This window comes from Neopelma chrysocephalum, unplaced genomic scaffold (genome assembly GCF_003984885.1).
Source record: "Neopelma chrysocephalum unplaced genomic scaffold, ASM398488v2 Primary Assembly neopelma1_93, whole genome shotgun sequence".
NCBI lineage: Eukaryota > Metazoa > Chordata > Aves > Passeriformes > Pipridae > Neopelma > Neopelma chrysocephalum.
In genome coordinates this window covers 1,123,598-1,192,543 of record NW_020897755.1, presented here as the reverse complement: position 1 = coordinate 1,192,543, position 68,946 = coordinate 1,123,598, and the positions used below count along the sequence as shown (strand labels likewise).

The following is a 68,946-nucleotide window of genomic DNA, read 5'->3' as shown; positions in this document are numbered from 1 at the left end:
GTGCTGCTCATCCCTGGCTGGGAGGCCCCCTAAGAGGGACACAGCAGGGAGGTAGGACTCAAAGGAAACATGAGGCTTCCTGCTCGTGAGGGTCAGTGCTGTGATGGTCAATCACAGGAACACCTCCTGTCCTCCCTCTGCAGAGCATTGTTCAGTAAAAACCTATTTACACCATGGTTCAGATCCAATGTGGGATCTCTGTCTGCATTTTCCCAGTGAGCAGGCTGGGTCTGTCTGGGTCACTAGCACCATGGGTGGAACTGCACAGGGTGCTCAAACCCACGAGGTGAGACCAGCACTCCACACATGAAGGGTGTTACTGGAACCTGGCATCAGCTGCTGCACCATTAGGGATGTGGAGGAAACAATCTTTTACTGAGCAGGTTCCACCCTCCTCACCCCACATTCTCAGCAGATCCAGAGTCTGGCACTGCTGCTGCCCATTATCTGGCAGGACTACACCTGGGCAGGAGTTGATGAACTGGATGTTCATCTCTCCTCCAACCCCTTTTTCTGGGCAGGACTGTGATCCACAGCAGCAAGGGCTGTCCCTGGAGCAGGCTGCTGGTGCTGCAGAGCTGCTCAAGCAGAGCAGGGCACGATGCTGAGAACTCCTTGCCCGGACCAGAAAGGCTCAGGGAGGCTGATGTACCCTCGCTGCAGCAGTTAAGTCCAGAGAGACCAGATCCGGCTTTGCCTGTCGGGTGGAAAGGTCTGATGGGGGTGGCCTTGGCTCATCACCTGGCAGTGAATCCCGAGAGGAGACAGGGCACGTCCTTCTTCCACATCGGCCAAGGAGCCTTCAGTGTCCAGGCACCACACAACCTGTGCCTAGAAGAAGTCCCCAGCCTGTTTCTTTGGTCTCCTGGAGTCTGAAGATAAAATTAAGAAGGGTAAGAAACAATTCAGGTATTTCTATGCACACACACACACACAGATGTAGGTGTATGTGTACACCTGGCCATTTTGCAGGTCTGTGCAGCAGCCCCACTGGGTGGGGGAGCTGAACAGCCCCTCTGCCCCCCTGAGACACATCCCTGGCCCCAGGGCTGTCAGAGCCAGCTGTGCCTGGGAGCGTTAGAAGTCTGCTGCGATCTCCCCGCACTCATTCATTTTGATGTTGGTATAATTTTGGGGACGTCTGAAAAACAACAGATGGAGAAAAACACAAGATCAGTTGCTCTGCTCTTTTGCACAAGGCAGCTAATCTGCACCTCAGCTTTGTACTGGAAAAGGAGAGGCTGGATGGCCAGCCCTCAGCGGGCACAGCGTTTCCTAAGATCTCTGTCAACCTTTCGGAGAAAAACAGGAGCAGAACAGCTGCCATCCCCTGGCATTAACTTAAAACCACCCTGGTTTCTGAAAGAGCTTCCCTAAATCTGACCTAGGCTATTTTTTACATTCCTTTAAATATATATATATATATATATATACTGAGTTTTCTATTCCCCAAATGTATTCTAAGAACTTCCCTCATTTGTAACTGTTGCACATCAGCCCCTTGTCCACTGCTGAAAGAAGAACAGTAAAACAGTAAAAATTAATGGAAATAAGTCACCTGGACTGGTTAAATAACCCATCCACTGAAACATTTATTTCTGACAGACACACAGACTGAGTGTTCAGCTGCTGTTTGCCTGCTGACCTCGTCAGGGAACACCAAGTTATTATTTAAAGTGGTGTCATGTGTTACAACGTGGGAGCTGTTTCCCACTAATCCTAAGCTGTCTGTCACTTCCACCCTGCTCCAAGGAAAACCTCTTCCCTGTGGCCGCAGCATCATCTGTTTTGTGCCACATGCCTTCAGCTTTCCTCTCCTACCACAGCGTGTTGTCAGTACCATTGATGGCCCTTACACTGTGCCCACTGACATGCCCAGCATCATTCAGGATTTACTGGTGTTACCTCAACTTCCTGAGCTTTGCAAAAAGGGACTTTGCTGCAAAAATTAGGAGCAACGTATTGGAGTGTCTGGATGCAGTGTAGGTGTTCACCTGAGTGAAGGAGCCTGTGCAGGTCTCTGTGCAGCAGTTAGAGAGGAGGCCCCGGGGAAGGAGAGGGTGGGGGATGCACAGCGGATGGAAGGGTGGTTTCTCACCTTTTGATGAAGTAAAATGCCAGGCTGACCAACAGGAACAGGAGCAGGAGAGATCCCATGACAAACAGGGCAATTTCCCAGCCCTGGAAGGAAGCTGAGGGGAAAAAGGCAGAGAAGGGTCATTGCAGCCATGACCTTTCCCAGCGTGGGGGGCACCAGGAGATCACAGAATCAGAGTTACAGAATTGGATCGGGCCAGGCAGGGTTGGGTTGAGTTGGAAGGGACCTTTAAAGGCCATCTAGTCCAAACCCCTGCCATGGGCAGGGACACCTTCCACTACCCCAGGTGACTCAAAGCCCCATCCAACCTGGCCTTGGACACTTTCAGGGATGGGGCAGCCACAGCCTCTCTGGGCAACAAGAGGTTGGGCTGTCCCAGCCTCCCAGTCTGGAGATACATTCTTCTCCCCCTGGCTGCACCCCCTGTGCCACCTCCAGCCTGAGTGCCAGAGGCTGCTCCCAGCAACTGGGCTTTGGGCTTCCAACAGCTGACCAACAGCTGACCAACAGCTCCAGAGGCAAGGGGCTCCATAGTGAAGTGCAATCTGGTGGCTTGCCCTGCAAGGCCCCTCTGACGTGTGGATGTGGCCTGACCCTGGCCCCAGCCCTGCTCCCTGTGCTGGAAGCAGAGCCCAGTGCTTATTTTTGCCTCCTACTTACCAACACTGTGTGACATGGGCGGTACATTTTTGGGGGTCGCACACTCAGGACTGTTTTTCAGCACTCTCCCATCCATGGAGAAGGGGTGGGGGCTGCCCAAGAATCCCTGGAGCCAGGTCTTGATGGACTGCTCCTGCTCCGGCTGCCAAGCCCACACCTGGCCCCACACCTTCACCAGAGAGCCCACACATGTCAGGTTCAGCTCTGTCAAGAAACAACAGTGGGTCTTGGGTGGTCAGAAACCCTCTGGTGCTGGGGAACACATTGCTCCCATGACCTTGGGCCCTCCTGCTCCCATGCTCTTCACCTTCTTGTCCCCACTGCTCTGAAATCATGCTGCCATCTGCATCACAGGTAACCTGAGCACACGCCCAACCTTTCTTCTGATGACAAAAGGAACTTGGAGTTGTCCTCCCACCCAGCAGAATACCTGGTACTACACTTTGTACCTCTACCCATTGGTCAGAATTGCCTGAAATTGTTCAAAGGGTCAAAAAGGCATCTGGGTGAGGGAGACAAAGCATGGCAGGAAAGCCTTCTCTTCCTTAAAAAACAGCCAAAAACCAGGAAGCATTTCTTCCCATCCCTCAAAAGCTGTAGGTCCCTAAGGCTTCCAGAAGTGACTGTTTGGTCTGGGTACTTTGAGTAGGTGTAGGACACTGAAGACGTTGAGAACCAGAGTCCTCTGGCATGCAAAGGGCTGTTTGCTTTGTGGGTTTGGGAAGTGCATTTTGTCTGGCAGACACCACAAGGCATCACCAGAGACTGCCATTCCTCAGGGTCCCTCCAGCTTGCCCTTCCTCTCACTAAGAGCCCGTGTCAGGTTCTCTCCTGCTCTCCTGCTCTCATTTCTCCTGAAATCCCATGTGCCCACCATGGGTCCTCCAGGTGCCCTCACTCCCTGCAAGCTGGGCTGGAGAAGGGACCATGACAGCAGCTGTGCATGAGCAATTAGAGGGAGGAGGGCACTTAAACAGCGCACCAACCTTGCATGTAGAGCTCAGAGACACTGCAGGAGCACTCTTCCTCTAGAGAGCTCACCAAGACCCTTCCCAAACTTTCCAGCATCCTCCTGTGGTGCAGGGTCCACATGGAACAGCCTAGGGGAAGAGGAGATGCAGTTTTCTGGGTGCAGCTCAGGACTGCTACTAAGTTCCTGGCTATGTGCTCCTTCCAAAACACTTGGCTTCATCCCACCCTCCTCTGCCCTTTTCTGCAGGATGAGTCTTCACTTCTGGCCTTATACCACCACATACACCAGCTTGGCTCCTTCCTCAGCCTCCCAGGGGAGTAGGGAAGGGGCATGCCCCACATTCCCACCACAAAGGCCAGTACAGAGTGGTCTCATGCTGGGAGAGGAGGGAGAGACCCGTTGCCTGCCCCTCTCAGGAGGATGGGGGAGGAACCTCCATTTTGCCAGGTCTCAGCTGCCCCAGGCTGATCCCAGCATGGCCTTTGCAGGGGCTGGAGACCCCTCTGTGCTTCCCCTTGCTGGCTCTGGGTCAGGACTGAGCCGCAGGAACTTGTTCCCGTGGATGGGCTGAGACCAGAGGGTTAGCTGGCAGTTTCTCTGACTGTGCCCCCACCACCACAAGAGACCCGAGGGGAGGGTTCCTGCCATTGCTGCAAATCTAACGCTGCAGAAAGAAATCCTGATCAAGGCTCAGTCCTGCCTGAGCAGAGACAACTCAAATAAAATATGTGGCCACCTTCATATCATAGAATCCTCATAGGGTTTGAAGGGATCTTAAAGCTCATCTCATTCCAACCCCCTGCCATGGGCAGGGACACCTTCCACTAGCCCAGGTTGCTCCAAGCCCTGTCCAACCTGGCCTTGGACACTTCCAGGCCTGGGACAGCCACAGCTTCTCTGGGCAGTCTGTGCCAAGCCCATACAAGCCCATGCTGAGCTGTGGGCTCAGATGCCCTCCTGGAATAGCAGCACCCTTGGGAAAGCAGACGTACACAAGTACCACCAACCCAACATGCCAGGTATTTCCCATGGTAAAGGCTGGGATTTTTGTTACAGTTCAGATCTGGAGAGGGAGCCTGTCCTTCTCACAGCCACAAACAGAGCACAGGAAGAAGCTGCCACAGGCTGTGCAGGACAGGAATGTGTGGCCTCTGACCTGGGAGCTCACTGGCAGAGGCAGGCACCCTTATTCAGGGAGTTCTGGTTTGCCAAATAAAGCAGCAATCCCACAAAAACCTGACTGAGAAGGCTTTTTACAAGGTCAGCTCAGGTCCTTTAAAAGTTGGGGGGCAGGGGTGGGACAAAAGAAGAATCCTGTTAGGAAACACAGAAACACACAGGTGACATTTAACAGCCTTAAAGCCTCATTTTCCCTCTGTTTCTGCAGAGGTTTGTCAAGATGTAATGAGGCAAAGCCAGACATTTGTGGTGTTCTACACCCTGAGACTTGGGTGAACTTTGGAAACTGTATGTGTCAGTGTTAATAGTCATTTCCCTGAGTCCAATTTACTCCATGGGAATTAACAGGAAATGGCACAAAGATGGCAGTAACCATCTTCTCCATCAAGGTGAGGGTGGGGAAGGAGAGGACAGGTGGCTTTGGCTGGACTCCTGTCACACACATGGCAGAGCAGCTCCACTGACCCCACACCAACCAACCTGGCTGTGCCTCCAGCAGGTGCAGAGGCTGCAGAATACACTGTGGGGAGGAACCAGCAATTTAAGATGTTTGGGGAAAAAAGTGAGATTTTTTTTCCCATTTCTGCAGCTGTTTCCCCAAAACTGCTGAGTTTGGATGACCTCCCTGCAGCCCTTGGCCAGTTGAGGTCAGACATGGGAAGGTTTCCAGCCCATGCAACAGTACCAGCACAGACACCAGGAACCTGCTGCCTTCCTATGCTCTGGGGCCACATCCATGTGAGGTGGACAGATCAAGAATGCACCCAACACTCCAGCTGCTTAAAATCAGGGCTGCTGATCACAGCAGCCCCAAGCGGGGAACATCTGTGATCTTTTCTAGTTGAGTGCCAGCTGCAGTGCATCACATCCTTCAGCTATGGCTGCAAACACCCAGGCTGGCGAGTGAGCCTGTGGTGCCATTGTCACGGCCTCCTGGGCTGATGCCAGGGCACAGGTGTCTCCTCACAAACATTAGGAGGCAGCTGTAACTCCAGAGAATGAGGCTGACAGCGATTCCATGAAAGAACAGGCCCTGATGGAGAGGTGCCCCTGAGCTACCCTGCCTCAAACCCCCACCCCATCTGCCCTGCCCCACAGCCCTTCGTGTGCTGTTCTCGGCTCACAGAGGACGGACAAGCCCCCCCCCACGCCTCCTGCCTCCCCGCGCGGACCCGGCCCAGTGCTGCTCTCCCTTCTCATCGACGGTCACTATCAAAAAGGTCCCCATTCCCTTTCGGGCACAGTTCATGCCCAAAATCACTCTCAACATAAAGCCGGCAGGCTCTTGCTCCTGCCCAGCCTGCAAAGGACAAGGAAAACTTCTCTCCCCAAACCCACCCCCACAAGATGCCCAATTTCCACTATCTCTCCCTATGTCAGTTAAAGGCGGGAGGAAAAGGAGGAACACTCAGGTTGTGCCTCTGTCCAGGGGCGGGCGTGGGACGGAAGGAAACCCACCAGGAATGGGAGAAACAGCGGGAAAAAGAATTAATTGACAAATCCCCCCAAAGCCGGGCAGGAGCCGGGCAGGCTGGAAGAGCAGGGGCGGGACTCCCGAGGGGAAGGGGCAGCGGCCGGAGGGGGGTGAGAAGGGGTGGGGATGGGGGTGGGGATGAGGATGGGGATGGGGATGGGGATGAGGATGGGGATGGGGATGGGGATGAGGATGGGGATGGGGATGAGGATGGGGATGAGGATAGGGATGGAGACTGGAGAAGCCCTCGTCCCTCGGGGGCCCCGCTCGCCCCGCGCACTCACCGCTCACCGCCCGGGGCCGGTCCGGGGAGGGCGGAGCGGGGGGAGGAGGGGGAGAAAGAGAAGGAGGAGGAGGAGCAGGAGAAGGAGGGAGGCGGAAACCGTTTATGGGCTCCATCCCCAGGGTGAATTCACTTGTCCGCCTGTCGCAGAAGATCCCGCAGCGGCTTCTCCCAGCTCTTCTCCCGAGCTGGGGGGGATGGATGGATGGACGGATGCGCTCGCATCCCAGAAAGCCCACTGTATCCTGGCTGCATCCCCACGGTGTGGGCAGCAGGGCAAGGGAGAGGATTCTGCCCCTCTGCTCCACTCTGGTGAATCCTCACCTGCAGAGCTGCCTCCAGCTCGGGGGTCCCCGCACAGAAAGGACATGGAACTGCTGGAGCGAGTCCAGAGGAGGCCACAGAGATGCTCTGAGGGCTGGAGCCCCTCTGCTCTGGAGCCAGGCTGGGACAGCTGGGGGGTTCACCTGGAGAACAGAAGGCTCCAGGGAGACCTGAGAGCCCCTTCCAGGGCCTAAAGGGGCTTCAGGAGAGCTGGAGAGGGACTTGGGACAAGGGATGGAGGGACAGGACAAGGGGGAATGGCTTTAAACTGAAAATGGGGGAGATTTACATTAGGTATTGGGAAGAAATTCTTGGCTATGAGGGTGGTGAGGCCCTGGCACAGGTTGCCCAGAGAAGCTGTGGCTGCCCCATCCCTGGAAGTGTCCAAGGCCAGGTTGGACGGGGCTTGGAGCAACCTGGGCTAGTGGAATGTGTTCCTGCCCATGGCAAGAGAGTGGAATGAGTGTTAAGGTCTCTTCCAAACCAAACTATCTTGTGATTCTGTGATTCTATGGATGGGTGGACAAAGGGATGTTCAGTGGTTTCATATCCATTCCCTCACCCTCCTGGACACCCCAGCCAGGACTAGCACAGCTGTGCTGTAGGACACTGTGTCTGTCCTTGCACCAGCCTCAGAGGCTGAGCCAGGAGCTGGAGGGTGGTCCCTGCATGGTGATGCCATGGCTGTGCCCAGCCTGCCCAGAGCTTTCCCATGGACAGATCCCTGCAGTCTCCACGAGCTACTGTGCTGTTTCTGCTGTGCAGGATCCATGCCCAGCCCGTCCCAGTGCAGAGGGAGGAGCAAACACCTCTGCACATCTCCCAGCATGGGAGTCTGGGAAGGGGGTCTTTAAGCCCCCCCAGGTTGCACTGGGATCCCATTCCCTGGAAGATGCAGAGAAGGCAGCCCTGGCCTTTCTCTTAAGAGAAACTCTCAGGTCCTGCTGCCCCAGATCTGCTCATGGGGCTGCCCAGCCCCTTTCCCTGGATCTCCACATGGGAAGATGTGTGTGGCTCCTGCCTCGCTCCGCTGGACACGGGGACTGTGGCAGGAGGAGGTCCCGCGGATCTCACTCGGGGCTGGACTTGGTGCCAAACACTCATTTGACTCTGCAGCTGCTCCTACAGCTATCCCAGATCTGACTCCTGCTCGTGACAGCAGCCTGGCTGGAAACCAGAGCAAGGGGGGAGCTCTGCCAGAGGGGTCATGTTTTCCTCAGGTTTTGCCAGCTGGGCTGAGGGGACCTGTGCCCCCACAGCCTCAGTGTTTTCATGGGATCCACAGCTATTCCTGGAGGAGAGGCTGTGTCACAAGAGACAGAATAAGCCCCTACACTGCTCCTTGGATTGTAAAACAGTACAAGGGCATCTGCCCCCAGGGAGGGAGGAGCAGGATGAGCTTTCCCAGTGCCCCCAGTGCAGCCCCAGGCAGTGTGTGTGACTGCAGAGTGGTGCTGGGGCAGTTCCCACCCACACTTGAGCAAAAGGAACTCCTGGAGCACACGGAGCTGAATGCTGGCTCTGAGTGCTCTGTGGGACTTCTCCATGACAGAGCAGTGAAGCCAGTAATCCTTCTGAGATTGTTTATTCAGTTGAACTATCACATTTTGGGGCCATTGTGCTTTTGCAATCATGAGGCTCTGGATTTAGAAAGGGTGGAGGAAAGGAAACACCCTTACTCCTTACTCATCCCTTGCTGGATCCATGTGGTGCAGTCAGGACTCGGTAACTCTCTCTCATACCTGTGATGGGTTGCAGACCTGCTCAGGTCCCTGGGGGTTCCCATTCACTTCACCCTCTGCTCACAGACTCATATCCTGGTGGGAGCTTCTGGAGCCCCAGGAAGCTCCTTCCTCCCCTCTGTGCCTTTTCCATGCACATTGTGGCTCAGCAGCCTGTGGGGAGGCATAGCCATGTGGGATTTGGAGACAGACCAAACATCCTGCCACGAGGTGAAAGGAGCTTCTGTGGAGCCTGAGGGGCTGCTGCTCATGGAACGAGCAGGGACTGGTGGGGGAGATCTGGGCCCCCAGAGGGAAGAAGTTCAGGGGTGATGGGCATGACCTCCTGTCCATGGCCACTGTGCTCAGGCACGTGGCTGATGCTGGGATTCCCTTTGTGTCCTGTGTGGCTGGGAGGTGCGTCTGTGGTGCCAGGCAGCTCTGGGCCATGGAGGCACCAGGAGGAAAGCTGCAGGTCTCGCTGCTTTGGGGGTCCATGTCTGCTGGGTGGGCTGGGCACAGTCATGGCTGTGCTCTCCAACCTCCAGTGAGCACCAGGGCAGAGCTCAGAGGGTCAAGCTTGTACAGCCCTGCCAAACCTTTAACCCCTTCACTAGGACAACACATCTCGCTGCTGGAATGTGCATCCTACCTGTGTCCTAAACCAGCTCTGCTGGTCAGGCTATTAAAGGCAGGAAACCCCAGGAAAATGCTGTATAGGGGTGGAGTTTTCTCATGGCAGAAATACCCCCTCAGCAGAGGAAGCTGCTTTGTTCAGGTGCTGGACTGTGGCCAGCCCATACCTGGGTCAGAGGGTCTTATTGTGGGGAGGTCAGAGACGGACGATCCAACTGCACGAGGGACAAGCAGGAGCACCTGATGGAGCTCCGAGGCTGGGGGGCACTGGGGGCACTGGGGGCACTGGGGGGACCTTTGCAGGACCATCTGGGGCAGAAGCACCTCTGTGACCATGGGTGACCTGTCCTGCTGGTGTGTCCAGAGGAGGGCAATGAAGATGAGGAAGGGCCCTGAGGGGAAGCCGTGTGAGGAAACTGAGGGCACTTGGTGTGTTCAGCTGGAGAAGAGGAGACTGAGGGGAGACCTCACTGCAGTTCCAACTTCCTCAGGAGGGGCAGAGGAGGGGCAGGGACTGAGCTCTGCTCTGGGGGAACCAGGGACAGGACCCAGGGAATGGCTGGAGCTGTGTCAAGGCAGGTTTAGGTTTCATCTCAGGCAAAGGTTCTTCCCCCAGAGGGTGGTTGAGCACTGCCCAGGCTCCCCAGGGCAGTGGGCACAGCACCAACGCTGCCAGAGCTCCAGGAGGGTTTGGATGATCCTCTGGGGCACAGGGTGTGACTCCTGGGGATGGTCCTGTGCAGGCTGAGGGTTGGACTCGATGATCATTGTGGGTTCATTCCAACGGCACGTTCTGTGATCCTGTGATCCTGTGATCCTGTGATCCTGTGATCTTGTAATCCTGTGAGCTGCTGGGCACATGGTCCAGGACAGGGCGCGGGGACACTCAGCTCAGTGACAAACGCAGGCACAGAGCTCAGTGTTTATTGGTTTTGATCCAGACAGTTTGCACAAGCAATAAGTCGACTCGGCTGCACAGGCAGCGCACACACGACACATCCCCGTGGCTGCCTCGGCCGCAGTCCCCGGACCCAGCCTTGCAGAGCGGGGCTGCACCAAACCCCGCAGCCACGGCGGTGTCCGTGTGCTCCCGGCGAGCCCGGGCTGTGCCCCCGCACCCGCAGCCCCCTCCAGCCCGTGTCTGTGCGGGCACCGCGTCCCTCGGCCGGCCGGAGCCTGCGAGGGGAGCAGCGCTCCCCAGACTGACCCCGCTGTCACGACAGAGCCGTCCCTTAGCTCCCTACAGTTCCGGGACAATTCCATTCTGTGCTACTCTACACTGCACAACATCTCCCAGCCCGCGAGCGCTGCCACTGCGGCTGCTCTGCAAAGCGAGTCCAACGCGTGCTGCCCTCCCGCACCCCGACACTCCCTCCCTGCCATCAGCGAAGCGTTTTGGGGGCTGCTGACCTGTCCCTTGCAGGCTGAAAAAACCCGGACACTTACAGCTGGGGCAGGGAGGTGCAGTCATGAGGGGGCTGAGATGTGAGGTCCCAGGTGGGGTTTTACAGCACCCACCAGAAGATGCTCCCACCCCTAGGATCAGCTGTCAGGGCCCAGGGAGCACAAAGGAACAGAGTCAGATGAGCCTCCCCTGTCCCCTTCCCCTTCTGTGAGGGGCTGGCAGGTGAACCCCATGGCATCCTGCCCATAGGGACGGCTCCCAGCATGGCTGGCTCTGCCTGGCACTGGCACTGGGATGAGAGAATGCAACCAAAGAAAACGTGGGACTGATCCTGTCCCATGGAACACAGGTGGTGCTCCCAAACTGATCAGCCAGGTACTGGGGGATACTATCCCTCCAGCAGGATCTGCCGCCCCAGGTGAGAGTGTGGCCCTTACCTGTCCTTCCTGCTGAACCCACCCCTCCTGCTCCAAGAGCTCTGTCCTGGCACCTCTTGAGGCTGAGCTGTTTATTGTCTGCCTGGAGATGCTATTTTCAGCATCTTTGTGCTGCTCACCTGCATCCACTCTAGACGAAATCCTGAGGAAATCCTTACTATTTATCCACTTCAACCTTCTTCCTTCCCCGGCCGTGAACTGAGCTCTGATGGGAGTTGTTTTCTTTCCTAAGCACTGCACTCGTTGGTGCTGTGCTTCCCACGGGCTCTCCCTGGCACCTGTTTCACAGAAAGGACGTTCCTTTGTGCACCTTTCTGCCAGCCCAGCAGCAGGGATGTTGAACTGGCCCAGTGTCCCAGCCCAGCTGGGGGGTTCTCACCTCCCACCCACCTGTGCCAAGGGCAGGACTCCCACAGGACTCAGCCCAGAAAAGCTGAGGAGATTTGGGGGCCAAAGCAGAGACTCAGTGTTCATCCTGGGAGAGCATCACCGTGGCACCTTGCAGAAGGGCTCTGCTCCCTCCTCTGCAAGCTCATGGCACAGAGGCAGAAAGGCTGAGGACATCAAACAGATGGATCCCTCATGACATGAAAGACCTCAAGGGGCTGGAGGTTTTCTGGGCACCAGAGTTGGGGAAGGGTCTGAAGCACAATTCTGATGAGGAGCCGCTGAGGGAGCTGGGCGGGCTCAGCCTGGAGAAAAGAAGGCTCGGGGGGACCTCTCAGGGACTTGCAACTCTCTGACAGGAGGGGGGAGCCAGGGGGAGGTCAGCCTCTGCTTCCAAGGAACAAGGGACAGGTCGAGAGGAAACAGCCTCAAGTTGCACTGGGCAAGGTTTAGGTTGGATATTGGGGGAAATTTCTGCACTGAAAGGGTTGTAAAGCATTGACACAGACTGCCCAAGGCAGTGGTGGAGTCTCCATCCCTGGAAGTGTTCAAAAACCATGTAGATGTGGCACTTGGGGTTCAGCAGGCATGAACAGCAGCCCAGAACACTTCTACCATCTGCACTGGCTCTTTTCCCCCACTCAGCCTCTGCCCCTGCCTCTCAGTCTCACAGCCAGCTCCCCTGACTTCCAAGTGCTGCCTTGTGGGAGGAGGCTTTGGAAAGCCACTGAACTGGAAAAAAGCTCTAAAGAATAACGTGCACCAGTGCTCAGCCCAGCACACTCTGGCTGCACTCTCTGTTCACAGACATGAACCAAACCGCAGGTGACAGCTTTGGGCTGGAACCCAACAGTGGGAAGCACGTCCAGCCCCTGGTTCCACCAGTGTGCACACAAACCCTGTGTCCCCTTAGCCAGACAGGACAAGCCAGGCAGCCCCCAGCAATCCCAGGCTGTGAGATAGCTTTGCAGTGGCCTGGGACAGGCAACCATTGTGGTGATGTGGCCAAAGAGACTGGCCAGGCCAGAGGTTTGGTGTTTCCTGAGATGCTGCCTCCTCTTTTTTGGCATTGTCTCTTCTCTCAGTGCTGTGGGGGGCTGGAGGGCCACGGGCTGGGTGGGAAGCCACAGCTGCAGAGAAGAGCAGGGAAGGGCTTGCTGAGGAGCCCTCAGTCTCCAGCCAGTGAGTGCCTGGCTGGATGAAGACTGCAACTCTCCTAAAAAAACGAGCAAATGTACCTGGCCTGGCCTTGGCACAGGGAAAGCTTTTTGCTTTGGCCACAACAGAACTGCCACGCCAAGTGCTCCCCTCACCCACGTGTATGGGAGCCCCTAAAGATACCCCAGTAACCACCCCACCCCACCCACCAAACCTCTTGGTTCACTCCAGGTCTCCTCGAGGAAGGATGCAATGGCACTAGTGCTGCAAGCTGCTGCCACACGCTGTGAAAGCTGGAGCTGTCAGGGAACAGAAAGAAAAAGGGAATGAGACACAAGGAAAAGGGAATGAGATCTGTCTGAAGACTGCAAGAGTGGGATGTAGGCAGTGACTCTGGGAGGAGGAGGAGCAGGAATAAGCCCTGACAGGCCATGCCCTGGTAGGAAGGCAAGTGTCTGCTCAGTGCTAGCATCACTTCAAGGCAGAGGACAACAGTGGTGGCACAGACCACTTCTGGAATGCTGGTCCAAGTGGCTCTGGAAAGCCCTGAGCTCAGCAAAGCCTCTGCCAGCTCTGCAGCTCTCCCAGAGCTCCAGGTTGTGACTTGGCAGCACCAAGAGAGTCCCAAGCTGGTGATCAGGTCATACCCATGGAACCACCCAAAATGGGGCTGAGGTGGGAACACTGTGGGGTGGGTAGCAGGAGGGGGGTTCAGCCTCTGGCAGCTCCAAGAAGTGACAAGCTGGCCAGGAAGAGGCATGTGATGGGACTCCAACCCAGTCGGACTATAGTGCAATGCAAAGTACAGCCTGAGGTTCAGGACATCAGCCCAGCCCTCGTGCTCTGCAGTTCCTCAATCCGTGGACACGGTGGATGGACAGGACTGTCAGCACACAGGTGTCACAGGCTGTGGCCACCTCAGCTGACAGAACAATATAAAATGGGCAATGGGTCCTGGAGGGACACTTTCCAGCCACTGCTCTAAGCAGAGTCAGTCTCAGGCTGAACTGTTTCAGGCCTGCAAGAAAAGAACCAAACCAAACCAGTCAGTCAGGGGGAGACAACAGCCACAGCCTGCAGAAAGGAGAAACTACAGCGGCGTCACCCTTGGAGGGAAGGACACTCACCAGGGTAGAGCAATGGTCTCAGCCTGGTGGGACCTGCTGCTCATGGGCTGAGGACACAGCAGATCAGACCAACTTTGGGACAAACCAGTCACAGAGCTCTTTGAACATTTATGGCTCCAGCCCAAATGCTCATCTTTGCAGTGGTGCAAAGCCCAAAAGGCTTCAGTGCCCTAAGCTGGAGCTCACAGCAGTGAGCACTGACAGCACTGATGAGCGAGCAGCAGCCACAGCAGATCAGTTGTCTGAGGCCTTCCAGCAGGCAGGGCCTGGTGCCCACTCCTGAGGGACATCCCAGCTATGAAAGGCTGAGCCTTTCATATCCAGTTCAAGCACTCCAGGGAGTGCTGGAACAGACTCCAAAGGGGGCTGACACATGCAGGGAACCCTTGGCACCAGGAAGCACAAGGCATTCTTGCTTCCAGCTGCGTGTGGCCCTGACAGAAGAGAACACCTTGCTATCTGCTCAGCAGCTCCTGGGAGCTGGACTCCCTAAACTTACTTCCCTCCTCCACTCTGCACTCAAGGCAAACAGGGGAAGGTGCCTGAGGATCTGCCTGGCCCTGGACACTGGCTGAGAATCTCCACATGGAGTGGCAGGGTTGGGCCCCAGGTGCCTGTTGAGGCCCAGGACATGGCTTTGCCAGCAGCAGCTCTCTGGGGAAGCAGGTCCCATTGATTCACCTTCTCCCTGATGTGGTGGACAGGGGTTGACATGATTCACCAGGGTCCCATATCCATAAGGCAGGAACATCCCTCCTCCCTGCTCCCCACTTCCCTCTGAGCCTCAGCTTCCAAGGAGAGGGCTTCAATTATAAATCAGCAGATGCTTTGCGTGCCTGAGGGAAGGTTATTTCAGCTGCCAACAGAACCTGATGTTTGGGAACCCCAGGTCAGCTTAAAATTGCTGTAACAGAGCATTTGGCATGGCATCCCTCACAGAGCCAAAGCAAGGTTAAACCATGTCAGCACATACAGAATATATAACAGAATATACACAGAGTAATGTAGCAGAGCATATAATAATCTACAATATCCTAGTATGCAGTATGCAGCTAATGTGTACATATATATTTGTGATATATATGGGATACTTGACCATAAGTGTGCTTCTTCAACTGTGCTTAATTCCATGAAACCAGCACAAATGTTAAACCTGTGCTGGAGAAGGTGGGAATGGGCAGAGGATGCTCTAGATAAATGCACACACAGAGATCTGTATGTGCACATACACTCCTCTATGCACTGTGCACTACTAGAGGGTGTGAAACAAGCTCCCCCAAGCTGTGGATTACAGGACCACTCTCAGACTGTGTGAGCATTCACCACTGAAGTGAAAATGAAGTAAAATCCCAAGCAGATGCTTTTTAATGGCTGAAGAACACAAAAACGTTTCTTTCTTCTTCCACAAACCCAATGTCTCCCTTGTTCTTCTCCTTTTCCTCCTCCTTGCCTGGCAGTAGGAGCCCACACTGAGTTTCCATAGGTGCCATTTCTCCCTTTCCTGTCACTTAGGTCACTTTGGAGCTGGCTGAGCCCGCTGTGACACGGTTGTTCAGCTCTGGTCCATCAGCATGGCTCATTCTGGGTGTCTGAGCCTGCTGTGAAGTGGGCCAGCAACAGAAATAAAACCTCTCCCCCTCACCCCAGGTGTAGCTCCCCGCATCCCTGCACAGTGAGTGAGGACAGCTCAGACAGCTGCTGTGCTGCCCCCGGGTCCTGCCTGGCACGGCCACCACAGCCCATCAGGATGCTGGACAAACCCCGGGCTCCACTGCCACCCAGGGACCACACACTGGCAACGGGCTCTCCATTTCCATGGAGGTTCCCCAGACAAGCCACTGTGCCATCCCTCAGGCACACAGGCACCAGGTGAGTGAGGGAAGCTGCTTTGCCCACTCGTCAGCCAATTCAGATCACTCATGAGACACCCTCTTCACACAGGGAGGAAATGCTGCCACCTCTTCTTCAGCTCTTCTCCACATGGACAGAGCTGCTACCCCATACTAACATGGAAAATATCCCAGAACCACCTTGTGTTCCTTCACATCCCTATTTCCACAGCTCCCCCCATCCCCAGCCCACTCCAGCCCCCCAGCACACCTCCCATGGGGAGCCACAACACCACGAGGAGCTGCCAGCAGTTGTCCTCTCACCCCAGCCCATTAAGAACACGGCTGAGCTTAGCAGAAAGAGTCCAGAGGTGCAAGGAAAGACAGGAAAAAGAAGGCAAGGAGAGCGACAGCCAAGACAAGATGCCCATGGAAAATGGTGTTTACCCGGAACCCTCGCGGTTCCTCTGGGACGCAGACTGGCGCTGTTGTCTTCTCTCGGGCAGGTCTGTATCTGCTGCCTCCTGAGCTGCTTGCTCTGGAAGCAGGACAGAGAGAGCTGTACCTCAGGGACAAGCTCCTTGCAGATGCCAGCAAACCCTGAGGAGACTGCTGGGCAATAGCTGCTGGTGGGGCTGAGCACTGTGGGCTCTCAGGAGCGGCATTCCTGAGCGCTGGAGCTGGTGCAGTGCTCCAGAACCAGTGCTGCAGCCCATGTCCCTGAAAATGCTTGATAAAACTGCTTAAGTTTGGTGCCTTTTTTAGGGTGGAGTGTATGGAAACCCAGCACAGCGACCTCCTGAAGATCACAACTGCTGCACAGTGCCAGAGACCATCACTCCTGTGCTCTCCCAGAGTTCAGGAGAGACCTCTCAGCCCGGGCTTACACCTGGCCCCACACAACTAGTACAAGGCAGTTACTGGTTTCCAGCACAAACCTTGAAACAATGGTTCCCAGTGATTTCAGGGACACCCTTCTGGCCTCCCTCTCATCCAGACTGGCCAGCAGGACTGCCCTTACACCACATGAAGCCAGTGCACCCTCTTTCAAGACCTTTCATAGAAAGCACATCACCTGTTGCCTTTCCCATGCAGGTTCAGTCAGCTCAGAAGAGCATAGAACCAAATGGCCAACCCCCCCAAATCCTTCCCCCTTTGGAGAATTGGCTTCATCCCGTCACTGTTCAGTCCCTTCCGTGCAGCTGGTGCAGCTGGAAGCCTGGCCTTGTGCTCTCTGTGTCACAGGGCCCATTGTGATCACACTGATTATGCTAAATACGTGTGCATTTAGCAGCATAAGGAGGTATACAAATAAGCTGTGGTATATAAATAAGCTGTGGTTTCCAAACTTAAATCTGCAGGATGAGGAAGTTGGTAAAGCAGCTTTACCTGGGTGTGATATAACAGAGGAAACTAAAATTAGGAAGGCTTCCTTCCCTTCAGCACACAATACTACGTGTCTGTAGAGCTGGTCAAATCAATTTTTGGCAATATTTTTGTGGTAAAACAAAGCATGGATTTAATTATTTGGGTTTCTTTTCTTTTGTCAAAAATGCCTGTTACGATTGTGGATAGAAGCAATAAAAGCTTCCAAAAGCCTCCACCAGGAGTAATTGTCAGTAACATTTTGTGGAGGGCAGTTTTGGAACTGAAATTCTGGGCCCACTGGCTTCCCATGGGAGAAGGGCAGTTTGTAATGGGAGAATGTTAAATTTGATTTGGAAGTCCATGACATATTTGCAAACCAAGCTGAGCAGCAAAAGCTTAGGGAAGGGATCCAGTGCCCGTGGAGTGGGCTGGCCTGGGGGAGACTGACAGGAGGAAAGGGAAGGCAAGACCAAGAGTATCCATATCCTTGCTCCAGTTTGCTGCCTCAGGAGCCCCTGGTGGTGGTGGGTTAGCATGAGCACCACCACCTCTTTTCCTTTTGTCTGTGACTCTAGACCCAGCCAGAGAGCAGCCCACAGAGCACACCTGGTGCCACTGCAGAGTGTGCCAGCCACACATCCCCAGGATTATCTGCCAGGCCAGCGGGACCATCTCCTGCTTACTGACTCTGTTTCAGGGCTGTGCAGACACAGTGTTCAGGAGAACAATCCCTGGGCACTGACCCTCATGAAACCAATGCCCAAAGAAAGCTTGATTTCCCTGTAGGCTTGCTTCCTACAAAAACCAGCTTCAGGGAAATGCCCACTTGCCTGACAGATTATCCTGAGAACTCAGAGCTGGACTCTGGGTGCTAAGAAGGACCCTGAATATTTGGTTGGGATATTCATGCACGAGATGGCAAAGCCAGAAACACTGTTCCTGTCACTCTTGATTGAAATGGCAAAAGAAAATGCCTGCATGGGAGATTTCTGCAGCCATAATCTCCCAGTTTGGCTCAACTCACCAATCTCTTCCACAATATTCTCAGTGCTTCCAGAAGGAGTGGTTTTTTCCTATTCAGAAACAAAGTAAGAAAAGAATAAACACCTCAAGTAGGTGACCCTTGACCTGCCCCGGGGCTCTGAGAGAGGAAAAAGAAAAGAGAGACTTTGAGGGGCTGGAGCATGTCCAGGGAAGGGAATGGAGCTGGGGAAGGGGCTGGAGCAGCAGGAGCAGCTGAGGGAGCTGGGGGGGCTCAGCCTGGAGAAAAGGAGGCTCAGGGGGGACCTTCTCACTCTCTGCAACTCCCTGACAGGAGGGGGGAGCAGGGGAGGTCCAAGAGCTCTGTCTTGGCTCTGCTTCCAGGGAACAAGTGACAGGATGAGAAGAGCGAGCCTCAAGTTGTGCCAGGGAAGGTTTAGATTGGATATTGTGAAAACTTCACTGAAAGGGTGGTCTGGCCCTGGCACAGCTGCCCAGGGCAGTGGTGGAGTCACCATTTCTGAAGCGACTTAAAAGACCTGTGGATGTGGCACGTGGGGACACGGTTTAATGGTGGCCTTGGCAGTGCTGGGTTAATGGTTGGACTCGGTGATCTTAAAGGTCTTTTCCAACCTTAATGATTCTATGTTCTATGAATCTATGATTCTGGGGCTTTCCTGGTCATGGTTGGGGTTAACACCAGCACCACAAGGACAGAACTGCCACCCCCCTGCTTTCAGCACCATCACAACTGTCCTCAGCCACTCCACCCAGCAGTGTGGTGTCCATCCCACCCAGCCCAAGTCCTTCAGTTATGCTGCTGTGAAACCACCTCAAGAGCTAAGTCCTTCTCCTCAGGGTGTTTTTCCCCTTTAGTTAAAACAGGTAACTTTCCTTAAAAGATAAGTGTGCAAATTGGCACTGTTTGCTCCAGAGTTTGGGAAGAAGAGCAAGAACAGCACTGTTCATCCTTCTGATAAACACCACTGATGTGCACACAGAGAAACGACAAAGAACAATGCTGCCCCCAAACTGTAAACATAATGTTACAAGTGATATGTTTAGAATAAGCAAATATTAGAGATTTGTGTAGAAAAATGGAGTAAACTCTTAACAACATACAACTATTGGCACTCAAACCCAGTTAAACACACGCCATCCCCCTGCACCTCCATCAGAGCTGCCTGAAGACATGTCCAGGTCTTCAGGAGCTGGATCTCACCCTCTTGCACCGAAAGAACAGATCCAGAAACCCACTCACTTGGACTGGAGATTTAGATTGGGTATTAGGAAGAAATTCTTCCCTGTGAGGGTGGTGAGGCCCTGGCACAGGTTGCCCAGAGAAGCTGTGGCTGCCCCATCCCTGGAAGTGTCCAAGGCCAGGTTGGACAGGGCTTGGATTCACCTGGTCTAGTGGAAGGTGTCCCTGCCCATGGGACAAGAGACAATTGGGTTGTGGAAGGAGATGAGCTTTCGGGTCCCTTCCAACCCAAACTTTTGAGTGATTCTCTGATTCTGTGCCTGGGCACTGGTGCTGCCAACAGCTGGTTTACATTTCGGGTCACCTCACAGGCAAGGCTTTCCTGTGAGCAGGTACCCTTGGGTATGTGAAATGATCCCCTCTGAACTCAGAGGAGCTCCTGTGGCTCACGTGAGCTGGTGCAAGGATTTGTGTTTCTTACTGGAGTGGCTAGTCCCAGCAGTTGAACAGGACCTGACCTTTCAGCTGGGAAAACTCCTGAGACCTCTCTGAAGGCAAGACTTGCTGGGGACCTGCTATGTGGGCTCTTTGCTGAGTGCTGCCTGCCCTCCAGAGGTGTTTTTGAACTTTGTCATCCATCCAAGGGCTTTAAATCACCCAAAGACATCATCTGAGCCACCCTTGGCTCATCTAGGCTTCACCGTCACCCTCTGGCATCCAAACCATGATGTCCTTCCAGCAGGTTAGGCCTGATCAGTGAGAGGAAACAAACAAAGGAATGGAAAAATACAGAACAGATGGGAAAATCACATCCAGTTAGCTCCCAGAATGCACTTTCACAAGCCTTCCTTCTGGCAAAGGTGTGCTGTGACATTAATTTGACCTCTCTGCTTTAAAGACTGCCAGGGGCTCCTGCTCTCACCTGGGATATTTGAACTGGTCATACTGGCTCGGTCCTGCATTCCTGTGGGGGGCCAGCTGTAACTCAACATTGCCCCGGTCAGGCAGTCCATATCCTGCAGCAATCCACCTTCAGGAGCAGGATCCAAGCCCCGTGGCTCCTGCTGGGAGCTGGGTGCCCCATGAACAGCCCTTGCAGAGGGGAGGTGGCAGCAGCGTGGGGGCGATGCTTGGACAGAGATAGGTTTCAAACAACAGACAGGTTTTCCAAGACTTTTTCCAAATAAGATCTGTGGGTTTCCTGTGAACACCATTCAGCAGGGATGGCCACAGCTTGAGGCCAGAAGCTGAACAAGAGCAGCCAGGAAGGAGGCCACAGAGATGGTTCCAGGGGTGGAGCCCCTCTGCTCTGGAGCCAGGCTGGGAGAGGTGAGGGTGTCCAGCCTGGAGAACAGAAGGCTCCAGGGAGAACTGAGAGCCCCTTCCAGCACCTAAAGGGGCTCCAGAAGAGCTGGAGAGAGACTGGGGACAAAGGCCTAGAGTGACAGGACAAGGGGGAATGGCTTTAAGCTGAAAAAGGGTAGGTAGAGATTAGGTATTATGAAGAAATTCTTGGCTGTGACATTGGTCAGGCCCTGGCCCAGGTTGCCCAGAGAAGCTGTGGCTGCTCTATCCCTTGAAGTGTCCAAGGGACAAGTGTCCAAGTGTCCAAGTGTCGAGGTTGGATGGGGCCCTGAGCAATCAAGGGTAAGTGGTGATTCGCTCCATCCTTCCTCAGACTTAGTCCAAGAGATGAACTCACTGCACCTGAATGCTCCACCAGCCATGTGAGCCATGGCAAAAGTGTCCTGGGGGACTTCGGGCCCAGCATCCATGGCTGGGAAAGGGAGGGGATTGTCCTGCTCTGCTCTGCCCTGGGGCGGCCTCACCTCGAGTCCTGGGGGCAGTCTGGGGCACTGCAGTATAAAAAAGACATTAAGGTATTAGAGAGTGTCCAAAGGAGGACCACGAGGATGGTGGAGGGAAAGCTGTATAAGGAGTGGCTGAGGGCACTTGGTTTGTTCAGCTGGAGAAGAAGAGAGGGAGGTCAGACCTCACTGGAGTCTTCAACATCCTCCCAAGGGGCAGCAGAGGGGCAGGTACTAATTTCTTCACTCTCGTGACCAGTGACAGGACCCAGGGAACAGCTGGAGCTGAGTCAGGGGAGGTTTAGGTTGGATCTCAGGGAAAGTTTCTTTCCCCAGAGGGTGGTTGGGCACTGAACAGGGGCCCCAGGGCAGTGGGCACAGCCCCAAACTTGGCAGAGCTCCAGGAGCATTTGGACAGCACTCTCAGGCACAGGGTGGGATTGTTGGGGTGTCCTGGGCAGGGCCAGGAGTTGGACTGAGGTGGGTCCCTTCCAACTCTGCAAATTCTGTGATTCTGTGAAGTGACTCAGAACACCCTGAGACTGATTTAAGCCAACATCAGCTCTCCACACTTGCAGTGGGTTAAAAGCATCCTCATGACAGCTCCTGCAACTCTGCTGGGGAGCTTTGTCAAAACCTACTTTTTTGTGATTCTCTTCACTGTGTTTCTTCCTAGTCACTTCTCACTGTTCCCCTGTCACCACTCCAGGCTTGCCCTGCTCTCTCCACCTGGCAAATTCTCTGGAATTAACAACCCTGTCCAGGTGGTCCTTTACAGAGACGGCCTTTGACCCTCTTTGCTCAGCCTGGGGAAGTTCAGTTAGCTACTCCTGACTTCCTCTTTCCACCCCCAAAATAACATCAGCTCTTCCTACTCGTTTCCCCAAAGAACCAACCATCTTCTTGAGTTGATGTGCCTTCTTTCTCTTCCTTCATCTTGACTCACCCAGTTCTATGAGCAAGTGCCACACGATTAAAAATGCCTCATCACAAAGCCCCACAGTGATACCAAATGGGCAACACGTGTAGTACAGTCAGTTTATGAATAACCTGGAGGTTGAAACTTGTTTGCACAATGTCCTTGAACATATAAAATCCAGGGGCAGTGCTCTTGGAACCTTTTGAGAGCAAAGATCCACGGAAGGCCATAAATATCCATTCTTTGTCATTCTAATACTCTACTAACATTCCTACTAATTTGTGACCTTACACCCTTCCTTTTATCTCTTTTAACCTGAATCTGACATCCACTACTGAAATGGGAAATCAATTCAACAAACCTAAAAATGGAAATGTGTATAGGATGACAATGTTGACTCACTTATTCTCTGAATATTCTTTTGTCAGCTCCTGGAAGCAAAAGCCTCCCACGTGCTGCCTGACAAAGTACAAATGATTAAATGCATGTTCTTCTTTGGTCCTCTTCAGTCTGTATGGATCCTCCTCTCTGAATGCACGGGGTGGATTCACACACACATCTCCACTGCTGAGTGCTGGCTCACGTTACAGACTGCTGGGACAAGCTGGATTCTTACAGAGCTTGTGGGTCACATGCAGACCGTGACACAATTAACTGTCCAGCCAACTGGAAGTCAAATCCTGCAAGAAAAAAACCCCATCCTAATCTTCTAGACTACAAATATAGCTGTCACTTAACTGTCACCAGCTGCTGAGGTAAGAAAGAGATTCAAGGAGAAGGAAATTCTCTACCTGTAAACCAATGCTTATTACTGATGATGGGCTCCAAACCTATTGAATCTCTTTCATCTTGCTGGAACACCCTGAGCTTTCTCACCAGCAAGGCAAAGAGGGCAGAACCATTTCCTCATGTTAAAAGAGTAAATTAGAAGTTCACCCTGCTTGGAATATACCTGATTAAAAGTCAGGGCTGAGGCACAAACGTGAAATGTCATGTTTCAGATATACATCCTGATATCTGCCTAAATTACTTCTTGGGGGCTACTGTGTGCTAGAGGGCCAAGAGATTGGGAACACCTAGAGGCAATACAGAAATGGAGGACCTGGAGAGAAGCAGAGACTTAAAAAGAAACAGTGTTTTGATTTTCCTGCACAAATGCTCACACTTTCATGTGTTAGAGGACATCTAGGTTTCTAGATAGAAATATTAAAAATCTGACTGGGTGTGTCCCTGGGCAAAAATGCTGTAGCTGACTGTGCACTGAGCATTGACCTCATCCTTTCCACCTCATCCTTTCTGTGGTTTTACAAGAACTACGTGGCATGAAGCTGTGTCAGGGCAGGGTTAGGTTGGATTTTAAGGAAAGCTTCTTTCCCCAGAGGATGGTTGGGCACTGAACAGGCTCTGCAGGGCAGTGGGCACGGCACCAAGGCCGCCAGGGTTCCAGGAGCATTTGGATAACACTCTCAGGGACAGGGTGGGATTGCTGAGGTATCCTGGGCAGGGCCAGGAGTTGGACTGGATGATCCTTGTGGGTCCCTTCCAAATCAGGATATTCTATAATTCTATCCGTAGATCAGGGGCACCCTGAAAAACTAATGTGGCAGACAGATAATCTTTCCTGAGAGCAAATGATACCTTTGAGGCAGAGAAGCTGCTCAGGTGTAATGGCAGAGATCCTGTCTGCCTACAAACCTCTCTGCCTGCAAAAGGACAGCTGCTACACAGGCCTCCAAAGCAGCACGAGGGCAGGGCCTGAGGGGATTACAGAAACACCCTGACAGTATTACTCCAAGTAATGTCATTTAAGGTGTCTATCACTGCAGCGCGAGATCCACAGAGGTTTAACCATATGATTGTCAGCCATCTATTGTAGTTTTCAGGGCCTGTGATGGGAAGAAGCGGATGAAGAAGTGGACTGAACCAGGTGATGGACTGAAGGTGTAGAGGCTCTTGTAGCACAAATAAAATCAGACAAAATCCACCAGGAATGCACCGCAGAAAGCCTGCTGCTCTTGTCAGACCTGGAGAAGTGAGGAGGCCCAGGGCTGCAAGAAGTCAACCTTGTGTGGGTGAATAATCACTATTTTCCCTTGCAGCTCTGCCTATTCTGCTTCACTCACATGAATCATGGCTGCACTACCACTGACATGTCACCACAAGGATTTTCATGGATACGACTCAAAGAAGCTGTGGCTGCCCCGTCCCTGGAAGTGTCCAAGGCCAGGTTGGACGGGGGTTGGAGCAACCTGGTCCAGTGGAAGGTGTCCCTGCCCATGGCAGGGGGTTGGAAAAAGATAAGCTTCAAGGTTCCCTTCATCCCAAACTGCCCTGTGACTCTGTGCCTCTGTAGTCAGGTTAAGGACAGCACCGGAGGTTGCTGACTGTGGGAAGCACTTCCAGCAGAGGCACTCCTGACCTGTGTCAAACTCTGTATATCCAATTACAGGGCCATCAGAGCCAGGCAAGCCACCATCAATCTCCCCAGCAGGTATCTCCCAGCTCCTGATGACAGACACCCCTGGCACGCTCCCTCTGAACTCCAGTCCTTGCTGTCATGGGACACACACCCCTTGGAAACGACTCCCGACTCACCCTCGGCTGGGGCATTGCACTGACCTTCCCCCTGCGTGGCTCCAAGCTGGCACTGTGGGTTTTCTAAAACCATGGCTACACTGAGGACTTCCACTCTGTGCCTTGTCCCGACAGGCACACGTGCTCTGCCACCCATGGCATGTCCCACAGACTGGCTGGCAATCTATTTTTCCAGTGTGTGGGAGGCCCACGCCTCCCTGCCATCTGCCACCATTCACTTCTCATTGCTTCTGGAAACAACTCGAAAAATAACCCTGCTCTCATCAAATTTAATGAAGCAGGAAGCCCTCTGAGTGCATTTTTCCCAAATAATCTGCTCACTGCTCTGTCACAACATCTTCACCCATCTTACCCCTCCCGCACTTCTGAATTCATTCATTTGCTCCTGTTTTGGCTGTAACGAGTGGACTGCCCAGTTTCCATGAGAACAGAGAATAAGTGGGAAATAGGGGAAATCTAGAAATCATTTTTAGATCATAATGTATAGCAACAAATAGGAATTCTAAAGAAAATATGGATTCTACCCTACTAGGCAAGAGCTTAGATGAGTGATAAAAAAAATCCCGACCTCCTTCTAAATATCTGTTTTCATGACAGAACAGCTTCTTCCAGTGGAAAATGGGATAATTGAAGGAATATAAATTAACAGCTGACCAATTGTGGCCAAAGTCCACTGAGAAAATCCAGTGTCCCCTGAAAAATCTGCAACTAGTACTGCCTCTTACCAATACCAGTTACAGTACTCTGCATTTCCACAGATATTGCTCCAGAATGTCCTTGCTCCAGTGTGGTGGTGGTTTCTCTTTCTCCATCCCTCGCAGAGCTCTCTTCCCTACACAGCAATGCCTGCAGGCTGCTAGAGAACTGGGCAGGAACAGGAAGCAGAGATCCTAATGGGGCTGGATGAGAAGGCTGGCACACTTACAGAAGAAGCTTTTGCTGCAACCCATCCTACCTCTGCTAGACAATGATTTCACTTTCCAGAGTTCCTAACTTGGCCCATCCCAACAACCTACATCACTCCAAAAGAGAGACAAAGCTCTCAGAAGAAGGAAGAGAATGCTCTCCCCTCCCTGAACAAAAGCATCAATGTCCTTGACCTGGGAGAGATCTGAGAGCCCTCGGACATATCCACACGTTCTGCTCCCAGACAGCACGTTCTGACTTGGCTGCATCTCCCTCACGCCATGCACCCAGGGAACCACCCAAACACAGCTCCTGAAACTGTCCCAACTCCTGGCCTTTGCCTGGGCAATAAACACCTGCCCCCCACCCAGCAGTTTTGGCACTAACACTATTCCAAGCAAAGCTCAAGTTCCCCATTTCAGTGTCCTGACAAGTTTTTAGCAAGTGATTTGTCAGGTTTGTTTATGTGGTGACTTCTTTCTCACTGTTCCCAAAACACAAAATGAAGGACAACAAAAGATTAGTTCTGCTGCTTTACTTCTGCATGGTTACTGTTCATTCCAGATAGCAAAGGAGCTCATATTAGTTTCCAACTTTCACATGAGCATCATCTGCTGCATCAAGTCTCTGAACATAAAGGCAAATGCAGGGTCCTGCACCTGGGGAGGAATAACCCCATGCCCCAGCCCGGGCTGGGGGCTGCTCTGCTGGGCAGCAGCTCAGTGGAGAAGGCCTGGGGGTTCCAGTGGACACCAGCTGTCCCTGACCAGCCCTGGGACTAGGGTGGGGGATCCTGGGGTGTGTGAGGGAGGGCATTTCCAGCAGGTCAGGGAGGGGATCCTGCCCCTCTGCTCAGCCCTGGTGAGGCCTCACCTGGAGTGCTGTGTCCAGTTCTGGGCTGAGGGAGCTGGGGCTGTTCAGCCTCCAGAGGAGACACTGAGAGGGGACCTCATCCCTGTCTGTCACTGTCTGCAGGGAGAGGGCAGAGGATGGACCAGGTTCTGCTGGGGGGGGCCCAGCAACGGGACAAGAGGAATGGGCAGAAACTGGAACACAGGAAGTTTCATCTGAACATGAGGAAGAACTTTCCTCTGCACTGGAAGAGATTGCCCAGAGAGGCTGTGGAATCTCCCACACTGTGGATATTCCAGAACCCTCTGGATGCAATCCTGTGCCATGTGCTCTGGGGTGACCCTGCTGGAACAGGGAGGTGGGACCGGATGATCCACTGTGGTGCCTTCCAACCTGAACCATTCTGTGATTCTGTGTGTGAAAACAGTGTACCCCCTTTTCCTAATCAAGTGAACATTTCCTGAAAAGTGCCTAGCATTAGATTGAACTGTGTGAAAATAGTGATCACAGCACCTTTTCTCCCCAGTCTGTATTTTGTCAACACAATCATCTTTAACCACAACAGAAAAATAAGCTAACACTGTTATTTTGCAACATGATTCATTTCCATAATGAAAAATCATTACTATTCTTTGATCTGTAGCATATCTAATAAAATAGCACCTTCTTCAGTAAATGAAATTGGTCACTAAATAAATTTGAATTACTAAGTAAACTTGAATTAGTCTTCCTGCCCATGTGCTCTGAACAACACTCTGTGTATCTGCCCCTCTGCCTTGAACAGACTGTACTGATTCCCCCAGATAGCTCAGGCAGCTCCAGAAGACTTTAGAAATTATGATGTCCTGGCTCACTGCAAAGGTTGTTCACAGCAGTGCCTTCCTCACCAAGAAATTTGTCTTGATTCCTGGGCAGGGCACCACTATTGACATCAGGGTCTCCTCTGCACTAAAGGTTTCATGCTGGAGCTCTCACCTGGACCCAGGACATGCTCTGGGGAAGGGGGACTGGCACTGTGGGGCATTGGCACTGTGAGATCCATGTCTCAGGAATGAAGAATACTAACAGCTGCTGGCATAAAGTGACACAGCCTTGCAGAGCTGCCATGAAAACTGTCATCTCAAGGGCAAAATCTGATGTATTGCAATGAGGTTCATGATAAAAATATAAAGCCTTGCATCATTTCAGCCCCTAAAAAAGGGCCTTGGCCAAGGCAAAGGAATTTTTGCAGGTTGCCAGTAGTGCCTTTTATGTTTACATAGTACACTCTGCATGATCATCATGAACAGAAGAGATATTCCAGAAGTATTTCCCATGGCTCAATACCATGCAATGACCTCTAGATAGGTGTCTGCAGAGCTCCTGTACCCTCCTGGGCCAGACCCTTAGCTGGGCAAACTGGCAAAATGTGGCAAAAAGTGGAGATTTAAAACAGCTGAAGAGCTGCACAGTAATTTCTTGAAGTAAGAAATGATGCCTGTTTCTATTTCTATGGGAAGGAGTAAATTACATCATGGATACACACAGATGCATGGGTGCTAATGCCAACATTTACGTCCTTCATGTGTAACATACAGACCACACTTGTCACACAGAGCTGTCTCTGGATGAGAGCTTAATGTCGAAATAAACAGTGCAAAAATAGGTATTACCTCCAAAATAGCAAGACTTCCCCCAACCTCTTCCCTGTCCAACTTCATGGACTATGCAGTTCCTCAGGGTTCACTACCTCAGCCAGGAGCTCAAAGTCTGGCTGAGTCTGACAGTCTTTCTAAGGCTCATACCTGGACTTCTGTGGAGCCTGACAGGTGCTGAGAGTGCTCCTTAGTTTCTGACACAAAATCAGCACTTCTGTGATGGTGGAACTTCTGATCATGGTGGCCATCCCTTCTCCTGGCTTCTGTGTCAAACAAGACATTGTTTAGCCTCTCCAGATACTTATCCAGCTCTTCCTAGGTGTGCTCCAGTTGTTTGCTGACATTACTGGGGGAAAAGGAAGAGGATGGTGGGGAGAGTTTCCTTTCCCTGTCCTTCCTGGCCTCTTCCACAAGCGGGATTTGCTTCATTAGAACAAGCACGATGATCATCAAGATCAGGCAGAGATACACAAACCCAGACTTCTTCCATCTTGGTGGGGAGGTATCAGGAGCTGGTCGTGCCTGTTGATGCACTCACAGGGAAGAAGCCAAAAATGGACCAAACCCAGCCAGTGGTCAGCACTCCCCAGCTGACAGTGCCCACAGGAGGACTGGTGCCAGTGATCAAACCACTGCGGGAAGGGATGTCAAAGCTGGATTTTCCAAAGCAGCATCTTACAAACCTTCCGTGGTTCTAAACACGAAAGCAGCACAAACAGTGAGCAACAAAAAAATCTTAGGCAGCAGAAAGATACAAGATCATCTCTCACAGCTTCATATGACCTTAAAATAGCAGTATCTCCTCTTTTTCCTGCTATGGAGCTGCAGGTTCAATGCTCCTCATTCTTCAACCTTCCGTTACAGTGTTCCAGTTGTTGTCTTGCTTGAAGTACTAAGTTTTTCTTCTTTCTAATTCAAAGAAAAGATAAATTAGGATTGCAGTTTCCCTCCCCAAATGAAGATAATATTTTATCCTTAAGGGGTGATTAGTTGCTGAGTCCACCCTCAGCACTCTTTAAATTTTAAAGTGAGACAAGGTAATACTGGTCACCTGAGTTACAGGATCAGTAGGACCAACTTGTTGGCTTTCTGTCTTTGCTGGTCTTGGCAGAGGGAGTCCCCCCAGAAGTGGCTGCTGAGATTCTGGAAATGATTCCAGCTGGACTTTGTGGGGATCCCTTGGAGATCCTTTGTGGGCTGCTCCTGGGTAACTCTGCCCCCCAGATTACTCAAAGAGGGGCAGCCCAAGGACCAATAAATGCATTTCCACTGACCCAGCCTAGGAGAGGGGTGGGACAAATGTACTGATTAGTGCCCAGCATCCAGGATAACAGCCAAAACGCCAGCAGGGATGGGAGCAGGGAGGCTGGCCATTCCAATTGGAGGCAGGGTCTGTCTGGAATGGGATTGCTTTTCCTAACCTTTCCTCAGAGGATCTATTTACAGAGGAGGGTGCCAAGCTGCCTCCGTGTGGAAACATTCTTGGCCTCACCCTGCCACAGAAATAATCCTAAAATTCTTCACTTTGCTCCCCAAAGCGAGACATTTCTCCTGCTTTACTGCAGTGAATGGTCTGAGGCAGGTCACAGCGTTCCTTTACCCTGTTACTCATTTTAGAAGCTGCTCCTCAGCTTTTAGTTTTTCAAGATCGATGCTATGAAGCAAGTTTGGCTCTAGAGGCACTGTGGTGCTTCACATTCCCTTTTGCCTTGTCTTTAACTCGCTCCTGAGGTCACAGCCGTGCTGGAAGCTCCCGTAAGCAGTTTGCAGCCTACAAGCCTGGGCCTGGCACTGCTGCCCTACATTTAGGTGGGCAGTCACCAAAGAGATACAGAATCCCAAATCCAGTCACCCTGTTGGCACCAAACTCAAATGCCAGGCACGAAGCTGAGGAGAGGATGCAGAGACAGACAACTGAGCTCGATTTTCTACCAAAACTGAGCTACATTTCCTTAAAGCAAGAACAGTGGAACAGAGATGTCCAGACAGATGAGAATATCTCCCTTCTCCCTCACTGCTGTACATCATTAATTCCTTGGGGCATGGACCAAACCTCCAGCCACAGGTATTACAGTACTAGCAGACCAAAGCCCTGACCCAAACCTGACACTGCTGCAATTAGAGACATTGCTGAAACCCTAATCAGCACTGAAATCCTACAGAAATACTAAAAGGGGAAAACACCACTTAAAAAAAAAAAGTCATTAAGACTGCACTGTGGCCCCTCTAAAGGGAAAAGGATGGATGGAGCAGCCCACAGCACTTCCTAACTCCTATTAACATTGCTTGTTTCCTTTTAAACAAGTGTAACAAACACCGCAGAGATGCTTCAAGCATTGCAAAGCTTAAAAATGAAGTACAGACTGCTGTAGTTTCAGATGCAAAATATCAGTGTTGCCTCTTCAACACAAAATCACTAGTGAAGTAACTTGGGCACATCTGTCAAAAACTCAGGAGGCATCACCTTGGTTATGAAAACAGGGAGTGGACAGAGAGAGGCAAAATGCTTTGTCCAAGATCCCCATGCTGACCTGTGGAACTGACCTGGAATGACACTCAGGGATTTGAGGGATCACACTGATGAACGTTTGCCTTCCCATATACACATATGTAAGTGCTCCAATACCAGAGCACAGGAGAAGGAACATAGGCTGGCTTTGTAGGTCAGTATTATCCAGACCTCTGGAAAACCACAGGAGCTGTTCTCATATCAGAATGCATTTTTCTCTGACCTCTTTTTATCTGAAGATAAACTGCTGGATCAGGTTACACCAAACGCACACCTGACTGGTATCTTTGTTCTAATTGTGAACGCCTAAGGAACAGCATAAGCATGAGGCAATTATATAAGAATGCTTCCCAGAATACTCCTGCAGCCTTCCACAGCAAAGATTTTGTAACATTTTAGCAGCTTTAGCTTTACCTGAGACAGGACAAGGGAAAAAAATAGCCATTTCCCAGACATCTGCTGCACAACCAGCCAGGAAAGCAAACAGCTGTAGTTCCAAGGTCATGTACAAGATGCTCTTTAATCTTAGTAAATGGCATGAAAACACTAAAAGTTTGACAAGGACACAGCTTTTGTATGTTTAATATAAAATCCTGGAAATCAAAACTAAAAAAAACTGTCTAAGGTTGTTCCGCACAGTCAAAGCTGTGTTCCTTGGCAAATAAAATAATAATATGCCAACCTTGATTTCCAGTTTTTACCCACTGACTTCAAGAAGACACAAAGTCAGCTCTGCATATTTTTCCCTCTTGTACATGTTATCCAGGTTCAGTTTCTCAGACGGGAATTCTTTAAAATATTCTTTTAAAATAATAAAAAGAAATATTCTTGCAGATGCCACTGCCTGCGTCAGGGCTTAGTAATAAAATTAATTTTTTGGAGCCAACACCAGGTTTTTTAAAGTCTTTGCCAGCCAGTATTTTCCACCATCTCTCAGCTGCTCTCAGCACTCCCTGGAATCTGCCCACACTCCCATTTCTCACTTCTCACACAGGCTGACTGGACCATAAAAGGGAGGAAAGCACTGCTCCCCAGGGACACCTGATACCACACAGCCTTTTGCAGCACTTCTCTTCCTTCAGCTTTTTTAGGCTTGGTGGGAAGATTTTCTGTAGGAACACAGGAGATGGGTTCAGTGACTGAAGTAGTATGGAAACACTGGAGACACACATTCAAAAAGCCAAAATTTAATACAAATCAAGTGGAAGAGATTCTTTGGGCTCTGACAGTTCATTTCACCACCACCCAAGGTTGGCATGCAGCTGATTTTACCTCTGAGTCACTGGTGGCTGTAACTGGACTACTTACAAAGTAAACTTTATTTAAGAGCTCATGGTACGCCCTTCCTAGCTGGCCAGAACCTGGCTCCAGCAACAAAAACCTTTCCCTGTCTGGAAACAACTGCCCTTACATCCCTAGGCTGGATTAAACCAGCATTTGCAGTGTTATTCTAAGTCTGTACCTGCCACTGAAAGAGATGAATCAGCAAAAATGGTTCTCACTCACTCTCTCCCCAGACCCTGAGCTCCACTCCCTCGATGTCAGTGATGGCATTGCTGGTGTTTGCTGGATGCCAGAAGCTGCATTCACACAGACTCATGGAGTGGAAGCATCCAAATATCCACTGCTGGATCTTCACAGAAGCTGCATCTTCTTTCCAAACCATTCCCCTCTGTGTGCATGGCTGCCTCAGCTGCTAGGAAAGCTCTGCTCTATTTAAAAACCACAGGAGAATGGGAAAATCTCATGGTATAAAAGACAGATTTTACAGTTAATGTAAATTCTACAGGAAGAAAATCAGATCCTTTCACTGCCGACCCTTTCAAAGGTGCCTCTCTACAGTGTGAGCACAGAGGAGCACTACGGTGGCTGAGTCTTGGGGTCATATGGTACTGGGCAGATCTGGTTTAGATTTCTAGATAAAGCATTCTGGAACAGGATCGAGAGACTTACTGATGACATTTCCTACTGCACAGCATCTCTCCACCCTTCTGCAGTTTACAGGGGATCTGGCACAGCGATTTTTTACCACAGTTTTAGTCTAAGACACTTTCCTAGAAGAAATTAAAGCGAAATTCTTCTTTGGAAGCTGTGCCATTGAATAAGCCTGTGTAAAGCGTCCTGGGTGACTCTGAAGGGGATCCTGCTGAACCCTGGCTTTTCCTGCAAGCTCCCGAGCACTTCCGGATGAATTGGCCATTCTTCTTGCGGATGCTTCCCTTCACCTCCACGATCCTGGCAGCCTTTGCAGCTTAAAGAGGGGAGAAAAGAGCCGTTAGAGATGTTTAGTGATCTCACATAGTGAGGCTCCACTCTGCAAAGCAATCCGCAGGGCAGAAGTGAGTCCCTTTCTTCGTCTTCTCCTCACCATGAGAAGTTCTCCTACCTGTTTCCATGAGCTTCAGCTCCCTGCACAGCTCCTCCTGCATCTTCTTCCTGTAGTCTCCAAACATGGCTCTCATGAGCTGCCGCTTCTTCACCAGTGGAGCCTTGTCACTGCGCAGTGTCCTGATGGCCCGGAGAGCCTCTTCAGCTGCAGCAAAGGAGGAACAGCACACAGCTTAAGGCTTCCTGCTGGCTCTGCCCCTGCACTCCTGCCATCCCTTCCCACAAGAGAGAGCTTGCCTTTATTTGAATGCCTACCCTGCTTTGGAGTGGGTTTCTGTGTCTTCAAGCCAAGTTCCAGCTGTTGCACACACCAGTCCAGCTCCTTCTGCAGCTGCTCATCTGACTGCCATCAACGTGGGGCACAGGGAGCAAGAGGAAATAAGCCACCCAAAAATTAAAGCAGCAGTTGCACACGAGATAAAAGGGAACTGCATAAAGTCAGAACTATTCCCAACATCACGTGCTGGTGATCAGTTTACAGACTCCATGACATTTTCCCTCTAGTGTTTTTCATCGGATAAACTAAAAGCACTGCACAAATGTTTAGTTGCAACTCACTGCCTCTATTTGATGGGTTTAATATGTGGCTGCCATTCAGAGGGTGCTGTTTTCTGGAAAGCTGTTCAGTGCCTTTCCTCTGAAAGAAGCTGTCAAATACACTTACAGATGGGAGAAATAAGCATTAACAACAAAAAAACCCTATCACCAGACCTGCATAAAATCAAAAATGTGTACAATGGACAAATAAGTCTTTTTTTCTCAGCTCCTGTGTGCTTGCTAAACCAGAAATACATGAAGAGAAGGAAGCTGAAGCCCATGGAGATGGAGGAAGCCAAGTCCCATCGAGCAAAGCCAGCTGGCTAACTCAGCAGTGGCACAGGAAAACAGGGCTGCACCCTGGGACCGAAGCAATTCATAACTGTTATGTACATGTAAACACAAAAGCCCTCACCTACAACAGTCTCCTTCCAAAGGACTGGATGGGCTTTACCTCACCTTCCAATCTTCCTACCTCTCCTGTACTCAGCAGTGTTTATTGGTAGGATGGAATGTTCCAGAGGTGGGTGAACACTCAGTGCAATTTCCTTGAAGAATATTAAGAAAAGGAAGGTTTTGTGCAATCTTCTATTTCAGTATTGCTCAGCTGGCACTGTTTCTTAATAATACCTACACTGGTGCTGAGAAGTAAAATAAAATGAAGACCCAGACCCTCAGCAGAACAGAAAACCTCAAGGTGTGCCTTAATGGTGTGTTGACACATAACTTGCAACCTCAGTGGATTTCTAGGCCATGCCCTACAGTGGGAACCTTCTAGGAAGCACCTTGAGCTTCACCCCAGACCCCTGGCTACATCAGGTGGCAGCTCTGTGCCTTGGCTTTGCTACTTGCACTATGCGAGCAATTCGTCCCGCCTGGCAACAGGAGCAGGGCCTGGTTCAGCACCCACAGGCACTGACTGAGGGCAGTTACCTCCATTTCTTATTTTCATTTCCTTAAGAAAACATGGCATCCAGCTCCCCAGGATTAGCTGTCACAAGCCTAAACATGAAATGCTTCAGCACAAGTCTGAAGGACCATTAACTCCCTTTCCACTAGTCAGGCTCCTCAGCTGTGTAGCAGAGAAAGCAAACAGCTGCTGGAAGAAGCAAGCAGCAACCCCCGTCTTTCAGCTCTCATGTCAAGGCAGCATGCTAATTGTTCATCTGTGCATAGAGATAAAGTGCCTCTTTAGGTTAAGGGTTTATAAATTATGGGATCTCATCAATATTTAACTACCTGAGAGGTCTTCTCATCCTGATGGGAAGTATTTGTATTTTGACAGCTCTTAGCTTCTGTCTTTGCTTTCCTGCTGGTCTCAGTTTCTTCTCTCTTGTTTTTACTGACTGGTGGTTTTTGTTTCTTCCTCTTTTTCTTCTTCTGGGCAGCTTCAGCTCCTGTTGACTTCACTGTTGCTGCCTCATCTGCAGGAGCAGTCTCTGGTTGGGGGATCTTTGATGGGACATGAATTCTGTCCTCTCTGGGTGCGCTCCCTGCAGCTTGAGTCACCTCGGGCTCCCGCACGGCTGGAGCCCGTGGCAGGGCTGCTGCTCCAGCAGGCAGTGAAGGATCTGTATGCTGGCTTGAGGGAAGTAACTGGAGCTGAGGACAGTCTTCATCTGGGATGGTGAAGTTGAAAGCAAACTTGGGTTCTTGTCCAGAGGCAGCAAACCTCAAGGCTCCATTCCAGCTCTCCTGCTCGGTGGCTGTGACAGCTCTGCTGTCACCAGGGTCTGCTCCTGGGTCGGTCTCAGAAAGTTTAAAATCAAATCGGAAGCTGCTGCCAGATGATGTGAAGAGCTCTGGCTTTGCCTCAGGGCTTGGGTCAGACTGTTTCACACCATCTGCAGCCTGCCCACTGCTTGGCTGTACTTCCAGAGCACCAGGTTTCATGCCTAGAAAAGACAAAGAGTATTGTTACTATCAATACACCAGTTTCCTACCACGGGGATGCCACTGCAGCTCCCTCTCTAAGGCACTGCCCAGAGAGCTGACTCAACCAAAAGCTGCAACCTAAGAAATCTACAGAGAAAAATCAAATCTCACCATCCCCTGAGAGACAGCTCAAGCTCACCTGCTTTCTCCATGCTCTCCTGACCCTCAGCCATGCTGAGATGATAATCCCCAAACACATCACTCATCGCTTGTTGCTTCTTTGCAAGAGGAGTCTCAGGGGAGCGCAGGACCTTGAGAATGTGCTGGGTCTCCTCTACTGCACTCAGAAAAAATCCAAGAGAGACAAGAAATAGGTTATGCTGGGCCTCAGAATCCCCACTGTGGGATGCTGATGACTGAGTCTTCTCTGAACGTGCTCTGTGTTCATATCACCTCTGACTAATCCACAACTGGCATTTGGTTGAAAGGGAACTCCAAGTGCTTCTAGAAGATGAAATACTGTGAAATGTTCTTAGGGGGGAGAATCTAACTGCTTATTACATACAGTCAGACTCTTACACTGCAGTAAGTGCACTGCTAATGGCATGGAAGTTACATAGGGCTCAGCAACCCTCTCCTCAAGGCAAAGACAAATCCCAGGGGCCAGCTCTGTGTCTCTTTTCTGAAAAACTGGAAAAAATCTTATTAGAGAGCACACCCTGAAAAGCAGGACTCTTGCCTGGCTCTCATACAAACCAGCCTGACCACAAGAGGAATCCAAATTTTTTGTGTCAGAGCAAATTCTCTAAAAAGCACCGCTGTTCTGTGACAGTAGTCCCCAAGACCTCAGTGTGGGTACCCTACATACAGTCTTGTAGTGTTTGTCTCACTCATTTCCCACCACAAGACAGCCTGATCTACTGCACTAGTACTGTGGAATGGGCACGTCCCACCTCTCCTGGCTGCAATGCCCGACCACCTCTGGGGGAAGAACCTTTTCCTAATATCCAGCCTAACCCTCCCCTGACACAGCTCCAGTTGTTCCCTCGGGTCCTGTCCCTGGTCACAGAGAGCAGAGATCAGAGCTGTCCCTCCTGAGGAAGCTGCAGACCCTGATTAGGTCTCCCCTCAGTCTCCTCTTTTCCAGCTGAACAGACCAAGGACCCTCAGCAGCTCCTCCTGTGGCATCCCCTCCCGACCCTTCACCATCCTTGTGTCCCTCCTTTGGACACTCTCTAACAGCTTTAGATCTTTTTTATACTGCAGCACCCAAAACTGCCCCAATATTGCAGGTGAGGCTGCCCCAGTGCAGAGCAGAGGGGGACAATCCCCTCCCTCGCCCGGCTGGCAATGCTGGGCCTGATGTCCCCTAGGACACGGTGGGACAGAAGTGGGATGTCTCTTCACAGCACCTGGGTATCAGGGTCCTGAGCACATGTGTATCCCTATTTCAAGGGGTTGGTCTGGTTGCAGTCCAGGATCTCATGCAGACACTGTTGCAGCCAGATAACTCATGGATCCAGATGCCAAATTCCTGGCTGGACCTTGGATCTGCCTCCTCACTGCAGACTCCTTCAGCAGCTGGGACTCCAGGTAGAGCCTGGGTACCATCATCAGGACTGCTCTGCTCTCCTGGCTCAGGCTCTGTGCAAAGGGGCTCCTTTCTGGCCAGGCCACTGCTTCTGCTGCCTCGTCCCTGGGCTCAGCTCCTGCCTCCCCTCCAGGACCTCCCTCCCCTGCTGCTGAGCACTGGGACCAGCACAGGACACAGGTGTAACAAAATGGTCTGATCATAGAATAGTTTGGGTTGGATGGGACAGTAAAGCTCATCCATCCCCTGACATGGGCAGGGACACCTTCAACCACGGTTGCTCCAAGCCCTGTCCAACCTGGCCTTGGACACTTCCAGGGATGGGGCAGCCACAGCTTCTCTGGGCAACCTGTGCCAGGGCCTCACCACCCTCACAGCCAAGAACTTCTTCCCAATATCCCATCTAACCCTGGCAGTGGGAAGCCATTCCCCCTTGTCCTATCACTCCAGGCCCTTGTCCAAAGCCCCTTCTCCAGCTCTCCTGGAGCCCCTTTAGGCACTGGAAGGAGCTCTCAGATCTCCCTGGAACCTTCTCTTCTCCAGGCTGAACACTTCCAGCTCTCCAAGCCTTAATTCTCGGAGCCTGATGCTCAAGCACCATGTGTGGGCACATATTAGTTATTGCTACATCCTCAGGTGAACCAGCAAACACTCACCTGGGCACCTTACAGAGGGTTCACACCCCTCCTCTAAAGGTTAAGTAGTGGCAGGAGCAGGACGTGTGTCTGCATTTCTCTACACGTTGTACTGATAAGATCAATCTGTGACCTTATGAAAAATATTTTATAGGATTTTATTTTCCTTGTAATTTCTCCTTGGAACAAGCTTCACAAAAATAAAAACACCTACTGGTGTTTAAGGGCCAGACACACTGGCACAGTTAAGATGGAGAACAAAGGCAGAGCTGTAGCAGAACCAAACAAGCCATTAGATGAGAAAATGAGAACATGAGAAAGGATACAGAAAACAGGGAGAATGAACACTACAGGAATGAAAGGTAAAGCTGCTTCCAGATAGACAGCTCTTAAAATTCAATGCTTTAAGTTGTTTTGTATTTAGAACAAATCCCAAATGACAAAAGAACAAGGAACAGAAGGGAGAGAAGAAACAGAGAAATGTCCAGATCTGCTAAATCAGACCTGAGGCTGGAATATGGGATGTGTGGGCTGGGAAAGACGAACATACCTGGGTTTGGGGGTGGGGTGAGGTGGAGATCTGCCTCCAGCTGCGAAATGCACCACTTCAGCTCCTCCTGGAACACACCTTGGGGAGCCTTGGACATGGGGTGGGGAAGGAAGAATGTCTAAAAGAAGCACAAATCTCTCGTCTCCAAAACTGATTCCAAACCTGACTTTCTGAAGCCTGAGTTTTCTGAAGCCCTCTCCCCTCTCCCAGATCAGACCTGGCTTTACACTGGAAGGAAGGCGCGCTGTGCAACTGCTCATTTACACCATCAACCAGCACGGGGACACGTGTCCTGTGCGGAGAGCACCAAATGAGCCCTCTGCATTACAAAAATCACAGCAATAAACTCCTACTAGCAGGAACATCCCCCCCCCCCGCGCTCCTGGGAAGCCAGGACTTCCCACAGATTTTTTTTTTCCACTCTTTCTCTCCTCCTATTCCTTTTTAAAGGCCCACCCAAAAAATTTCTCATTTTTTCCTGAAGCTTATTACGGCACAATGTCTCCACGGCAGGAAACTTCCCTCTCACACAGCTCTGACAACACACAGAATTTATCTTTACGCTAAACACAAGCGCCCTGTGCTGTATTTTTACGCCGCCCGCCTCCTGCTAAGCAGGTGGAAGTGAAGGCTTTGCAGCCCGCGGGGGGGGACGGAAGGAATGTTCGGGACAAGGAGGTGAGGAGGGGCTGGGGAGAGCACGGGCGCTGCTTTGAGGAGCACCTTTCGGGGCCCTTACCCGCTCCATGCCGCTCCGCGCCCGGGAGGAAGCGGCCCCGCCGCACCGCCCACCTCCGGTCACGGGCAGCGTGTGGGCTCCGGGCCCAGCTCCGCCCATGCCGGGCGGGCAGCGCCACCCGGAGCTGGGGACGCGCCCGGGGCCTCCCCCGGCTCTCCCCGCCGCGCGAGCCCTCAGCGCTCCGCAGGCCCGTTCCGGCCGTGAGGGACCGGGGGGGTCCCGGCACAGCCCGGCCCGGGGGCGCCCAGCGCCCACCTTGCAGCGCGTTTGTCCCCTCGGGACTGCCCCCGCTCCCCTGAGCCCCACAGGGAGCTGTGGGACACCCGTGTGTGCTCTGCCGGCCCGGGGGTGCCACAGAATCACAGAACGGGCCGAGCTGGAAGAGACTCACAAGGGTCATCGAGCCCAACCCTCAGCCTGCACGGGACCATCCCCAGCAGTCACACCCTGTGCCCCAGAGGATCATCCAAACACTCCTGGAGCTCTGGCAGCCTTGGAGCTGTGCCCACTGCCCTGGGGAGCCTGGTCAGTGCCCAACCACCCTCTGGGGGAAGAACCTTTTCTAATATCCAACCTAAAGCTCCCATGACACAACTCCAGGCCATTCCCTGGGTCCTGTCCCTGGTCCCCCAGAGCAGAGCTCAGTCCCTGCCCCTCCTCTGCCCCTGCCCAGGCAGTTGGAACTGCAGTGAGGTCTCCCCTCAGTCTCCTCTTCTCCAGCTGAACACACCAAGTGCCCTCAGTGTCCTCACACGGCTTCCCTTCAGGGCTCTTCCCCATCTTCGTTGCCCTCCTTTGGACACTCTCTAATGGTTCAATATCTTCCTTCCATCGTGTCCCCCCAAACTGCCCCAATGTTGCAGGTGAGGCCGCCCCAGGGCAGAGCAGAGCGGGACAATCCCCTCCCTGGCCCGGCCGGCGATATTGGGCCTGATGCCCCCCCGGACATGTCTGGCAGTGCCCCCGTCCCTGGGCCAAATCCTGGCAGGAATGCCCACACCAGCCCCTGGCCCTCACACCCCAGCAGGGCACAGGCCATTGCCACCGCACACCTCCAGGGGCAGGGTAGAGCCTGTCGTCAGCAGGCAAAAAGGGTCAATACACACCCACAGGCGCTGTCTAATGCCGTCTCTATTTTAGATTTCCTTTCGATTATTTAATTTTGTAAATAAAAAGTTAGACACCTTGTTTCATATACATTTTTTTCCCCTCGGATTGTTTTCAACAGCCGCCAGAAGATCCCCGCTGAGGCCGGTGCCACGGCAGCCTGCGCGTGTCACAGCACGGGGTGTGATGTCTCTCTCAAATGCTTCAAACCGTGGACATTATAATTTCTGCTGACATTGGCAGCTGATGTTAGAAATTCTCAAAGGCTGCCAGTGATTCCAGCAGGGCTCTAAAATGCTGGGAAAGCACTTCCAAATGTTGCTGTTAAAGGTTATAAAACAGCACTGGAAAAATCAGCACACTTCTGCCAATCCCGACCAGACTCCTATCTGCCTTACAACCTCCATCCTCGCAGAGACTTAGCTATTGTCTAAGTCCTCTCCTCACCACAAAAACCATCTCATTGGTTTGAGCCTTGTCAGAGGTTGTCTAAGACTTATCTCAAGGCTTATTCTGCCCGTAGTAGGTTCAAAATCAGCATCAGTCCTCACATGCAAGTGTCCAAATGTCAGGAAAAGAGCTGACAGTCAAGTATTGGAGAAGATAGTAATGACCACTGAATAATGAGCTATCACAACTGTCTTGAAAGGCCAGAATCCCACGGCGGTCCTCCTCTCCCTCAGTTCCTGAGCTGGACCGGGGGCTCGTGAGCCCATCACCACCAGTTTGGATGCATCCCCTAAAGCAAAAGCTTCCAGTCCATGGCCTGAGGAATGCACAGACCCATCAGGTGATGCAAAGGCCCTACTCGATATGGCTGGCACAGAGCCTGCAGGACCCATCCAGCCAGAGTCAGGGGTGAAAGGAGCATTGCTTTCTGAGGCAGGATACTGTCCGTGTCTCCAGCGCTGTGGACTCAATGCCCATGCAGGGAAAAGGCACAAAGGACCAGCAATGCCTTGGTTTTCCTGGTTTTGATCTCTGCCCTGAGGATTCAGCCCCACAACAGCACTGAGTCGGTGAGCTGTGACAGCCCTACTCTGAGGACACACCACAGAAGGGCTGTCGGGAGACCCAAATGTGATCCTCAGCTTCTGCTGACACAACAGGAACATTGTCATGGGAAGAGCTGCGAGCTGAGCTGGTGGAAGATGATGTCTAACAAGCCATGGCTGCCCAGGAGCAAGGCAAAGAGCAGGCAGAGGAATGGGAATGGCTTGAGCCTGCCTTGGGCATGGGGCAGGTTAGTGTGTGCTGTATAAACAGTGCAAAGGCTGAGACAGCTCCTCACTGCTGTCAGATGGTGACAGGAGCACCTGTCTAGGGGCAGGACAGCTGTGCAGTCCCTCAGGCCACTCCAGGAGTGGAATTCCCTGCCAGCACAGAGCTGCCTGCTTTCCCCACGCCACCAACTGAGCACCAACAAATTTGTGGCAGGCATGGCTGTAACTGGAAGCTGGAAAACGCAGCTCTTTGGTATGAGGCTCCTTTAAGGGAATTGCAGGAAGGAATTGGGATTAAAAAAAAAAGAGAGAGGAGTGGGGTGGTTACCAGAGCTGCTAACCAGTGCCAGGGAGCCTCGGAGGGCACCGGGACAGCCCAGTGTCACATGCCTGACACGTCCTGTCTCCAGACCTCCTGGCCGGCGATGTATGTGGCTTGCACATACAGGTTGTCGTTCAGCATCAGGAAATCTGTGTTGGACAAGAGGGAAAGGAAGCAGCTGTCAGAGGAATGGAGCTGCTAGAGCTGGCTGGGGAGAGCTGAGCTCAGTAGGGAACAGCTTCTCCCCACCCCAGACATAGCAGCAGGAGGGCAGCACGGTGCCACTCTGGCTATGGCAGCTCTGCTCCATGCTTGGCTGAGGCATTGGGGGCACTCCAAAGGGTTTCTCAAACCAAGCATACAAGGGGATAACCACTGGAGTAAAAGCCCAGAGCAAATCCCAGGCAGAGCGAGTCTCCCTGCAGCTCCCAGTGAAACAGGGGATGAAGATGTGCAGCAGTCTCTGCTTTGCTCCAGTGCTCAGGAGCCCTGACATTGTCCCCATACCAACACCTCCTGTCCCCATAACAGTACCTCCTGTCTCCATACAAATAACTCCTGTCCCCATCCCAATACCTGGTGTCCCCATCCCAATACCTGGTGTCCCCATCCCAGTACCTGCATCGGAGTCATAATTCAGTGTCCCCTTGTTGTGTTCAATTCCCAGGAGCTGGGCAGGATGCAGAGATGCTGCCTCCAACGCCGTCTCTACAGAGCACCCTTGCACAGAGAGTTGGGGAGATGTTATGGCAGCCACAGCCCCACTGCCAGAGCAGCCCAAATTCCCCTGGCCAAGGCAACTGTCAGCTGGGCACACCCTCACCACAGCCAGATGGAGCTGGGAAGGGAAATATCCCGACAGGAGATAGCAGGAACAGAAGAACTGAACACCAAGGGTATGGGGAGGGGAAAATCATTCCACCTTTGTGAGGAAGGAGCAGGAGAGTTCACCTCTCATTAGTGCTATGGGTTAAAATGAAACCTCCCCTCAGAAAGGCGCTCATCTGAGGGCACTGATCCCAGCCCCTCTCATGTCTCAGGTGAGAGGGAATATTCCTGGTGGAATGGACAAAGCTGGCAGGAGCAAGACCTCCTCCCACATCAACAGAGGGAGCAACAGCTTGTGGACAAGGCTCCCTTACCTGTGGCCTCTTGGAAGTGTCGCACACACGTATCCATGGTCGCCACGCTACCACTCAGGGTCTTTGTGCCTGGGAGAGGAATAGGATGGCTCTGAGCAGCTCCCACAGCTCACAGCAACGAGAAGGGGGGCAGTAGGGAAGCATAACGAGACCAGAAGGGCAGAAATCATGGGTGGCAGGAGGGGCAAGCCGAAGGGCCCACAGCCACTGCTGCCAAGGGACAGACTGAGGCAAGGGAGAGGTGCTGGCAGGGCAGGGAGAGGTACTGGGGTGTCACCCCCCAGCTCCACCACCAGACCAGCTGGACTGGGTGAAACCAGCTCACAATGCAGGTACCTGCTGCCAGAGGTGAATGGATCCTTCTCTGAAATACCAGTCTCTAACTGCTTGGGAATTGAAACTTAGGGAATTTAGTTAGCAAGAAATGGTAGTGATGCAATAAAGAAAAGGGACAATAAATATATCTTAAGATTTCTCTGTCCTTTCTGACTCTCTGCACACATGACACTGGGCAATGAGGCTTTCAAAGGTGTTGCAGACAGCTACAAATGGACAGATTCCTCCCCACTCCACAGAGGTAGGGCACTTCCCCTCCTTACCAGGCACCTCATTCTCCCCAGGGCCAAGTCAGTGCAGATCCACGAGGCACCAAAACCCGAGAGGGTGGCACAAGCGCTGCCTCACACTGGCAGGGCCAGCCAGCTGTGCTGAGCTCCTCAGGAACGGGCACCAGTGGCAGTGCTGTCCCCAGCTCTCCAGCAAGAGGCCCTTACCTGCGATGTAGGTGTTCAGCCCATCAATCTCCACCACCTGCTGCCCCAGCGTGTGCCGCCCCGGTGCCAGCCCCATGCCAGCAATCGCATCTGTCACCAGCACCAGGCCTGAGCAACACAAGCAAAGGGGCCCTGTCAGCTTTGCAGCTGATTTTGCTGCAGCTCTGAGCACTGTGCCCTGCTGGCCCTCCCAGAGAGGGGCCATGGTGTCTCCAGCCACATCCCACCAAAGTGAGAGGGTATCAGCACACGTGGCTGTGACCTCCCAGGCAGCGAGGGCAGCACAAGTGTCTTGTGGGAGGTGGCCCAGTGCTTGGAGGGGCTGGTGACACTGGTGTGGCTCACCTGTGGGGTGGGCTCGGTGGGCGATCCGCAGGGCGGCAGGGTTGGTGTGGATGCCATCGGAGATCATCCCGTAGAAGACCCTCCGCCCAGCAGGAATCTTGTCACTGGTCAGCAGCCCCACGATTCCAGGGTCACGGTGGTGGAACTGCCCGAGGGGAGAGAGGGGACAAGCTGTGGAGCAACACCAGGACCTACTGGCTGAGACCCTTCCCCTCAGGGGATGCAGCTGTCATTTCTATCATACAGTGCCTGGGAGCTTTACCAGGCAAATCTGGGCATTGCCTTGAGTCACAGATCACAGGGGGGTTTGAGTTGGGAGGGATCCTAAAGCCCATCTTATTCCAATCCCCCTGACATGGGCAGGGACACATTCCAGTAGACCAGGTTGCTCCAAGCCCTGTCCAACCTGGCCTTGGACACTTCCAGGGATCCAGGGGCAGCCACAGCTTCTCTGGGCAACCTGTGCAAGGGCCTCATCACCCTCACAGCCAGGAATTCCTTCCCAATATCCCATCTAACCCTACCCTCTGACAATGGGAAGCCATTCCCCCCTGCCCTGTCCCTCCATCCTTTGTCCTAAGTCCCTCTCCAGCTCTCCTGGAGCCCCTTTAGGCACTGGAAGGGGCTCTCAGGTCTCCCTGGAGCCTTCTCTTCTCCAGGTGAACCCCCCCAGCTCTCCCAGCCTGGCTCCAGAGCAGAGGGGCTCCAGCCCTTGGAGTATCTCTGTGGCCTCCTCTGGGCTCATTCCAGCAGCTCCACGTCCTTCTGAAGTTGGTGCCCCATATCTGGAGGCAGCTCTCCAGATGGGGTCTCACCTGAGGGGGCAGAGGGGCAGAATCCCCCCCTCCCCTGCTGCCCACGCTGTGGGATCAGCCCAGGACATGGAGGGTTTCTGCATCCCAGCACACACAGACAAGGGGAGTCCAACCTCTCACCCACCAACACCCTCAAGTACTTCTCGGCAGTGACTTTAAGAATCTGCTACAGCCTCTCTTTAAGATCCAGCAGCAGAAATGTGAAGCCAGAGGTTCAGTGCCGAAACCTCAGTGCAAAGCCTGGTATGAAACCAGCTGGGGAGAACACAGATCTTTGGGAGAGAAAACCCAAAAGCAACCCTGGTGGCAGGAGAGAAAATCCAGAAGAAAGCCGGGTGCAGGGCAGGTGCCCGCGGGAGCTCACCGGCAGCATGGCGTTGAAGAGGTGCGTGATGAAGGTCGCGCCGTGCTGCACAGCCTCCTCGGCCTGGGACAGATTGGCCACCGAGTGACCTGGGAACAGACACAGCGTGTGACTCCTCTGCCCATCTCTCCATTCAGTCCCCTACAGGAGTGAAGACATTCCATCACTGGACTCTGCTCTGACGCCCATCCTGGGCTGAGGTTCAGCCTCGGCATGGAAGTGTCTGGCCATGACCTGGGGGGACTGTGGGGGTGGGTGTTTCACCTGCACACCTTCCCTGCTCACATCACAACTGCCACAAATGCTGCCTTGCTCACAGCGAGTTGCCTTCAGGCTGGGTTCGAGGTCCAAGGACGTGCCTTTCTGCTGGCCTCGGATAGTTAAAGGTTGAGTAGAGAGAGATCAGGGGAGTAGAGACAGTGGGGATTTTGCCAGGAAAGAATATGGGGATAAAACTATCCAGAAAGAAAATAGTTTCCCCAACAGGACAGCAGCTCCAGTGCTCTGTGGGCAAACCTTGCCTTTCTGGAGTTCTTTATGTGGCTGTCAGATAAGAGATGCTCTGCTGTATGAATGGCCTTCTCACTTGAGGTTTAATTTCACCCTGAATAACTTCCCCTCCCTTAAAAAAAAAAAAAGATTTCTTCAATGTTCTGAAGCAAAGAAGAGTTTGTGAAGCAAAGGAAAAGAAAAATGCAGCCAGAGTTAAGTCAGTGGCCAGCCAGATGTTGGAGGGAGAGGCTACTACAGCACTTCCAGTTGAGAAACAGAGTTATCAAACCAACAGTAACCTTTGGAAAATGATTTCTCCTGTCAAATAAGGTCTTAAGCAGTGGAACTTCAGAGTTTGAACCTTCCACGTCATCAACCCTCAAAGGAAGACTTCCTTGTGTTCAAACAGCACCTTATGTTTGCTGTAGGGCTCTGCAATTGATACAAAGTTTGGCCCTTGCCATGAGAGATTCACTGCATCAAGCAAGGTCCCCATTTGTGACAGATCTGTCACCTCCATATAGGCCAGACCAAAGAAAATCCCACCCTGTCCAGGCACCGAGACACTGTTAGAGCCCCCCCAGCCCTGAGAGAGGGGCTGCCAGAGCCCCCCAGCCCTCACCCAGCGAGACGCAGATGCCCCTCTTGGTGAGCTCCTGGATCACCTCACTGCTCCTCTTCATCTCGGGGGCCAGGGTGACTATCCGGACACAGTCCAGGGAGCCGTAGGTGTTCAGCAGGTCCTGGAAGGCACCTGCCTCAAAGGTGCGCAGGCAGTGCTCCGGGTGGGCCCCTTTCTTCTCCCTGCTGATGAACGGCCCTTCCAGATGGGCCCCTGTCCAAACAGGAGCAAAGAGCCGTAACCCTTCCTCTCCCTGCCAAGGACCAGGAAACCTGCTCTTTCTACTCTGCTCCAGTTGAGCTCTTGCTATTTTTCTGCAGCAAAACACCTGGCTCAGGTAACTCTGAGCTCAGCACAGCAAGAGCTGCAGTGCTGGTCCCTGGTCAAGCCAAGCCACCCCACTGCCATTACCCCAGAGGGCCCAAAAGGGCTGGAGCAGTGTGTGTTGTGTGTACGGTGACAGAGACCGCAGCAAAGGCCAGGCACAGGCTGAGGGACAAGGTGGCTCTGTGCCCATCTGTGCATCCCTCCCATAGAGAGAGCTCCAGCTCCCATTTGTGCTGTCCCTCAGTAACTTCTTTCCCCTCAACAACAAACAAGATAATTGCCCATCTACAGTAGCACCATAGAGGGACAAATCCACTTACCCAGGATACCTGCTCCGTGGGCTCCACCATTTCTTACACTGATCTGAGGGAGAACCTAGAGAACAGGGTTTGTCAGACATGGCACCTCAGACACAGCCCCCCAGCCTGCCAAATCAGACCCAAACATTGGGTCTGGAGGGAGATTTGTAGCTGGACCACTTGGGACCATCACATCCCACAAAGGAAAAGCCTTCTGCAAGTCCTGCTGTGCAGAGCTTGCCTGGGAGACATGGCTGTCTCAGCAGTCTAAAAGCTGAGGGCAAGAAACCCAGGGTAGAGTCCAGCTCCTCATGCCCATGGCTTTTCCTCCACCACAGCAGCTGCCCCAGACTCGAGAGGCCCAGCCTTGGCCCTCCCACCTCCTGGTACCAACCTCAGCTCCTGATCACCCTGCAGATGGAAGGGGAGAAGGCCCCTTACCTGGTGGTACACAGATGGAGGAGAAGTCACCAGGGTGGGACAGAAGGAGGTCACTCCATGGGAGAGGATTTTCTGACTGACCAGGTCAATCCCTGATTTGAAGTCATCCGTAGCCAGGGAAAAGTCCACCCCGAAGCCTCCTGCACCACCAACAAACCAGAGGTGAAACTGCAGCTTCCCCAGAGGATGTTTCCCGCCCAGAAACATCAAAGAAACATTTTGTGTGACTGGATGGAAACACTCCATTTGTAGGGCACTGACGCAAAGGGCTCCATCAGCACTTGTGTCCTACATTCCAAGGCTCCACAAGTACAAATCCCACTATGAAGTGCTCTTCCCCACAGTACCTCAGCATTTTGCAAGCACAACTTTTCTATTTTCATGCAGGGCAAAATGTGAGGATTCCCAGCCCAGAGGGATCTGACTTCCAACTTTAGCTGCCCTAGAATGAGCCCCTCTTTCCCTCAGGAGAGAGCTCTTGCAGGTAATGTTTGTTCCCTTGGGAAGTCCTGCTCTGTCTTCCCACATCCTGGAAAGAGTAGGGTGGGCACACTGTCAGTAAAGGGGTAGGATAAAAAAATTGATTAAAATGACATTCAGAGGAAACTTCACTCAGCCAAAGGGGATCAGTTACATGACAGCAGCAACCACGTGCAAAATCGTTCTTTGTCCTTAGTTTGGTGACTCACACGTCCCTCGAGCACCTGAAATGCACTAGGCCATGGGCAGGACACCCACAGAGGGGCTTGGAGGTCAGGGATGGAGGGATGGACAGACTCAGGATCCCCGCCGCGAGCACACGTGGCTTCCCCATACCATTGATCTGGACGTCGATGAAGCCTGGGGCGATGATGCTGCCCTTGCAGTCCAGCTGCACATCAGCAGAGCCCTTCTCATCAAAGAAGAGTTTCTCCGGGTTGAGGATCTTCCCCTCTCGCACCCACAGGTCCTCCCTGAAGGAACAACCACACACACTGAACTCTGGTGCTGTCTGTGGAGTAGGTGGCCGTGGCCCTGCTGACAGTGGCCCTGGGCAGAGGGAACCCCACTGGCACTTCCCAGTGTCTCCCAGGGCACAGCTGCTCTTCCAGCCGGGACACGGTGGGCAGCCCTCTCTGCCTGGCCTCTGGCTCTACAAAACTCACGGGAATGGGACTTCCATGGGCTGCCCCTCAAAGGTGGTGGCGATGGCCAAAGGGCCACGGGGACGGCAGGTGAGGCAAAAAGAGAGGGGAGTGGAGAGAGGCCGTGCCCCACGCACAGCTCATCCCCTTGGAAAGCAGGTGGAGAGGACGTGGGCTGGGGGGAGCGCAGGGGGCGAGGGAGGGCCAACAGCCGATGCGCTGGGGGACTCGGTGACGGGGGAGCTGGTGACAGCCCCTCGGGCACTGCAGGTCCCAGGTCAGCCCCGCAGCCCGTCCGGGAGCTCTTGCAGCCCTGGTACCCCCGGACACCCTTGGTACCTCCGGACAACCCGGTACCCCCATACTCTCGGTACCCCCGTAGCCCCGGTACCCCCATACTCTCGGTACCCCCGTAGCCCCGGTACCCCCGGACACCCCTGATACCCGCAGCCGCCCCGGCACCGCCGGTACCCCGGGCTCACCTCTGGAGCCGGTGGTCCCTCAGGATGCGGCAGTTGGTGAACTGGACGATGGGCGCATCCGACACTGATTTGTTGGACGGCATCGCGGGGCAGCGGGAGCCGGGAGAAGCCGCGACCCCGGCAGTGTCCGGCACGCGGGGCGGGCACCGGGCGTGGCGGAGCGGGGCCAGGCCGCGGCCCCGGTGCGAGCGGCTGCCGCGGGACCGGGGAGCCGGTGAGGGGCGGAGGCAGCGGAGCCCCGCCCCGGGGGCAGGCGGCAGGTGAGCCCCCGCCCCTGCCCGGCGCTCTGGGCCGGCGCTGTGAGGAACGAGCCCGGCGGGTCCCGGCGGGTCCCGGGGCCGGAGCAGCGCCCCCGGCCCGGGGCTGTGGGACACGGGGGGCGGGGCCTGGGCGGGGTCGGGCCCCGCCCCGGTCACGTGACGCGCTCAGCACGAGCCGGGATCCCCCGCCTGCCCCGCCACACGTGACCGGCCCCGCCATCATGGGGAGGGCGCCGCCATCTTAAGGAGGTCGGGGGGGGGAGGGCCGGGCAGATCCCCTCGTTGTGCCGCGCCGGGGACCCCCGTCCTGAGACCCCCGTCCTGAGACATCCGTCCTGAAACACCCGTCCTGAGACGTCCGTCCTGAGACGCCCATCCTGCCACCGCCATCCTGAGACCCTCATCCTGAAACCCCCACCACAAGACCCCCATCCTGCCACCCCCATCTTGGGACCCGTGTCCCGAGACCTCCATCCTGAGACCCCAATTCTGTGACCCCCGTCCTGAAGCATACATCCTGCCACCCCTATCCTGAGACCCTAATTCTGGGACCCCCATCCTGAAACCCCTATCCTGGGACCCCCCATCCTGGGACTCTCACCCTGCACACCCCAGGCCTCTGCCCTCCTTGTATCTGAGGGGAGCTGGGGAGAGGGGGTTCCACCCAGCTGATGTGGCTCCACGGGTGAATCACTCCCAGGAAAGATAAATGATGGGGAATATAATTGTGCAGGAACGTAACATCGCCGTCTGGCCAGGAATTGGATTTTAATTAGGTTTTGTGCTGTGCTTGGCATTCCATGATGTCAGTGCTTGTCCACGCTACAAGCTGCTCTTACATCACAGGATGCCAGGAAAGGGCCCTGAAAGGGAGAGATGGGAATGATGCTGGATGAGGACAGGAAAACTATGCGCAGCATTGTTTCGGGGATCTGAGGCTAAAAATGGCATCTCTCAGGCCATGGAGATGCTTGGGGTGTTCATCCTGGAGAAGAGAAAGCTCTGGGGAGACCTGAGAACCCCTTCCAGTGCCTTAAGGGGCTCCAGGAGAGCTGGAGAGGGACTTGGGACAAGGAATGGAGGGACAGGGCAGGGGGGAATGGCTTCCCACTGCCACAGGGTTAGGTGGGATATTGGGAAGGAATTCCTGGCTGTGAGGGTGGTGAGGCCCTGGCACAGGTTGCCCAGAGAAGCTGTGGCTGCCCCATCCCTGGAAGTGTCCAAGGCCAGGTTGGACTGGGCTTGGAGCAACTATGGTTGAAGGTGTCCCTGGCCATGTCAGGGGGTGGAATGAGATGAGCTTTTAATGTTTTCCTCATGAAATTATGCACATCTGGGACACCCAGCACCATATTGCTGGGAATGATTTGTAGCTTCATACATGTGGAGCTGAGGAGACTCCAAAACTCTAAAGTTTGGAAAATAAATGCTGGAAGCAGCTTTCAGGCTCATTTGTCTGTGAGGAAGGAAGGACCTGTCCAAGCTGCTAAATTGAATTTGGATGTCAAAAGGCACATATGGCACCCAAATTGCCTGTGGCCAAAACAGGGCCCTTCCACAGGAACACACAGAGCTGTGACAGTAACTTTATTTGGCAGTGGAGGAGACACGGAGGTAAAGGCAAACACTGAATGCACAGACAGGGACACCCGCCCTGGGCCCACCCCAGGGACACTGCTCCTGCAGCCACAGATCCAACACAGATCCAGGCTGCCAGCACCAAGCCAACCCCTGAATCAGAGCGCTGGAAACTGGCCCAGCCCTCCCTCTGCACTGCTGGGAGAACAGAACAGCCTGTGCCAGGAGGGAAGGGATGGAAATCTGCTCATCGAGGCTGCAGGTACGTCACCCAGCCCAGCCTATGTCATGTACCTGTCCTGCTTAACGCTCACCCCTTTGGATGCTCTCCTTTTATTTCTCAGTGTTAAATTAACCCTGTCTTGCATCGCCAATACTGCACATTCTTCTAATAATAATTCCATGCTCTTTGTCTCCACTGCCTCAGTAATAGGCTGAGGGAATCACAGGCTGTAGTTTCACTTGCATTTTCTTTGGCAGATGTGTGGTGTTTTTTTTTCAGGTTGAGTTATTTTTAACCTGGCTCAATTCCCAAATTAGGTTCACTGCCTGGCAGCAGGAGCAGTTGTACCTGTGCTCTTGGGAGGAGCAGGGGAGCATGTGGAGCAGCTGTGAGAGCAGGACTGGGTATCCAGAGGGAGCACTGGGGGCTGGTGAAATTCAGCCTTGGCTTCTGATTTTCACAGGCATTGACAAGGAGGTCTAAGAAATTGTCCCAAGGCACATGAGAGCTGGGGAGAGGCTGCTTAGAACACACTGCTAGTCTTGGGAATATACACCATTTCCCAAGATTTGTCCTCAGCTTACCTCATGCAGGCAAAGCCATGAGGTGTAGGTGGCTGAATTCACTCTCTGCCACTTAAGCCACCCCTTTCCCCTCTCCTAAAGGGAAAGGAGGAAAGCACAAGTGTAACAGCATGGACAACACAGTTCCAAGTGCCAAAAAAGGCTCTGGGACTGCAAGAGCCCCCAGTATCCTCTTGGTGAATCCAGAAGGGCCAGACTTGAGCCTGTGGTGAGGGCAGCTCGTCCCCTCAGCAAGAGAAAAACAGCAAACACGAGCCCCTGGTTCTCCAGGAGCCCCGTCCTGCTCTCTCAGGTCAGTGGGAACTGTCAGGGGGCTGTAGGTGCCTTGTGGGTGCAGTGTGGCCCCTCGGAAAGCCTTGGCCCTTCCACACTGTAAGGTCAGGGCAGGATTTTTCCATGTGTTTTGGTGTCGTGACACAGGAACCAGCTCAGCAGAAACCCAGTGATCTGAGCTGCAAAGCTGAGGCTCTCAGGAGCTCAGTGAAGCGTGGCTTGCAGAGAAAGGAACAGCATTCATTAGCTGTAACAGGAACAAAAATGGAGAAGCTTTTTGGGACACAGTGACACAATCCTCTGACCCAGAAACAGAAAATTCCCACTCCAGGATATGTGTCTTTGGGAAAACTTACTCTGGGTGTGACTTAATTATGCCAGGAGAAAAAGGTGGTCAATAGAACTAAGGGCAGAGGTGGCAAGTCCTGTGTGTCAGAGACAAATATGTCTCACCTGAGGACAGCAATGGTTTGGATAGTAAGGCTGGATGGAAACAGTAAAATGCACTAAAATCAGTATCCCCATGGTCAGCCTGGGAAGAAAACAAGGGTTACTGAGAGTTGTATTCATGAGCTCTGCTGTTACCCTGAAAGAGCAATTTGGTTTCTGGGATCAGTTTCTCATAACGAGGTTTTTATTTCCCCAAAGCTTATTTACTTTTCCAGATTACTGTAGTTCTCTGTAAGCCAGATCTCCTTAGGAAAGCCAGTCCCTGAAGAATCAGAGATAAAATCCTGATACTTAAAAATGCTTCTCCAACACAGTGGAGAAAAAATAAATAGAAAAAAATCTGCTGCCTTTGAAAAAAAAAAAAAGAAAAAGCATGAAAGAAAACCAACTCCAGAGTGAAAGAGTTAACAAAGAGCAAGGTCAGCAGGTTCTATGGAGGCATTGTCTGTGCTGGCAGTGCTGCCGGCCCAGTCCCTGTGCTGCTGCTGCTGCAGAGCCCCGCTCTCCGCAGGGCTGACTCACTCACTCTGCAGTGCTCCCAGCACGGAGCACCACGGATGTGCCAGCACACACCACCCTCCTCAGCAGGCACTCATTCCAGGCTCCGAGGCTGCCCGTTCCCCCTCCCAAACCAAACACCGAGTCCCTCCCTGCTACCCGGGACTGCACTCTGAGCTGCCCTGCTCCTGGCAGTGAAGGAATTCCAAAAACTCAAAAGGTGCCTCATTTTCTTAATGCCTCGAATCACTTGGGAAATTTGCTGATGCAATAGCACCAGTGGAGGACTTGAAATGCGAGTTTTCAGCTGGGAGTCATCACAGAGGATCCAGAGCATCACTGTCAGAAAATGCCCGGCTGAGGCAGGAGGCAGCGTGTGCAGACTGTGAACGTGGCTCCGGGTGTATCTGCAGGTACTTGGCACAAAGTGATCGTCCCCCACCTGTGCTCCCCCCAGCTCAGCTCTCCTTGCATGGGTTTGTATATCACTGACAAAGGCTTCACGTTCCAAGGCATAAGACAAAATGCCACTGAAGGGATTTTCCCTGCATGTGGGTCCCTAAGTGCCCATCGCCCTCCTGAGCCTATTAACTGCCTCTGCACAGTGTCACCCGCCTAAAACTGGGCCTTTCAATTGCTTATTGCCCTTGGAGATGAGAGCTGCCACCGGCATTTAGCTGCTCTCTTAAATGCAATTCGCTCGTGTCCTTGTCAGTTGACAAAAAGGCTGGTGCAGGGTCCCCTAAAGCAGGTAAAACCACAAGATAAGCACATCTGGAGCCCCAGCTGGGACCCTGCCACACAAGCCAAATGCAATTCCTCTCACCAGGACTGCAAGCTTTACCTGGCACGCTCTCCAGAGCGCCTGGATTCAGGATTCACCCCCCAACTGCCCCCACTGCAGTCAGTGTGAGACACAATTATGCTACAGATTCCATAGATGTTTATGACCCCTGGGGAAAGTCTAATTCAGAAGTTCAGAGTCTATTACTTCTGCTGAAGAATGACCAACATCATGGTGATCAGGAACTTCCCCTTACTCCAGGCACTCCTTCAGCAGAGATTCAGGATATTCCTTTGGTCAGCTTGTGCCTCTGTACAGCCCCAGGTGCACCTCTGCTTGCACGTCCATGAGGCAAAGCCCTTCCCAAGCACCACCAGCCCAGCCCACCCCAGAGCCACACACAGCTGACAGATCATTTTAGCAAACAGAATAAGCCAATACATTTGTCAGTAATTACTGATAATCAACAACTGTCAAAACTACACCTTCACCAACATGTGAAAATACACCCTAGCAGAATGATTGGCTCATAGCCACAGTCTCCTGAACCGTTCCCTTTGGGGAACACCCCTGGCAGGTTAGCAGTTCCAAAGTTTCAGTGAATTCCTTATGCTTGGCCACAGCTCTTCACAGTACTTGCACCAGACTCACTGGACAGGTACATGGATGAAACACATGTACAGCACACCTCCACTCCCAGCCAGGGTGACAGATCCCTCCACGTTCAGCTGCTTAGTTTGACCACAAAGGCCCTGCTGGCAATAGGCACCTGTGTGATAGCAACATTTTGGCTTGAACGAAGTAGAGCTTGGCCTGTTCTCCAAGCTATACACGTAGGATTAAAGTGATATATTCGCCCCTGGAAGGGCCCAACATGTTATTTCCCACAGAAGCTTTGCAGTACTCAAATTCTCAGGCCAGAGAATGCTGCTCCAGCACTCCAGTAGCTGCAGCAGCAGAACCTCCCAACTCAAATGCTCCTGATTTACAAGTTAAAAATACAAGTTCTTGACTGAAGCCATTTTGTTGATGAGACTATTGTTGAGGTACTTCAGAGGCAATTACTGCGCAGAACACAGCTTCCAACGAGCTCAGCTTCTGCAGGCCCAGCATGAGGACAGGACAAGGCAGCTCCTTTCCTTGTCACAGGTTGGAGCCTGCACCCTCACTCCCTGTCCCTCAGTGCAGGCTCTTACAGAGCATTACCATGAGCCAGATGTGCTGATCAGGCCAAACACAGCCCCACATCCCTCCTCACCCTGAGTCCAGCCCACAGCAACAGCTGGTAAAGCAGCTGCCACTGCCCAGGAGAAAGGGAGCACCACTCCTGCAGGTGCTCAGTCACTCCAGGAACCTGTCTGCCCCCGGGAACCCCTTTTCTTCCCAAAGGAGCAGCAACCGCCTGAAATCAGAGCCAGAGGACCCGTTACAGCAATGTAGTGAGGAAGTTTTATTTGGAAACATGGTAGAAGTTTGTAACCCAACACTGGGTGCACGACTCTGATGCCGGAGCATACGCGGTTACTACTGAAACACGGGAGTGTTTCGGACAATTGCTGTAATAAAACACGAAATTCTCATACTCCAATACCAGGACACTACAGCAATCTTTAGAATCAAAGTTACATCCAAGGAATTCTCTGCACTTACAATTGACCCCACAGTGTAATCTACCTATATATAAGATTAATATATATAGCATGGGAAATTGAAAATCCTTGCTCCATAGATGTATGAACATGTCAAGTCTTTTATAAATAAACATCCAGTGAAGAGAAAAAATTACATTTCTAGTTCATATTTATACATAAAATACTAACAGCAATGGGTGGAAAATTGCACACGGGCCACCCCAAGCCATGCAGCAGGCTTGGAGCAGCCCATCCAAGTTAATATTGAAGTACACACAGGACAGACGAGTCACTAACATACATTGCGCATTTACAAGAGATCAACTACCAAATTGGGACAACTGTACACATTGGAGAGACCATTTTCATTCTGGAGCTTTTTTTTTTTGTTTGTTTTGTTAAACGTGGATTTGTTACATCTCTTTACATCATACCGCAACATTTACTTCGTGGAGAGGATAAGGGCAACGATGAGGCCATAGAGACCCAAGACTTCAGCGAAGATCAAAATGAGGATCATGCCCACAAATAACCTGGGCTGCTGTGCTGTTCCCCGGACACCTGCATCGCCCACGATGCCGATGGCAAAGCCAGCAGCCAGGCCGCTGAGGCCCACGCTCAAGCCAGCACCCAGCTGAAGGAAGCTCCTGTGGGACAGAGATGGGCACAGTTTCAGTGGCAAGGAACAAGATATCCAGCCTTAAGCTCCTGACTCTTGAGACAAGCCCAGTGTACCTCAAAGCAGATGCCTCCTGGCACTCCCAGCTCCAATACATAAGAAATGGGCAGCAGTGAAGGATCTTCACCTGGTTTTCAGGTAGGACTCACAGTCCAAGCTAAGCTACTGCGCCTGGAGCTCACATGGCCACCCAGTCTGTCTGTGGCCACTCCAGCCACTGTCAGAACAGCACTAACAGCAATGCCTGTCCCACAGTGCGGTGTAACCCGTTAGTAGCTGCTCATCTGCAACATTATATACAGCCACAGCACATCAAGTGTCTTGCTCCGCAGGACTGGTTTTCCAGGTAGGATACCTGAGGAGCAGTCCCTCTCACTATCTGCCCACCTGCTAATTGCATAGGAGCACTTGTACCTGCTGTCTTAGACACAGCTTGTTAGGCCAAGCACACTGCTCATCGTGTACAGCTTGTACAGCGACACAGATACCTGTCACACCTCAGGAGCACTGTTTTATTCCGAGAGGTCTCAACCAAGCCAGTTCCAGCTATTCTCTAAAGCCAAGAACAGATTGAGTTTCAGACTGTACCTGCTGTAGAGGCCCAATGTATAGCTTAGGGATTGATTTACCATCACATAAAGCAGAAGCAATATTAATTATTCACTTGCATCTCCCAGGCAACAGCAGAACTTGGACAGCCTCGAAAGACCTGTGCATTCCAGGTCTAGAGTCTAGCACAACGACACAAGCTTTGCCTCCTATCTCTGTACACAGCTTCTCTCAAGCCACAGCCCACAGCACGAGCTGCAACAGTGGGAGCCCAATCGATCTGTGCCAGCCAACACAGCCAACGGAGCCGGGAGCACCGCTGGGGCTGAGGCAGCACAGCTGGAATCCAGCCTGTGCTCCCAAGGCCAGCTCAGGAGCACTTAGCACCAACAGCCCTTCCAGGGCCTTCAGCCAACCCCACCCACACTCTGGGCATCAGAACAGGGACAGGACAATCTGAAACAGAAGTGCCACATGCAGCAACTTACTTGAATAGCGTGATGGTGGGTGAGAGGGCGTTGGCGATGAGCACTGCCACTACGAGGCCATAGATCGCTATAATCCCCGCCATGACCACGGGGATGATGGACTTCATGATCAGCTCAGGCCTCATGACAGACATGGCTGCAATACCCGTGCCACTCTTTGCTGTTCCATATGCAGCTCCCAAGGCTGGAAGAGAAAAAAAAAAATGCATTAGGCACATCCCCAAATACCACTTCCTTCACTAGGCTGCAGTGTGAGAACAGCTGAGCCAGCACAAGGAAGCATTGTGCAAAATTACCAGGGTCACTTGACAGCCAGGAATACTTGCCTAATGGATGAGGAAGTGACCTATCCAGAGTTCTAGACCAAAGCCAGATCACTAAGAAGGTGCTGTTCAAACACTGGTGATAACAGAACACCCTGTCCAGGCCAGCTTCACAGCAGGGCACACCCCCAGCAGCCATCCATTCTTGCTTAGGGACCAAAGGTCCAAAGTGGAACTCGTTACTCACTGTGTCCTCCCAGGGTCCACACTGCAAGGTGCAACAAAGCCCAGCTGTCTACCCCAGCAGAACACAGCTGAGAGCTGGGCTTTACAGTCACTGACCTCTGAGCCACCTGAGCTGAGCTCAGAGCACAGTTCACCTTCGCGGGGCCTCTTCTCCCAGGAAACCCATTTGCCTATGCTTTGGCCCCGGGGTTAAACGTGCCATTGCAGCTTCATCAGACACAGAGACACCAACAAACTCAACTATTACTGCTGCATGCCATTCCTTGGAGAAAGGCAGCCTCTGCCATAATCTCACCTGTACAGGATTCAGGTCCAAACATTTGTTAATCCAACCACTGGAACCACAAAGTACAGTCTGGCTTGTGGGTTACAGAGGACCACAACCACCTTACCCCTAAGGTTGGCTCATCACTTGTGTCAACACCTGAGCATGCAGAGACCCACACAGGACCCAAAGCAGAGCATGGGCTTATCACCTGCACCTGAGACCTGCTGGAAGAATCCAAAGCACTTCCCCAAAAAACTTCTGTCTTGAAAGCTTTGTATTAGTCTCACAAAAGCTTCCATGAATACCTCATTCTTTAATTCTGCAGCACTGGAAAAGACCCCTTTCCTTCCAGTCCTACTGTGGAATACTCTGGGAACTCCAGAACTTCAGGCTGCACTCACCATCACCCCAAGATGACAATGCAGCTGCCAGCCAGGAGCAAGTCCCTGGAGCAGCAGTGTAAGGCACATTGGAAGGGAAGGCAGGCTCCTTTTCCAATACAGTCAAGCTGATATTCAGAGGTAACAGTCCTACCTAGCAAAATAATGCTCTTGCCTGCTCTAAAAGGCTACTGGAGAGTATTTAAACAATGGAGATTTAAAGTCTTGGTAATGTTGAGACTTACTAGTTGGGTTTGTTCCAGCCATGTAAAAACTAAGGTTTCTCCAAGGGAAGACCTGCTTGTTCCACAAAGATCTGTAGCTGCCTTACACCAGCATCCAAGTGTGAGATGGTGCACCTTGTCCCAAAGAGCTGCTGGGAGGTATTTGGAAGGGTTTGGATATATGTGCTTTCCTGCTGCTTGCTTGGCCTTCCCATAAAGCTTGTCTTTGAGAAGTCATCCTCCCAGCTTGGCACTAAAACTCCAGGCCATCCATACAGGTAACACAAGGTTCATTCTCAGAAGGAAGTTCAATTTTAGTTACAGAAACCTGAAGGAAAAGCCTCATTATCAACTACCAATTTGTTCTGTACTAGCAAAGTTCTTGAACCTTGACTGGCACTGAGTGATGTCAAGGGCTGTTCAGGGCAATTCAGAACTAGAACCCAGCTTAGGAAGCCTGAGCCAGAAACAGGTTTTACCTGGAAATGTAAGTTGAGCCTGGAAACTAGCACATGGACTTAACCAGTGATGGCTGTCTAGTCCTTAAGAAGTCTAGAAAGAAATCACTGTCTTAAGAACCCTTTTTGTTGGATAAAGCATTTTTAAGGGCTAGAAGTAAGCCTGAATCCCAGTTCCACTATCTGCCCTGGCTATAGCATTTAGCAGAAGCCACTTCTCCTGCCTCCAATGTTTTAAAAACCTCTCCAGCAATGTAGAGGCTCATGAGGGAAGTTCACTGTTTAAAGTCAGATAAGTCATTACTTCCTCTAAGCCTGAAGCTACTCGAAGGTGTTGCAATTAATGCAGTGATGGATTATAGGTGATTTTGTAACCCCCTTTACAGAAAGTCAGCCTGCTCAAGCCTCTGGAGGGGCAGAGCAGCACGAGTTTGTCAGTTCCCAGTTAAAACCTCCAGAACAGGCAAGACCTTATGCCTTGAACTTGGTCTAGACACAGTTTACAGAGAAAGCCTACGTGTACCAGTTTTCACATGACAGTTTTAAATGTCACTGAAGCTCTACTAACACTCCCACTGGTGGAGTCACAGGTGCCACGCACAGAGCTTCAGAGGTTGGCACATCTGCTCCCAAGGAAGCCTTTATCAGCACCCTGACCAACAGGCACCTCCAGCACCTTATAAGGCAGCTTTAACCGCCCTTCACCAGCCTGACAAGTTCTCCTTGCACCTTTGACAGCATCCCAGTATCACAGTCAATACCTGCTTCCCACCATGACCCAGCCTCTAGTGGCACAGCCCCTCAGTTCTGGGCTGTGGGCACTCAGGACAACATTCCTGCACAATTTCACTTGTACCTTGTGGCAGCTCTGAACATCTGAAGCACATATGCTTCATATGCCACATTTAAATATCCCTGATGCATTGGAAGGATGTGTTTTCCAAAATCTGTGAACAGGGTTTGAGGAGATCTCTGTGGCAGACAGTGGAAATGGGATAAGAGCTGTACCACTGCTACACACCAAGACTCCATACTTGTGTCAGATTATCCAGCTCCTAACCTCTAACACCTCCCCCCCCAATCAAGCTCCAACACTACCTTTAAAAAGGTAGAGCAGTCATAGAGCTGTCAAAACATTTACCTGGCAGGTGGAGAAACACTCTGCCTACCTTAGTTCACCAGAGAAGGAATCCATGCTGGTCTCTAACCAGAAACTGTGCCATTCAGAAGTTCAATGGTGTTACAATACAGAGAAGTTGCTTTACACACCATTCAGGACTTACTCCCAATAAGCATGTTTCAGAAGTTAACTTCCTTTTGAAATACTTCTGAGTTATTCCTTGAACTCATAAACCAGAGCTGATTTAGAACTGTTCCTGGGGGCAAAGCACCCTCCCTCAGGGCTGGGGAGATGCCACCTGGCACCTCCACCATAGCTGTTGCTTTATTAGTCCAAAGTGGTAGCAGAGGGAGTGAGGCTGTGCAGCTCCAGGATCAAGTATGAACTAGAGAGTCACTTGCCATGTAGACTGTACTGTCAAAGACTGAAGACCAGTTGTAGTCTTGCCACTGCCAGGACTTTCAGTAGAGCTCTGCCTCTGACACTCAGTCAGCACTTGAGCAGCCTGCTCTTCACATCAAGTGCCAGTCCCAGCATCAGGACCAGCCTTTTGCGGCTGCAGGGACAGCTCAGTCAGGTCATACAGCAAGAACAGTGACCTTGCAGGTGAGTCAGTGACACCCTCTCAGTACAGGGAGAGGCTACAGCGAGCCTTCCAGTCAGGGAGATCCAGTAGCACAGATCCAGTTTCACCAGTTGATACATTCAGAGAGGCTCAGCCCAGAACAGAGGCTCAGAACCAGCCACACACGCTCCAGCAGCATTTGGTCCATTCAGAGCTTCTCCCGTGTCCCACCATGGAGAAGCAGGTTTCCACACTGCACATGTGACAGATTTCCAGAGCACTAACACACAGAATTCCCCTGCATTAGGAAGTAAGTTAGTGACACAAGTCAGATTTCCAATTAGGATACCATGGGTTACTACCACAGCAAGCCTGAAAGACCACTTGGGATGAGCACTTACATCTGGAGCCTTTTACAACTCATCACTATCAAATGGGCTGCCCTGTGCAGCTTCCCTGGGAGCAGACAGGCACCAATTCAACACCACCTGTCCATCCCTGAGCAGGTTGTTCTCAAATGGCTGGAGAACTGTTAGAGGTGACATCCAGGTCCAGTACACTCCTTGCTTTGCCATGCCAGAAACCTGGGCACATCCAAAGAAACAGGCTGCTTCCCACTGGTTTTCCCTGGCCCCTCCCCATCCCCCCATTTGACACAGCTCCACCTCAGGTTACAGTAACAGATACTCCATGGCTGCCTTGGAAAAACCCTGTTGCTCTTCCCAGGTGCATCTCCACAGGAAAGCCAGGGGAAGTGTACCTGGAGCCTATGCAAATTCCCATCCCACTGGCTGAAGCCAGTTCCCCAATGAAAACCTGAGGGGTAAACAGGGAAGCTGCCCTACGAGAAGCTGTAGACTCTGAAGACCTTCAGTGAATCACCTGTTACGGGATTAGTGACGGCTTTTTGCTCTTCCCTAATGTAATGAAAGGGTGTGTGGATATCCACCAAGCCTGCCACTGTCAGCCTATAGCATTATCAAAAATCCTGCAAGGCTGGCAGGCCTTTTGTGTCAGTAAATCTGAGAACTTAGAAGTCCACCAGCTCCTTGAGAAGTTGTTGCAACAGCAGCAATCCAAGGCAAGGAGGACTTGCTAGTCAACTGTCCAAGAGCTGGGACAGCTGCAATTGGCACTCTGGATTGTCTGACAGCACACAGAGCCCTTTGATTTATAAGTATGGGAAGGCCAGCACTTATACCACAGAGCAAAGGCTTGCCCTTCTGCAAGCAGCAGAGTCCATCCAACCACTTGTTATTTTATCTTTATCATCATACAAGCTCCCCCCTGCAAACTGAATGACCCATTTCACAGCCTGGGTGACCAGTGTCCTCTAGGTACTGACTGGCAGAGTAGTTTGTTACACCAGTTAGCAGGACCCCTTTCCACCAAGCAGGTCCAAGGGCAGCTCACAGCACTCAGCAGCACCCACAGCTCCATCCCTGAAGTGTGGGAAACTCTGCATACAGCAGACACTGCTGTGGCCAAACCAGCCTGACTTGAAGCCTTGTGCTCACAGGATTCAGTCTGGAGGAAGCGAGTTCAGCCAGTTCTGCCTCCCTGGTGAAAAGCCCACACCGCTGTAAACCACTGCTTGAAGCAGCACCCAACAGCCTGGGACACTTCAGCTTGCAACCTCTGCATGTGACCAGTCAGGCTCTGGAGATACAGAAGAGGCCAGTTTTAGGAAGGAAAAAAGGAAGCTGACCAAGAGGTCCTGAGGCAGCTGGCATCCATGTCTGCTGTTGCTCCCAGTGTTCCCATCAGAGGGGAAGCATCTGCAGGCTCTGCAGTGACTTCAGGGTGAGACAGGGATCCATCAGGAAGCCACAGTACAAGCTGCAGCATAACTGCTTGGGCCACATTCTGCAGAGCCAATGGGTTATACTGATGCTCCATCTCATTTTCAGATGTTCCCAAGACTGGCATTTACCGAGAAGAAGCGACGCCCTTGTCGAGATGCCTTCCCTCAATCTGGAGCTGCAGAAACACTGCCTACCTCACTTCTGTTACAGCACGTAGGTCTTAGCAGTCCACTGCTTTACCCGCTGTAAGGACGAAGGCTTAAGCTAATCTCCGGTGCAGACAGTCTGGGAGCTCCCACACCTGCCCACACCACCAGGCCTCTAGGGCAGAGACTACCTAGAGCTGCACTCTGCTCTGCCACTTCATTTTACCTGCAAGCTCCTCTTAGGATGAGGTCCACAGCTCCTTCCTGAGAAGCAAGCAGCTCTCCTGTTCCTCCTCCCCACCTCTCAGACAGTATTTCGGGAAGCACAGGTGCCATTTGCCTTCCAGGCTGCAAGTTGTTTATAGTCATGACGCCTTCTGGAATCAGACTGTGCTGGGCTGTCAGCTGAATCAAGCGACATGTTCTGAGCCAGCAGCTCCACTATGGAGGTCCCTTAAGAGCCAACCAACTGCTATAATATCTGCAGCCCTAGTTTAAAAGAAAAATACTATTTCATTAGCTCCGCAGCAACAATGAGGAGACACAGGACTAATCTAACACTGCTGGCTGGAGTTCTCTTCCTGAGGCATCTTTCAGCTGCTTGGCAGTGCAGCGGGTATTGAAGGCACTGAATGCCCAGCTGGAGTGTGAGTGTAAGGACAATTCCCCACACCATGAGGGGCACAGTGGGCACACCTGGGACAGCAGGCTTTACATCACCAGCACACTCAGAACCAGCCAGCTTGGCCCAACACCACACTTGTCTGTTCTGGCAGCTCAAGTCACATGGAAAAGCCACAATAATTTAATCACTCAACAGCACCTGACCCTGAGCCACCACATTTTACACATGGGAAATAAGGAACTGCAGCAATGAAACCAAGTTGTAATCTGCAAATAACCAAACAGGCTTGAAGATGGCCAAGGTCACAGCAGCCTGCTCTTGTCTCTGGCTGACTAGAACAAGTTCTGCTATCTATTTACCATCAGCAGGTACTGATCACAGGTCACACAGGACTGCACAAAGTCACTTGTTTTCACATCAAACCAGCCTGGACAGTACGGAACCTGAATGTGTTTACTACAAACAGGTCTCAGAACTACAAGCTCCACAAGAATGTGATCTTTAGATATAGCATGAGTCAGATGTGATCACTGCACTAATTAACACTGATCCGGGACAATTTTAGAGAGTTTTACACTGCTTGTCCAGACATAGCTCCTTTCTTCTAAATCAGGGTGGGTTTTTTAACAATATAAAATTAGCATCAGAACATGCCACAACCCCCTTACAAAAGCTACATGACAGTGCAAATTTTAGTTTATCCTATATACACACCTCTGCCATATTGCCTTAAAAATCCAAACTGTTTCACCAGAACTCCACATCTAAGAAACCATTTCTCTTTGCAGTATCTATAACCTGTTGAACCCATCAGAGGCCCTAGAAAGAGCACCTGCATGGCTCAGACCTGCTGGTATTACAGCATCACTGAGGTCAGGAAAGACCTCTAAGCTCATCGAGTCCAGGGCCACCTGACACAGACTCTGCACCAAGGCCCAGTCACATATCAGCAGTGACAGGACAGATACCAAGCCTTCATCAACACAGCTTAAGAACTGACTGTGCATTACCCCACTCAAAGCTCCCCCCTGCAATCTCACAGCACCATGCTGTCACCGTGCAGCTTCTAGGAAAGGCTGCACTGCTGGTTCAGACACGCCAGCACCACTCTGAATTCCTGTTACTGCACTGACTCAAGCCTGCATCCCTCCCTGATGTTCTGATGAAGCACACTCCCATGTGTGGCTTTAGCCTGGTGTCCAAAGCCACACAGCCATGTTCTTTTGCTTCTGAGGTCGACTCTGCAAGAGGAGTCCAGTGACTCCTTCCCTGGAAAGAAAGTTCAGTATTTAGGACTATTTTACAAAAGGCAGTGTACTGCTGACTGCTTTTTCCCAACAAGTAACTAGGTCTTAGTTTCTTCCTCCATTATCTTCATTAGGTAAGAGGCAGGTAGGTTGGCAGTCCCAACACTGGCTTCTATGGCATTCCAACCATTGAGTTTTCAGGAAATCCTTACCTGTCAAGTGCAAGTACAATGTCTGAATTCCAAGGTGGTGGGCCACCAACTGCCCTCAGCATGGACATCTGCATCCCACCACTAGGCACAGACTGAGCAAGACCAAACACAGCAAGCCAGGCTTTTGTTTTACCAAAAACTAAAACCCTAAATGGGGCTGGTGTGAAACCAGTCCATGGTGCCCACGCCAGCACGGCTAGACACCATGCTCTCAAACACCCATTTTAATCCACCACTTGGCTGTCTGCACAATTTAATCTACCACACTAATCAATCAAGAGCAGCTTCCCCAAATCTGTCCTGCACACCCAGCCACCATCTCGGAGGCTGTACTGACACAGTGAGACCCCAAGCACACCAGCTACAGCCAACTCAATACTAAAGGATTTTGACTGCTCAACGGGGAACCAAGTGAGGTGGCAGATGAAGGCCAGTCCATGTCCTCCTGCCTGAAGAGGCACCGCCTAAGACTTCAGAAGAGAAAACCAGACTGGTTCCTAGTTCTTTTATTCTCAATTACTGTAACACTTGCATTTGGGAAAAGAACAGCTGAAGCCTTCCCCACGTTACATCCCAAATAGCCCAGCAGGTCTACATCCCCCAGGAATCAGCAGTCACCTTGTGTAGGGGTTTAGCAGGCTCTGAGAAAAGGAAAGCACTGCAGGATGGTGTGTCTGGTGTAACCCAGCGCGGATGGTCCCCACACCAGCGCTACCGCAGGATGACCCAGTTTACACCGCACTGAGCTCACCGAGCTCGACGCCCGGAGCCGCATAGGGACAGGCAGGGAGCGGGATCGGCCTCGCCGCTCGGGCATCGGCCCACGGGCGGCTCGGGAGCCTCCCGGGACGGCGTCAGCGGCCGCGAGCGCTCGCACGCTCAGGTTTCACCCCGCTGAAACACCGGCCTTGCGTTGTACGGGGAATGGTTTAAACGCCGGTCGTGCCCGATGCACAGCGGGCCGGGCCGTGGACAAGGGACGGTGCCCGGAGGGACCCCCGGCCCCGGTGCCCGGGGAGGCGCGGGCGGCGCCGCCGCAGTCACGTGGCCCCGGGGGCTCCGCCGGCGGTGACGTCACCGGCGGACCCTCCGCCGCCCCCGGGAGCCCGGATGGAGCGGGGGGAGGGGAGGGGCGGGGGAGCCGCCGTCGGGCCCGCAGGACCCCCCACCCCGCGGGCCGCGCCCCGCCGGGCGGGGGGAGACAGGGCAGGGGACACCCCCCCCCCTTCCTCCACGACAGCCCCCGGTACCGGCCAATGCTCACCGCTGAAGACCATGGCGGCCGAGGCGCCCATCACGGCGAAGAAGGAGGCGTACTCGGGGCTGGCGCCGGAGGACATGGCTGCACGGGCCGGGCCGGGCCGAGGCGCCGCTGGAGCGGGAGCGCGAGAGGGCGGAGGGAAGGCGGGGGGCTCCGCCGCGGCGCCGGTCCTCGGCGGGCAGCGCTCGGCCACAAAATGGCGGAGGCGCGGCGGGAGCGGGCGGGCGGGGAGGGAAGGAGGGAGCCGGGGCGGAGGCGGGCGGGGCGGCGGCGGGGGCCGGGGCGCGGAGCTCCGTCCCGGCAGCAGTGGCGGCGGCGCGGGCGCTGCGCCCTAAATACGGCCTCCGCAGGACAAAATGGCGGCGGCCCGCCCGTCACGTGACCGCCCCACCGCCCCCGCCCGCCCCGCCCTCGGCGCGCACCACGCGCGCACACGCGCTGGGGGGGAGCCCGCCCGCCCTCCCCGCTCTTCCCGCGCCCCCCAGCACCGGGCCGCGGCGGGGCCGCCGCAGAGCACCGGCGGAACCCGGGCCTCCCTGCGCGTCCCCGGCGTGCGGGGCGGGCACTTGGCCGCGCCGGCCGCCCCGCTCTGCTCCCCTCCTCTCGTCCCCCCTCTCTGAGTCGCCCGGGTGGGCCCGTCCTGCCCGGCGGCCGCGGCCCGCTGAGCGTGATTCAGCGCTCATTAGCATAAGAGGGCGTGGTCTGATGAGACCACGCCCATGAGGTGGTGGCTCCGCCCCGGGCCGGGGGTTCCGCTGCCACATCCCGGTGTCGTGTCCCGATGTCGTGTCCCGATGTCAGATCCCGGTGTCAGATCCCAGTGTCCTGCCCCTGCGGCACCGCGCGGGCCGTGTCCCTGTCCCCTGACCCCGGGATACGGCCTCTGCCATGTGTTCCCGTGGCTATCTGCCACCCTGGGGGTGTCCAGCCCCTGCACTCACCTCCTCCCCGGGTCCAGTACCAGTAGCATCCTGCTGGGGTTCTCCTGCTCCCCTCCTCCATCGCTCCTGCTCCCCTGGAGATGACAGCCAGCGCCTCTGGCCCATCCCCCGGGGCAGGAGAGGAGCTGGCTCTGAACCAGCTATCGCCCCCCTCCATGGGCACTGTCGCCCACCCCGAATGCAGGCACTGGTGGTGCCTCATCCCACCCTCTCACTGCAGTCTGTGCCCCCCTGGTGCTCGCCTGGGCTGTGTCCAGCCACATTACCACCAGCCCTCACCTGGAATGGGCACCTCTCCCAGCACTGTGGCTGTAGTGAGGGGTCCCTGCGGGGCGCAGAGTCCAGGCAGAGGGTGGCACGAGCATCCTGGCTGTCAGAGATGAGCTCAGATATCTGCCCCATGGGATTTATCCGGGCGTGATGGGAGCTGTCATGCTGCTGGGCCTCCAGAGGCTGCTCTTCCTCCTGTGCCGGCACCCACTGCCCCCAAGGTCTCCCTGTGCCACTCCCGGGTCCCAGTGGGCAGTGCTGGCTGCCTGAAGGAGCAGCTCCGTGACCCCCCACACCACAACTGTGCTGTCTCCTCGATGGAGCGGCTCCCCCCAAACCACAGTGCCGCCGTCTCCTCCTCCTGTGCCCGGCCCCGTGCCAGCTGGAGCCCTGGCCCTGCTGCCCCTTGCTGCCTGGCGGCTTCCCACAAATCATCCAGGCCCGTCTCCATCGCTCTGTCCGCCGGCGAGGGCCCATCCCAGGGAACAAAGAGCCTCCCTGTAGCCGTGAGCTCACGAGTTGTGCCGGCGGTGACGCTCTGGGGACGCCGCGTCTGTGGGGGGCTGAGTGGTGGGACCCCGAGGACCTTTTGGAGCTGGGGGATGCTGGGAGACTCCTTGCCCCTGTGTTGTGGTTGAGCAGCTTGAACCAAACCCTCTTGTCCTTCCTTCTTCTCCTCCTCCCCCGCTCCTCGCTGGGACTCACTCGGTGTCTCTGGGTCTCAGTTCTCCAGCACTGAAGGTCTAACAGATTGTTTGGGTTTCACTGGAAATTGCTGATTTACAGAAGGAATGTGAAGCTTTGACAAAGCTTCCTTTCAAAATATTACATCTTGCATCTTCACTGTGCTCTGTATTTATTCAGTCCCCCTATCCAGGCAGAGCCACAGAGGCCATGGTGGGGTCAGCACTGCTCCTGCTGCACATCCTGGTGCCAACACAGGGAAGGTCTGGATGCTGGAAACAGGAGAAACCATCTTCTTCCATCCACCTGGGACTGCCCAGTCCTCCTTCACTTGCCTGACATCACCCTGGACTGACTGGGCACACGGAGGGACCGTATGCTGAGCATCCCCCCAGGATGCCCATGGAACCACCCTGGTGGTCCAGGTGTGGCTGTGATGGGTGGAGTGAGTGGATGTAAGGATGCACAAATCCCATGTGGGCCAGAGGAGAGGAAGGACCATTTGGATGCTGGTGACAGCATGTGTGACCTTGCCCAGCTCCCTGTCATGCCTGGGAGCTGCAGCAGGTAGCCAAGAATAATTTAATGCTATTAAGGCCTTTCCACACTATTGCAGTTTAAAAGCACCACGGTATTCCCACCACAGCATTCCCACTGTGGTATTCCCACCCCCACCAGCCCTGCTGCTGCAGCTGCATCCCTTGGCCCGTGCGGGCCCTGGAGTGATGACACTGCTCAGCCGGGGTCTCTCTCTCAAATCGGGGTCTGTTCTGCCCCCACAGGAGCTGCACCCACCCAGCTCTCCCCGGGGTGCCACCATCCCCCTGCCACCCCCAAGCAGGGGCACCGAGACTCTCCCACCACTGCTGGTTCTGCCTCGTGGAGGTGCAGGGATGTTTCTTCTTCGGGGAAAGGGCAACTGAAGGAGGGAACAAAACGCAAACCGGGAGGCGAATGAAACGTCAAAAGCAAAGAGGCAGAGCCCAGATACAGAACAACCCGAATTCCTGTTCCCACAGCAACCGGCACTCACCCCTCACCCCAGCGCCGGGCGCTCCCCAGGCTGGCACTGACACCAGGGGGTGGGAGCTTGTCACCTCCAGCTTTGCATTTTCGTTTTGAGTTGGATTAACCCTCGTCTGTGTGCACGGCCCCACACCAAACCCAGCCTAAGGGGGATTTTAGGTTGTCTGTTCCCATCCTAAGGAGGGAGCAGAGGGATGAGGTGCCACTCTGGCTGCCACCACCTTTTGAGGGGGCACTTTCTGAGTGGCCTTTCCCACCGCCCTGGGCCGTGCACATCTCTGTGTACGGACCAAACCTGCAGGAGAGCAATTCCAGAGGGCTCCAGCTTCTGTTGGCTGCTTTCAGCAAGCAGGAGCCAGCTGCTGGGTGCTCCACGCTGCAGTCCAGGACCCCAGGGCTGCTGCCCTGCCCTGCCCCAGCTGGTTTTTGGCAAACTGGAGCAGCTGTTTGCCAGGAGATCTGTTCCTGAATGCCACAGCAATGCTGGTGGCTTTGCCCATGTCATGAAGCAGCGTGGAAGGGGTCTAGAGAGCCAGCTGGGAGCACCT

At 53.1% G+C, this 68,946-nt stretch overlaps 4 protein-coding genes across 9 annotated transcripts in view; 1 reads left to right on the top strand and 3 right to left on the bottom strand.

Annotated features, from left to right (window-relative positions):
* Positions 1-230, top strand: part of LOC113972535 — an 11,712-nt gene extending 11,482 nt beyond the window's left edge. For both annotated transcript variants that reach the window (XM_027693734.1, XM_027693735.1), the window contains exon 4: positions 1-230. This exon is cut by the window's left edge and continues 574 nt beyond it. The gene's annotated coding sequence lies outside the window, so the exon portion shown is untranslated.
* A 31,408-nt stretch (positions 231-31,638) lies between these two features.
* Positions 31,639-39,394, bottom strand: LOC113972532 (UPF0488 protein C8orf33 homolog). 4 transcript variants are annotated; one of them, XM_027693729.1, is made up of 8 exons: positions 39,357-39,394; positions 38,044-38,131; positions 37,515-37,626; positions 35,467-35,604; positions 34,632-35,287; positions 33,111-33,198; positions 32,854-33,000; positions 31,639-32,718 (listed from the first exon to the last, which is right to left on the bottom strand). In XM_027693729.1, the coding sequence occupies exons 4-8, from the start codon at positions 35,531-35,533 to the stop codon at positions 32,522-32,524; spliced, it is 1,155 nt and encodes a 384-aa protein (XP_027549530.1). In that variant the 5' UTR covers positions 35,534-35,604; positions 37,515-37,626; positions 38,044-38,131; positions 39,357-39,394; the 3' UTR covers positions 31,639-32,521. The 4 variants fall into 4 exon arrangements, with proteins under 4 accessions (XP_027549530.1, XP_027549529.1, XP_027549528.1 ...); XM_027693728.1 differs by lacking the exon at positions 37,515-37,626; XM_027693727.1 differs by lacking the exons at positions 37,515-37,626; positions 39,357-39,394 and adding an exon at positions 38,783-38,863.
* Positions 39,395-39,896: 502 nt separating this feature from the next.
* AMDHD2 (amidohydrolase domain containing 2) lies at positions 39,897-49,017 on the bottom strand. 2 transcript variants are annotated; one of them, XM_027693792.1, is made up of 11 exons: positions 48,661-49,017; positions 47,871-48,007; positions 47,055-47,194; positions 46,635-46,689; positions 45,988-46,200; positions 44,874-44,962; positions 43,695-43,839; positions 43,350-43,457; positions 42,577-42,645; positions 42,053-42,154; positions 39,897-41,583 (listed from the first exon to the last, which is right to left on the bottom strand). In XM_027693792.1, exons 1-11 carry the CDS (start codon positions 48,741-48,743, stop codon positions 41,495-41,497), a joined length of 1,230 nt encoding a protein of 409 aa, XP_027549593.1. In that variant the 5' UTR covers positions 48,744-49,017; the 3' UTR covers positions 39,897-41,494. The 2 variants fall into 2 exon arrangements, with proteins under 2 accessions (XP_027549593.1, XP_027549592.1); XM_027693791.1 differs by having other exon boundaries at positions 44,874-45,014; positions 46,031-46,200.
* A 5,719-nt stretch (positions 49,018-54,736) lies between these two features.
* ATP6V0C (ATPase H+ transporting V0 subunit c) lies at positions 54,737-65,863 on the bottom strand. The gene is made up of 3 exons (XM_027693793.1): positions 65,481-65,863; positions 56,658-56,841; positions 54,737-55,588 (listed from the first exon to the last, which is right to left on the bottom strand). Exons 1-3 carry the CDS (start codon positions 65,554-65,556, stop codon positions 55,384-55,386), a joined length of 465 nt encoding a protein of 154 aa, XP_027549594.1. The 5' UTR covers positions 65,557-65,863; the 3' UTR covers positions 54,737-55,383.
* Positions 65,864-68,946: the final 3,083 nt, after the last annotated feature.

Coding starts and splice junctions, on each gene's coding strand:
- AMDHD2 (XM_027693791.1), bottom strand. CDS start 48,743: ATGCCGTCCAACAAATCAGTGTCGGATGCGCCCATCGTCCAGTTCACC. Junction 46,201..46,634: donor CCACGGAGCAGGTATCCTGG/GTAAGTGGATTT, acceptor CTGTTTGGACAG/GGGCCCATCTGGAAGGGCCG. Junction 45,015..46,030: donor AGATGAAGAGGAGCAGTGAG/GTGATCCAGGAG, acceptor TCACTCCTGTAG/GGGACTGAATGGAGAGATGG.
- ATP6V0C (XM_027693793.1), bottom strand. CDS start 65,556: ATGTCCTCCGGCGCCAGCCCCGAGTACGCCTCCTTCTTCGCCGTGATG. Junction 56,842..65,480: donor GGCCGCCATGGTCTTCAGCG/GTGAGCATTGGC, acceptor TTTCTCTTCCAG/CCTTGGGAGCTGCATATGGA. Junction 55,589..56,657: donor CCCACCATCACGCTATTCAA/GTAAGTTGCTGC, acceptor TCTGTCCCACAG/GAGCTTCCTTCAGCTGGGTG.
- LOC113972532 (XM_027693726.1), bottom strand. Junction 33,199..34,631: donor AGGATGAGAAGACCTCTCAG/GTAGTTAAATAT, acceptor CGTTGATGGCAG/TCAGATGAGCAGCTGCAGAA. Junction 32,719..32,853: donor GCTGAAGCTCATGGAAACAG/GTAGGAGAACTT, acceptor CCCCTCTTTAAG/CTGCAAAGGCTGCCAGGATC.